The sequence below is a fragment of the Arachis hypogaea genome, chromosome 11 (assembly GCF_003086295.3).
Source record: "Arachis hypogaea cultivar Tifrunner chromosome 11, arahy.Tifrunner.gnm2.J5K5, whole genome shotgun sequence".
Lineage (NCBI taxonomy): Eukaryota > Viridiplantae > Streptophyta > Magnoliopsida > Fabales > Fabaceae > Arachis > Arachis hypogaea.
Genome location: NC_092046.1, coordinates 79,736,283 through 79,808,371, shown reverse-complemented (window position 1 = coordinate 79,808,371; position 72,089 = coordinate 79,736,283). Strand labels below are relative to the sequence as shown.

The window sequence follows — 72,089 nt, the reverse complement described above, 5'->3', positions numbered from 1 at the left end:
ACCCCAAATTTCCAATATTTTTCAACAAAGAATAAAACACATTTTTATCTACCAATATTCCCAAATCTTCCCCACACTTAAACATCACACACTCTCACTACCTTAAGCTACTCAAAGATTCAAATAAAGGACATTTCATTATTTTTCGCTTAAGGTTAATGATGTGACAAAATAAAGAACAAAAATGGGTTAAAAAGGCTCAAAGTGGCAAACAAAGGTGAATGAAATGGTAGGCTATTTGGGTAAAGTGGGCTATAAAGAAATGATAGCCTTAATCACATAAATGTATAAAAATACATTAAACAATGGATATATGGACTTAAACAAACCAAAGGTTGTAATCATAGAGAAGAGAAACACACAAGAATGAAATAAGTGGTCCAATGATGTAACCACACAATAAGGCTCAAAAACTCACAAGTTGTATGTTCTTCAACTCAAAAACCACATTCCACAATGCAAAAATCATGCAAGTTTCAAAGAATTTCAAGTCAATTTAATTTGAATTTCAATGCCCTATAAAAATAAACTTCTTGAAATTTTCATTAGTTGACTAACACTTATTCTATGTGTATATAGTGTGATTGGATGAAAAAAGTCAAAAATCCTAAGTTTAATTCCTAATTGCAATCAAACCAAAATAGCAAGTATATAGGAAACCAAACTTAGGTGCAATCATCACATCATCCCAAATCACAATCAAGACTAAAAACCAAAAAGCATATGTAAAAGCTAAAATTAAGAGCAAAATGTCAAAACATGCATAACTACTAATAATACTAAGTTATGTACAAGCAAAATTAAAAAGTGCAATAAGCTAAGTAAAAAGTAATAAACTAAGTAAAAGGATTTTCAAAAAGGATAAAATATATACAAAGTACCAAAAAAAAAACATAAAAAGAAACTACACTAAAAGTGGTTGGAAATGAAGATTGTCACCCAAAATGCGCTGCTGAAGTTGGACAACCTCCCCACACTTAAAATGTAGCACCGTCCTCGGTGCTCACGATCATGCGGAGTGGAAAGAGTCGTCACTGTGTCACCTCCACCTTCAGCTGGTGGGTTAGGAAATATAGTGGCTGCAAGAGTGATGGTGGTGCTGAAAAGGAAAGAGTTAAGTCACAAAACAGCATATGAAGTGAACAGATAATAAAAATTTGAATGGAGGAATACATGAGATTCAAATTAAATCAAACACAAACAACTTCTAATCAAATTCAGGACATGAGGAAAGCTAACTTGCTTGTTTATCAAAGAATAAAAGAAGGAAGGAGCATTGTTACTATGCACAAAGAGAAAGAAAATAGTTAAAAGATAAAAGTTAATGTTAGTTGAAAAATAAAAAGAATGTTAAAAGTTAAAAGTTATGTTAGTAAAAAGGAAAATGGTTAATTGAAAGTGAAAAGAAAAGTTAGATGAAAAAGACAAACAAAGTTAAAAGTTAGGCAAAGAAAAAGAAAAATTAGTTGAAAAGGAAACAAAGGTAGAAAATAAAGTGAAAAGGAGGGAAAAGATAATTAGTTAAAGAAATGAAAACAAGCGAAAATTTAAAAGTTAGGTGCATAGTCAAAAGTTCCTTAATTCCAAAAAGTTTCTAATGTTTCAAAACAAGCAAGTTTGTATTCACTTCTCAACAATTCAAAATGCCAAAACAAGTGATGCACATGTATGTGTAGAGCACACAATCAAGTAAATATCAATCACAAGTAATTGGCATAAATTAAAACAATTTGGTGTTGACTAAGTTAGAAACATAAAGAAACAAGTAAGCCAAAGAACATTCAAACACCAAATTCCAATGAGGGATGAAAGTCACAAGTTGAATCAAGAATTGAAAACCTCATGATCTAAGTGACTTAGTGAAAGTGAGGAAAAAATAAAATGAATCAATTCAGCCACTTAAATTTAAAACCTTCAATCTTGTGAGTTTATGCAAAAGAAGTTTTACTTTTAAAAGAATTTCAAGTTTATGGTCAATTTGAAAATTCACTTGAACAATTCAATGCATAGAAGTAACTTAGCATCACAAGTAAGCAAAGAAAGTTAGAAGCATGATCAAAACTTTCAAAGAAGTTCTTGAGGAGTTTTCCAAAACCATTTAGCAAACAAGGGTCTATTTTAACACAGAATTCCGTCAAACAGAGTCTTGTTGGCCCAAATAAGATAATGTCACTTAATGAAATAAGGTTAGGAAAAATCTGACAGCATTTCAGCAATAAATTGACCTATTTCGCAAACTCAAACAATTAAATAAAATTTCCTATGAATACTTTAACAATTAAATTCACAAAAAACCATATATAAATTCATAGGAAGTAAGCAAATGAGCCAACATACAGCAACAAGACAGCAATAAGCAATTAAGCCATAACCAACTAAGCAACACATAGCATGCTTTCTTTGCACAATGAACAAAATAATAGCTTAAAACACAGCACCAAACCAGCAACAATGCACAAAAATAATTGATTCATTCAGCATTCCTTCATTGAATTCAGCAATTAATTACAAGTAATAAAAATTCAAACAATTACACATAGCTCAATCCAAGAATAAAGTTCAATTTGAATTAAGGACTCAGCAGCAATGAGCAAATAATGACCCAAGATACAGCCTTTAGCAAGAGTAGAGCAGCAATAAGACTATGCAGCAGCATGAACAAATCAATTCAGCACTGGGCAAATCAATGAAAGAGCAACATTCCAAACAGCATTATTAATCAAAACAAACCTAAATCCACTATCCACGCCAGATTCTCTAACAACCTAAGCAACTAACATGTATTTCTAACTAACTTAATCAACAAAAATTAAACTAAGCTAACAGAAAATAGATAAGGGAATAGAAAATAGAAAAGAAAATGGAACCTGGAAAGGCAAAAATAGAACAGAGAAGGGGAAGGGACAAGAGAAGGGGAAACAGAAGCAGAGGGATGCCGGCCGAGAGGTGGCGGCTTCAACAGCTGGAACACACCTGAGACGAAGAGAGCAAGAGCTTGAAATTGCTCTGTTCTTCAATCCAGAAAGAACGAGAGAGATAAGGGCCATGCTAGAAGTGGTTCGCAGGGCTGGCGCGAGACTGGTGAGGCAGGGCTGGCACGAAGACTGATGTGCTTGGCGGAGGGAAGGGTTGCGTGACTGGAGGTTGAGACACAGGGAAAACGCTTCAGCGAGGAAAAAGGGGCCCTGGCGGCGCTATTGTAGCGCGAAGAGGAGGGTCTAAGCGGGGGTCCTCTGGTTCGGCGAGGACGAGCGCGGCGATGGTGGAATCGCAGAGATGAGGCGTCGAAACAGTGAAGGTGTTGAGGCGCTCTGGATGGTGGTTTGCAGACAAAGGAGAAGATAGTTAGGTCGCCGTGGCACATCGATGGTAGGGGCTACGGTGGCTAGGCCGGTCAGCGAAGGTTCGGTGGTTCTGCGCGGCGCTAGGGTACCGCGAAGAGGAGGGTCACGGGGATGTGGATTAGGGCAAAGGTAAGAGGGCTTTGGAATGGGGAAGGGAGAAGGGATGAGAAAAGAGGAAGAAGAGATGGGGTGAGGGACACGGCGGTTGCGGCGGTCGCTGGCGGTTGTGTGTGAAGGTGGGTGGTCGGTGAGGCGCTGTGGAGGTAATGATGGTGGACATTGGGTGAAGCTTATTGGTGGTGAAGGGTTGTCTCAGAGAAGAGGAAAGGACGGGAGAAGGGAAGAGGCGGGGGATGAGGACGCACCAACCCTACGGTGCTCCCAGCAGAAGGGGGTGAATTGGGAGTGCGTACGCACTGACGGTTGTGCGTAGCACGGACAGTAAAATGGGCAATAGTGCGTATGCACATGTTGTGCAAATGCTGCAAGCAGAGGGTGTCCAAGAGAGTGTGCGTACGCACCAGGCATGCGCGTACGCACAGAGTGAATTTTTTTTTAAACAGATTTTCACCCAACAATGCAAAATGCATATATACAAGAGATTAACAAAAATATGTAACTATGTACATTAACTTTAAAATTAATCAAAGATTTCATCTTCCAAATCAAAATCATGGACTATTTAAAGCACTTTTAATTTGCACAAACAAGAATCTACCAAAACAATTTTAACCATCCAAAAAATTAATAAAAAATTTTAAACATACAACTCAAGTCAAAAAGGCAATTTAAAAAAAATTACTAACTATTCGCATATGCATTTTAAAACAAGAATTTATTAAGTAAGCTAACAACCAAGAGACATATTTACAAATAAAAACAAGCAACCAATCAAAAACAAACTATTCACATATTCACATATTAACAATAGCCAACAATGTAACACCATTGCAGTCCCCGGAAACGGCGCAAAAAACTTGATGTGTGATTTTATATTGATCTGGAATTTCACAAAAATAGAGAATCTCATTGCAAGCATAGTCTAGACCAACAATTAACTCTCAATAAAAGTTTAAATCAAAGAATTATCACAATTCAAATCAAATAACCAAGAGTATTTAAACTCCCGGGTCGTTCTCCCTAGGAATTATAATGAAGTGTTCAATTGTTGGCTATGAGGGATTGGGGATTGTGATTGCAAGGAGCAAGATATTAAAATGCAAGGGAGTAAATAGACATGCAAGGAATTAAAGCTCAAAGCAAGTAAATCAAAAATGGAATTCAAGTGGCAAAAAGGACTTTTGGCAAGGATTGGGGAATTGAGGATTCCTAACATAATCATAGACCACAAACATGGTAATTGCGTAGAATTAATCCCAATTAGTCTATCCTAATATCGAGGATAAGTCAAAAGGGCATAGTTAATCTCAATCCAAAAGTCCTAGTCAACTCACTAATTACTTAGTGAAAGACTAGCGTCAATGGAAACTAAACCAATTAACAATCCTAACACAATGTGGAATGGACATCCATGACTCAAGTTCATCTAATTACCCAATTTCAAGTCATGAGTGTGAAAAACTATACAAAAGCTAAAAGGGACATTTCATCAAACACCTAGCATGCATAAAAGGAAAAATATCATAAATTGCAATAAAAATAAATTCTATAACTACCAATTGCATGAAAATGAAAATAACAACTCAAATGGGCATCAAAGAAACATAAAACATCAAAATTGCATTAAATTAAATTAAAAGTAACAACAGTGTTCATAAACTAAAAATGACAAAAGAAATTAAGAAGATCAAAGCAAGAGAGTATGAAAACATAAATAAAATTACACTAAGACAAAAACTAAAGACTAAAATTAAAGAGAAATTAAGCTAGAAACCCTAAATTCTAGAAAGAATGGGGAGCTTCTCTCTCTAGAAAACTACTCTAAAAGATGATAAAACCTAAACCTAAGTGCTCCCCCATTCATCCCTCTTTAATTTGGCTTGAAATAGCTTCAGAAATGAGTTGGATTGGGTTTTGGGGGCCCAGAAATCGCCCCTAGCGATTTGCAATTAATTAGTGATGACAAGTCATCTTATGCTAGTTTTTCAAGAAATTTTTCACTTGTTTCATTAGGTTTTATGCACTTTCTTTCATTGTAAGTAAAATGATTTGGAGTGGAATTTCATGGTTTTGTTGAATCAATCAACCACCCTTTAATTGACACAAAATTATGAGGTTTAAGCTAAAATTAATTAGTTTTTTGAATTAATTTTAAACTTTGTGAATTTGGTGATACTTTGATTGGTGGTTTTGATTATTTGTAGGTGAAAAAAAGAAAAAAATAAGAAAAGCGTGGCCTAAGGAGCGTGCCCAAAGGAAACAAGAAGCGTAGCCAAGGGAGAAGAAAAAGCATGGCATCAATGAGAAAGGAGGGAAGCTAGGCTGGGTGAGTGAACCGAGCTTCATAAGGAACCAAAAAGGAAGCAAGGCACAAAGCTCAGTTAACTTAGTTAACTGAGCATCAAAGAAAGCAAGGCAAAAGCATAAAGCTCAGTTCACTAAGTGAGCTTTATCGGGCTTCTTCAAGAATAAATTCAAAGCAAAATTCCAAGGAATGAAGCCACCAAGTTTTGAACTCATGACCCAAGGGAAGCAAGGAACGCTCCTTGCAAGGAGAAAAGCAAAAATTGGCCAAAAATCCTTTCCCAAGGTTCGAACAAGGGACCTCATGCTACCAAGCTTGCAAGGAAAATAAACCAAAATGATTTGGCAAGGATTCGAACCTGGGAGCTCCATGGAGAACAAGGGAGGAGCGCTACTCCTTGTGCAAAGAAAATGAGCCAAAATGGCTCCCCCAAGGTTCGAACTCAAGGCACTACACTCAAAGGTGGAGCGCTACACAAGGAAAGAAAGGAAGCTCAGTTCATTCTTCAAACTGAGCGCTATTCTCCCCCACTCCCCACACATTGGCATGCTAGGAAGCACACCAAGGAGCTTGTCATGCGCACAAGTTGACACGGCCAAGGGGACTAGAACACGCGCTGGACACACCCAAGGCAAGACATAGAGCTCAGTTCAATTTTCCAACTGAGCTCTATTGAAGTGCAACATTAACAAGGCTGGGACGCGCACCAAATTGGGCAAGGAAAGCAAGTTTGGGCGCTCAGTTTAGTTTTTCAACTGAGCCATGCCCTGGGAGTGCACCATGACTCAATTTTGAGTCCAAAAATAAAATAAAATCCAATTCTTCACAAAATTAAAAAGCCCACTCTAAATTCTAAAATCCAAAAATAGGAAGTGTATAAATAGAAGCTAGTTTGAGTTAGAGAGGACCTTCTTCTTTTCACTTTTGGCTAATCTTTTTGCTTACTTTGGAATTTCCAATTTTATTTTCTTGCTTTCGGAGTTTGGAAATTGGGAAGGAGAATTGATCTCTCTTCTTCTTTGTTCTTGCTTCTGCACTCTTTATTCTTTGTTCTGGATCTTGGGTGAAGAATTGAAAGAATTCTGTTTCAATCTCACCTTGAGACCTTTCTGTTTATTTTACTGCATAATTGGATCTAAATTTCTCTACTGTTTTCATCTTTACTTTTTCTGAAATCTGTCTTTTACTTTTCTGAAATTATTCTCTTGTTGGATCAAGGAAGGACTTGAGATCTAGACTTATTTTCTAGTCTCCACCACCCCTGAGATCTTCAACTTCCTTTTTTGCTATTACAATTTAGCTGCATTTTGCTTTCTGTTTGGTTTCTTAAGCAATTCCTCCTTACTTGTTTAGATCTACTGCATCTAAATTCACCCTCTACTGCTTTATTAATTGTCATTTACTTTTGCTTGTTTAACTTCTGCAATCCCAGTGCCCAAGTCCTTTTATGATTCACGCCATTTATATTTCTTGCACTTTAAGTTTCAGTTATTCACATTTCTTGCAATCTAAGTTTCTGCAATTTACATTACTTGTACCTTAAGATTCATCTCTTTTAATTCTTCTGCATTTTTAATTCTTGTCAATTATCCCTCTCCCTTTAAATTTCATGCAATTTAGCTTCTGTTGGATACAAATCACTCAAATCAACACTTATTTGCTTGACTAAATCTACCACCTAACTAAAATTGCTCAATCCTTCAATCTCTGTGGGATCGACCTCACTCATTTGAGTTATTATTACTTGATGTGACCCGGTACACTTGCCGGTGAGTTTTGTGTTGGATCGTTTTTCACACATCAAGTTTTTGGCGCCGTTGCTGGAGATTGATTAGATTGACATTGGTTAAGTAAGGTGGTGGTCTAGATTAAGCACTTTTTCTTTGTTTTTGTTAATTTTCTTTATTTCTAACTTGCACACTAACTGTTTGAGACTTTGTCTCTACTAACTCTCACTGCACTCAAGCTACAGAGTGCTCTGTGTATCTTTGCTGTTTTGGTTGTATGACATAAACCAGGAGAGAGTTCTCCACCTCTGGAATTTCTGAAGAAGAGCACCAAAAAATGGAGGAGACCGGAAGGAAGTTCACAGTAAGAGGAGAAAAGCTAAGGCACTATGATTTTCAGCCTCCATGATCAAAGAACAAGATGTCAAGCTAGTGACAATAAAGAAGCGCTTGTTGGGAGGCAACCCAACCTGAGGTAGTTCTCTTTTCATAGCTATTTCAATAAAAAGGTAGAGTAGTTTTATCTGTAGTACAAAGAGCTAAGTTTGGTGTTTCACACCAAAATAATTTGAGGAAGAGTGAGGGATGCTAAGTTTGGTGTTCCACCAAAAATCTCATTTGAAAACACATTTTCACCTTCTGCATAATCAGTGCCAGCTCCAAACACCAGAGAAGATACTTAACAATTGTTTAGCTTTTAGTTCGAAGTCTGTTTTCTAATTTATAGTATGAGCACATGTGGTTTTCTGCATATGTAGAAACTGCTGTATAAGGTAAGGAACTAAGTTTGGTGTTCACACACCAATCTAAGTTCAGAAGTCTACAAATATACATGCATGCTAACCATTTTTCAAGTGCTTGGGCAACAAGAAACTTTCAATATCATTGCAGAGTATCATACAAGTTTTTGGAAGGATTAAGCATCATCAACCAAAGAGATGAAAGAGGAATGTGAAGACCAGCAATGATAATGATGAGGAGTAAAGCAAGTAAACTCCAAAAGGTTGTATTGTTAAGTGATTATTTTGCATCAGACACTGCTATGATTAGAAGTGATATTGTATCCCTGTCTGTCTGTCTGTCTAGTATAGTTTCTCTATAATTCAATAATTGAGATGCTTGATTATTCACAACACTACACTCTTCAAACTTGCTTGCACTCAATATTTCAACAAGACATCAAAGGACAATTCTTTGAAAAGAAGGATTGAGGAATTAAAAAAAAAAATTTTTTGAGGCAAGCAAAAGATTAGGAGAAGTGGTGGTTATAATTGTATGATTATGCATTGAGGTTGCATGCTTATGAAAACTTGCATGGGAGCTCATAGGCAGGACATAGAGTTCAAAGAAGTATTGTGGAGATTCTCAACTAATTATTGATCCAATAAGCAGCAAACAAAAGAAAATAAAGAAAGTACAAAAACAAAAGAATATGGCCCAAGTCTCTGAGCATCAATTACTAGGCAGAAAAGAAGAAAGAAACAAGAACTCAAGGAGTTATTATCCTAGTAAATGCTTGTGGTCGAAATGTTTCAAAGAGAGAGGCTTGAGCAAGTAAATCCTCAGGGGTGCTTTAACACCTAATACCCTAAAACCAACTGGTTTAGGAGTATTGATTGAAAGCTTATTTAAAGAGATGCTTTGAGACATGACACTTTGAGTTAAGGCCAAAGCACAGAAACTATAAGCTGCTTCAAGGTGATTACCTATAGAGAGATCTCCATGATACCATTTGGATGAAAATCCTAAGACCTAAGACTTCCAAGATGTGGGGACTAGTAAGCATTGAAGCCCTTGCATCAGCATATAATTTAGAGTTCACTCCACTGTCACTTAATCACTTCGCTCACAAGACATCAGAAGTTATTCTTCAATCCATTCTAATTGAAAGAACCTTTGAGCATAATTCTTTTCTTGCTTGGGGACAAGCAAGGTTTAAGTTTGGTGTTGTGATGACAAGTCATCTTATGCTAGTTTTTCAAGCAATTTTTCACTTGTTTCATTAGGTTTTATGCACTTTCTTTCATTGTAAGTAAATGATTTGGAGTGGAATTGAATGGTTTTGTTGAATCAATCGACCACCCTTTAATTGACACAAAATTATGAGGTTTAAGCTAAAATTGATTGGTTTTTTGAATGAATTTTAAACCTTGTGAATTTGGTGATACTTTGATTGGTTGTTTTGATTATTTGTAGGTGAAGAAAAGAAAAAAATAAGAAAAGCGTGGCCTAAGGAGCATGCCCAAAGGAAACAAGAAGCGTAGCCAAGGGAGAAAAAAAAGCATGGCATCATTGAGAAGGGAGGGAAGCTAGGTTGGGTGAGTGAACTGAGCTTCATAAGGAACCAAAAAGGAAGCAAGGCACAAAGCTCAGTTAACTTAGTTAACTGAGCATCAAAGAAAGCAAGGCAAAAGCATAAAGCTCAGTTCACTAAGTGAGCTTTATCGAGCTTCTTCAAGAATAAATTCAAAGCAAAATTCCAAGGAATGAAGCCACCAAGTTTTGAACTCATGACCCAAGGGAAGCAAGGAACGCTCCTTGCAAGGAAAACAAGCAAAAATTGGCCAAAAAGCCTTCCCCAAGGTTCGAACAAGGGACCTCACACTACCAAGCTTGCAAGGAAAATAAACTAAAATGATTAGGCAAGGATTCAAACCTGGGAGCTCCATGGAGAACATGGGAGGAGCGCTACTCCTTGTGCAAAGAAAATGAGCCAAACTGGCTCCCCCAAGGTTTGAACTCAAGGCACTACACTCAAAGGTGGAGCGCTACACAAGGAAAGAAGGGAAGCTCAGTTCATTCTTCAAACTGAGCACTATTCTCCCCCACTCCCCACACATTGGCATGCTAGGAAGCACACCAAGGAGCTTGTCATGCGCACAAGTTGACACGGTCAAGAGGACTAGAACGCGCGCTGGACACACCCAAGGCAAGACATAGAGCTTAGTTCAATTTTCCAACTGAGCTCTATTGAAGTGCAACATTAACAAGGCTGGGACGCGCACCAAATTGGGCAAGGAAAGCAAGTTTGGGCGCTCAGTTTAGTTTTTCAACTGAGCCTTGCCCGGGGAGTGCAGCATGACTCAATTTTGAGTCCAAAAATAAAATAAAATCCAATTCTTCAGAAAATTAAAAAGCCCACTCTAAATTCTAAAATCCAAAAATAGGAAGTGTATAAATAGAAAATAGTTTGAGTTAGAGAGGACCTTCTTCTTTTCACTTTTAGCTAATCTTTTTGCCTACTTTGGAATTTCCAATTTTATTTTCTAGCTTTGGGAGTTTGAAAATTGGGAAGGAGAATTGATCTCTCTTCTTCTTTGTTCTTGCTTCTGCACTCTTTATTTTTTGTTCTGGATCTTGGGTGAAGAATTGAAGAAATTATGTTTCAATCTCACCTTGAGACCTTTCTGTTTATTTTACTGCATAATTGGATCTACATTTCTCTATTGTTTTCATCTTTACTTCTTCTGAAATCTGTCTTTTACTTTTCTGAAATTATTGTCTTGTTGGATCAAGGAAGGACTTGAGATCTAGACTTGTTTTCTAGATTCCTCCACCCCTGAGATCTTCAACTTCCATTTTTGTTATTACAATTTAGCTACATTTCGCTTTCTGTTTGGTTTCTTAAGCAATTCCTCCTTTCTTGTTTAGATCTGCTACATCTAAATTCACCTTCTACTGCTTTATTAATTGTCGTTTACTTTTGCTTGTTTAACTTCTGCAATCCCAGTGCCCAAGTCCTTTTATGATTCACGCCATTTATATTTCTTGCACTTTAAGTTTCAATTATTTACATTTCTTGCAATCTAAGTTTCTGCAATTTACATTACTTGCACCTTAAGATTCAGCTCTTTTAATTCTTCTGCACTTTCAATTCTTGTCAATTATCCCTCTCCCTTTAAATTTCATGCAATTTAGCTTCAATTGGATACAAATCACTCAAATCAACACTTATTTGCTTGACTAAATCTAGCACCTAACTAAAATTGCTCAATCCTTCAATCCCTGTGGGATCGACCTCACTCATGTGAGTTATTATTACTTGATGCGACCCGGTACACTTGCCGGTGAGTTTTGTGTTGGATCGTTTTCCACACATCAATGAGCTCACGTGCCAGGACTTGTGCGTATGCATAAGTTGTCTATCATTTTGAAGCCCCGGTTGTTAGCTTTCCAATGCTGCTAAAACCGCCTCATTTGGACCTATGTAGCTCAAGTTATGATCACTTTAGTACTGAGAGGTCAGGACTGGCAGCTTTACAATTCCTTCATTTCTTGAATTCTCCCATTTTGCATGCTTTCCTTCCACTTCTTCAATCCATACTTGCCTTGTAAGCCTAAAATTACTCAACAAACACATCAAGGCATCAAATGGAATTAAAGTGAATAAAATTTAGCAATTATAAAGCTTAAAAAGCATGTTTTCACTTTCAAGCACAATTTAGGGAGAAATTATGAAACTATGCTATTTCAATGGGTAAAAGTATGAAAAGTTGATGAAATCCACCCAAATAGAGCAAATAAACACCATAAAATGTAGATTCATCATGCACACCCATAGTTATTTTGCCTTGGCATGCCACGCCTAAAGTCCAAAGTGGCACGCCCATTGATCTTCTTCTCTGGATGCTTGTGCTGGCGTGCCACGCTTTCGATCTGGCGTGCCATGCCCTTGTTGGAACTTCACTTACCCTCTTTGGTCAAATGAACTGGCGTGCCATGCCCAGGTCTGGCGTGGCTGTTGCATGGAAACTTGTCTCTCAACAATTTTCCCTCGGCAAGTATACCGAATTGTCGTCAAATAAAAACTCACAATAGAGTGAGGTCGAATCCCACAGGGATTGATTGGCCAAGCAACTTTAATCAGAGGAATGTTCTTGTTGAGTTAAGCAGGAATTGAGTTGAGATTTGCAGAAAAGTAAATGGCGAGAAAGTAAATAACAGAAAATGTAATTACTGGAAGTAAATGACGGAATGTAAATGACGGAAAGTAAATTGCAGAATCTTAAATGGGGATTTGGGGAAATGAACATAAAGGTAAATGGCAGAAAGTAAAGAGAAAGGGTAAGATCAGAAGTGAGGGATTCATTGGGCTCAGGAGATGTTGTATTCTCCGGATCAAGTTCATTCTCATCTCTTCCTCAATCAATGCATTCATTGATCTCCTTGGCAATCTTAAGTGATTGGATTCCAATTCCTTGGCAACCCAATCTCTCAAATCTTAATCAATAGCCAATTCCTTGGTATAATTGCTCATAAGAAGAGATGAAGTATGGTCACTGATTATACCACATGTATTCCCAAATCAAAGTGTTGGTAGGATTATATGAATAGCTTCTTTTCCAAGACAACTACCCAATAGGATGAAGATTGAAAGCTTTCTAGTAAAATCAAGAGAAAAGAAAGAAGAAGAATAATGAAAACTATTATCGATCCATCAAATTACAACAAAGCTTCCTAACCCAATGAAAGGGGTTTAGTTGTTCATGGCTCTGGAAACAGAAAGCATCAATGAAAACTACATTTTCCAAAATAGAACTAGAAGTTGCAGAGAAAGTAAAATACAGAGTGTAGTTCTCCAAAATGCCAAAAGCTCTCTATCTAGTTCAAAATTACTCCTATATATACTACTCTTCTGATCTTCTAGTTGGCTCTTCAAGTCTTGGATATAGGCCTTTGGATCTTTAGTTGAAGCAGTTACAGTCTTCAGTGGGCTCAGCTTTGCTTGCAGAAAAAGTGTGAGTTAGGCATGGACGTTAGTTAGGACGTTAGTATCGTTAACGTTTAGTGAAAATGTGGGTTCGAGAACGTTAGTGACGATGACCTTTTTCACTAACGTTCCAAGCCAAAAAATGGTCCACGTTAACTTCAACGTTAGTGGCACTAACGTGACCACTAACGTTGCCTCTTGGTCCTTCGCAAACGTTATTGGCATTCACCTTTTCCAATAACGTTGCTTATTACCCTTTTCCCCACGTTAGAGTTCACGTTAGTATAACTAACATGACCATTAACGTGGGCTTGCCTTTCTTCGAGAGCGTTAGTGACACTTACCTTTGTCACTAACGCTCCAAACGCCCCTCATTCTCACGTTAGAGTTCACGTTAATTAGATTAACGTGGCCTCTAACATGGTAGAGATTGCCATTCCCAATGTTAGTGAGAAAGGTTAGTGTCACTAACGTTGGTCCATCAATTCTTCCGCCACGTTAGCTTCCACGTTAATGTAATTAACGTGGAAACTAACGTGGGCACTAGTGGCTTAATCCAACGTTAGTGACAAAGGTGAGTGTCACTAACGTTGGCAATTCCTTGTTCCTTCCACGTTAGAGTTCACATTAATGTAATTAACGTGACTCTTAACGTGGCCAAGTGTGCCCCTTTTCCAACGTTAGTGGTATTCACTTTTACCACTAATGTTGGAGCTTCCCTTCTCCTCCACGTTAGCTTCCATGTTATTGTAATTAACGTGGCAACTAACATGGGCTATAATGGCTTTTGAAGGCGTTATTGGCGTTCACTTTTCTCATTAATGTTGCAAGCTAGCTCCCATTCTACGTTAGTGGTCACGTTAATTAGACTAACGTGGCTACTAACGTGGTTTTTCCTTGCTTCCTTTGTCCTGAAATCAGGCGATTAAAGTGCATCAAAGCTCTATTCCAAGTCATGAGATCATGCATTATCTAATTTGTCATTCAATTCATGCATAATTCTCATGAAATCATGTAAAGTTCACAATGTTTGCTTGAATCAAGATGTAAGTGAATATCTACCCAAAACTTGCTTATTTACTAAGAAAATGCATGAAACCACCCTAAAACAGTAAAGAAAAGGTCAGTGAAGCTGGCCAAAATGCCCTGGCATCACAACACCAAACTTAAAGCTTGCTTGTCTCTAAGCAAGTACTGAAATATGAGAATGATGAATGAAAGAATCAAGAGAAATAAGTTCTTATTATAGAAGTAAAGCTCCTGGTTTATGGGGTTTCATGCATAGCAACTTAGGTTCATTCCTTTACTGATTTCTAGGTCCTTATCATGCCTTTGAATACTTGCTTGATTGCATCCTATGAGATCCTTATTCTTTGATCCTCACCCCCTTTTTTTCCTTAGGGTTTATTGCATCCTTAGGCTAAGTGCTCTGTAAGGGGGTGACTCTTTAAAATAAACTTTCAGCCAACACTCCCGAACCAGTTGGTTCAAGGTGCTAGGTGTTGAAACACCCCTAAGGACTTACTCCCTCAAGTCTCTCTCCCCCATACATGCACACCACAGGCACATGGTTTGTTATTTTCTTTCCTTGAGGTCTTGGTGTCCAGCACCTCTTTGAGTTACTAAATGTTCTGTAGCAAGGTTGCTCTTGATAGTGGATTTTCAGTTGATAATCCCGGGTTAGTTAACTCAAGTTACCAAGTGATGAAGCACTCCTAAGAACTTATTCATCCAAGCAGATCCTTGGTACAAGATCACCACAGACACATCCCTCAAGATTCAAACCCTTGGTGCCTAGCCTTATTTATTCTTTTTCTTTCTTTTTCAAACTCTTATTGTTCTTTCTCTTTTTCTTATTAGGATTTTTGTTGTTTGGTTAATCTCATAGAATGTGCTTCAAGCATGTACTTCAATACACATAAGTGCCCTCATTCCTTATAGGTGATCCAACTTAGCTAATCTATTATCCCACCACCAACCTTGAGGACTTATTTCACCAAATAAACTTTACTCTAGTTTCTTTCATAACATTCTCTTTCATTAAATTCAAAAGGCAAGCATACAAGTAAGTAGGATGAAGATGAAAACAGGTAACTTGGACCAGCACACATAGACTTAATAACTGAAAATGCTAAAAACAGAATTAAAAATTCCTAAGCTACTATGGAAGCATGTTCTATTTCATACATGATTTTCCTTATTTAAATTTGAAAAAGATAAAACGAAGAGGGAACTCCACCACCTTTTACTCATGGGGATGCCCATGCTCTCTTTCTTGTTTGTCCTCTTTGTGTCCTTCTTGAGTGCTTGAACTCCCATTTTCCTTGCTCTTTCCAATCAACTTTTTCCAGAAGCCAGCATCTTACATCTTCTTTTTCAATGTTTCCTTCTGTTGTTTCACCTTCTTTTCTTCTTGTTCTGTTAGATCCTTTTGAATTGTATCATATCTGGGGATTACAGAGTGTAAATTATGCATATGCCCAGTCATATAGTTCAACTTGGCTGGAGTGTTTATGTTGAATTCTTCCCTATGTAGTTGTTGTCCTTCATTAAGCACGCTGAACTCGTTGAATGCTTTCGTCTGAGCTAGCTGACGTTGGTTGAGTTCTTGAAGGCGTTTATCTTGACGTTCTTGCTTTTCAGTCACTTGATTGATGGCCTGAGTGAGCTGGGAATAGTGTTCCTGTTACTGCTCCAGTTGTTTTTTCTGCCACTCTCCTTGTTGATTCATCCAGTTAGCAAGTAGTTCTTCCGGACGATCCATCTGCTGGAACTGAAGGTGTAGTTGTTGCTCTTGCCCTTCCATATATCTCCTTGCCAAGTCCTCAATGGCTCCTTGAATGTGACCCAGATTTATATTGGTTGGATCATAGTACTCTTCTTGTTGGTATTCTTCTTGATGAGATTCTTCTCGGTGAGGTCCTTCTTGTGATGTTCTTTTCCCTATTTGAGGCCTTCTTTGTTGTTGGGTGGGTGCCACATAAGTTATACGCTGGAGCGTAACTAACTTCCCAGGGTTTACCCAATGTGGATTGCTGTCTTCGAAGACCACCTTGGCCTTCTTACATAGTCTCACAATGGTGCTGGGGTACAAAAGCCGAGCACTCGGATCACTCTTTTCATCTGCCTCTTGAATTCTTTCAGGTATAATTTCATGTACGTTGATGTCTCCACTGCTCATAATGCAATGTAGCATGGTAGCTCGAGCAATGTTGACCTCAGAATTGTTTGAGGTTGGGAGGATAGATCTTCTCACACGCTCAAACCATCCCTTGGCTTCCAGGATGAGGTCTCTTCTTCTGATGAACCGTGGCCTTTTATCTAAATACCTCTCCCAATCTGATCCTATGACACACATGTCATTCACAATTTCTTCAAGCTCATCATTGTCGGGGCCATTACTTATTCTTGCTTGATAACTTGGCTTATCAGAGGGTTGTGATCTCAGATGAAGAGTTTTCATTATAGCATTGGGACTGAAGTCCACCTCTATTCCTCTCACGAAACTTTTAAAGGTAGGAGCCTTGGTATTGTCTTCTCTGGCCACATTGGCATAGAACTCTTTAATGAGATTTGCATTTATTTTTGTTTCTGGGTTCGTGAGTTCTTGCCAACCCCTCTGTTCAATCTTCTCTCCAATCTGTAGGCACTCATCATAGTTGAATTGGAATGTCAGCTCTGGCAGTACTTTCTTGTGCTTGATACGTTCGAATTGAAGCTCATGGAAAGCGGTCTTGAACCTTCCTTCATTAAAAGGAATGCTCTCCACTGGTATCTTTCCCTTTCGCCTTTTGGAGCTTGATGATGCCATAAGTGACTTTTGATATGTGAAGGTGTTGAAGGGTGTGGATGAGAGTGTCTTTGATGGGGTAAGAGGTGTTGGGTTCCGAATGTGAGAAGTACAAAGAATGGGAATTGGAATGTGAAGGGGGTACGGAATAAGAATCACTTATATAAAGAAGTGGTGAGTAAATGAAAGGTGTAGATTGATGGTGTAGGCTTGTGATGAATGGATGGGGTTTAACATGGGATGGGCACAAGGATCATCACTTTTATGATGGGGTTGGTTCGATTTCCAAGCGTGTTATTCTTCCAATGTTGCATGGCAACATTTCCCAATGCATTCTCCTTGAAGACATGTGTATAGTCCCCTCTTTTTGAGGTGGCCGAACCCTCCTTCTTCAATTGTCCCATCAATTCCTTCCAATCTTCCTTTCATTTTTCCTACAAAAAAAAAGAATGCAATTAATAACTTTTTTTTTTGGATAATGGCGACAAAATTTAAAAGGAAAGAATAACTACTTTTTGAAATTCTTTTTTTTTGTTTTTAACTAACTAAATGTAATTCATGAATGCAAACCAACTGACTAATTGACTGTCCATGTATGCAACATTGGTGACACCAAACTTATTTTGTGGCCATGTGGTGTAAAAAAATTTTTTTTTCAAGGTTCTAAGAGTGACATGATATGAATTGCATTCATGTTCTCTTAGTGTTCCTTGAACACCAAACTTGTTCTTCACTATATGTTGCATAAAAGGATTCAATTAGATGTATGTCAAAGTTGATTTGGAATTAATGAATCTTCCATTATTAACTACTTTAAAAGCATATAAAACATGGGTTGCCTCCCATGAAGCGCTTCTTTAGCGTCACTAGCTTGACGTTCTGCCTTTGTCAGGGTGGTTGGTAATGCTTCAAATCTTCCCCCCTCGCAGTGAATCTATCTGCATTGGCTTCATTAAGGATCTCTGATGAGCGGATAATTTATACGCTTTTTGGCATTGTTTTTAGTATGTTTTTAGTATATTTTAGTTAGTTTTTATTAGTTTTTATTCAAAAATCACATTTCTGGACTTTACTATGTGTTTGTGTATTTTTCTGTGATTTTAGGTATTTTTTGGCTGAAATTGAGGGACCTGAGCAAAAATCTGATTCAGAGGCTGAAAAAGGACTACAGATGCTGTTGGATTCTGACCTCCCTGCACTCGAAGTGGATTTTCTGGAGCTACAGAAGCCCAATTGGCACGTTCTTAATAGCGTTGGAAATTAGACATCCTAGGCTTCCCAGCAATATATAATAGTCCATACTTTGCCCAAGATTTGATGGCCCAAACTGGCGTTCTAAGTCAGCATAGAAATTCTGGCGTCAAAATGCAAGAACTGGCATGAAAGCTGGAGTTAAACGCCCAATCTGGCACAAAAGCTGGCGTTTAACTCCAGGAAAGGTCTCTACACGTGAAAGCTTCAATGCTCAGCCCAAGCACACACCAAGTGGGCCTCGGAAGTGGATTTCTACACTAACTATTCTAGCTTACTCATTTTCTATAACCCTAGGTCACTAGTTTATTATAAAAACTACTTTTAGTGATACATTTGGTACTTCATGACACTTTACACATTTCACATTGTATGACGGCATGAGTCTCTAAACCCCATGGTTGGGGGTAAGGAGCTCTGCTGTGTTTTGATGAATTAATGTAATTACTACTGTTTTCCATTCAATCACGCTTGTTTCTATTCTAAGATATTCACTCGCACCTCAACTTGATGAATGTGATGATCCGTGACACTCATCACCATTCTCAACCTATGAACGCGTGCCTAACAACCACCTCCGTTCTATCTTAGACTGAGTGCATATCTCTTAGCCTCCTGATTCAGATCAGAGTCTTCGTGGTATAAGCTAGAATCAATTGGCAGCATTCTTGAGATCCGGAATGTCTAAACCTTGTCTGTGGTATTCTGAGTAGGATCTGGGATAGGATGACTGTGACGAGCTTCAAACTCACAAGTGCTGGACGTAGTGACAGACGCAAAAGGATCAATAGATCCTATTCCAGCATGAGTAAGAACCGACAGATGATTAGCCGTGTGGTGATAGCGCATTTGGACCATTTTCACTGAGAGGACGGATGGTAGCCATTGACAACGGTGATCCACCAACATACAGCTTGCCATAGAAGGAACCTTGCGTGCGTGAAGAAGAAGACAGTAGGAAAGTAGAGATTCAGAAGACAAAGCATCTCCAAAACCTCAACCTGTTCTCCATTACTGCATAACAAGTATTTATTTCATGTTCTTTTACTTTTTACAATTAAATCTAAGAATTATTGATATCCTGACTAAGAGTTACAAGATAACCATAGCTTGCTTCAAGCCGACAATCTCCGTGGGATCGACCCTTACTCACGTAAGGTATTACTTGGATGACCCAGTGCACTTGCTGGTTAGTTGTGCGGAATTGCAAAAGTGTGATTGTGATTTCGTGCACTATGTTTTTGGCGCCGTTGCCGGGGATTGTTCGAGTTTGGACAACTGACGGTCTATCTTGTTGCTTAGATTAGGAATAATTTATTTTTGTTGGTTTAGAGTCACTAAATTTGAGTTTTTTATTTGAGTTTAGTTTCATATTTTAAGTTTAGTGTCAATTGCATGCTTTTATTTTCTTTCAATTTTTCTAATTTGCATGTTCTTAGTTCTTTCTTGATCTTTAAAAATTCTAAGTTTGGTGTCTTCTTTGTGTTTTCCTTTAAATTTTCGAAAATTTGTGTTTGATTTTCTAAAAATTTTAAGTTTGGTGTCCCTTGTGCTTTTATTTACTTAAAAATTTTTCAAAAAAGTGTTCTTAGTATTCATCTTGACATTCAAAGTTTTCTTGTTTGTTCTCTTTGTTTTGATCTAAAATTTCTAAGTTTAGTGTCATTCTATTATTTTTCTCTTTCCTCATTAAAATTCAAAAATTAAAAAAATATCTTTTCCTTATTTTACTCATAAATTTCAAAATTTTGCATTAAATTAGTCAAAGATTTTCAAAATCATATCTTTTTTTTTAGTCAAGTCAAAATTCTAATTTCAAAAATTGATCTTTCCAAATCTTTTTTAAAAATCAAATCTTTTTAATTCCTTCAATCATATCTTTTCAATCATATCTTTTTTTAATAAATTGCAATCATATCTTCTCAATCATATCTTTTTAAAATAATTTTCAATCATATCTTTTTGATTGCTAATTTCCAAAATCTTTTTAATCAATTAATTAATTTAGTTTTCAATTTGCTTTTATTTTCTTCTAATTTTCGAAAATTTTTTTCTATCTTCCATTTATTTTGTTTTATTTTTTTTGGTTACTTTTAATTAATAAAAAAAAATAATTTAAAAATATAATTTAATTGCAATCCATATCAATTTTCTTTTCTCCATCATGGACATAAGTGGAAATGAACAGTCCAGAAGGACTCTGGGGTCATATGCTAACCCCATTACAGCTGCATATGGGAGTAGCATCTGTATACCTCCCATCAAAGCAAGTAGTTTTGAGCTAAATCCTCAGCTCATTATCATGGTGCAGCAAAATTGCCAGTATTTCGGTCTTCCACAGGAAAAATCTACTGCGTTTTTGGCACAGTTCTTTCAAATTACTGACACAGTACGTGATAAAGAAGTGGATCAGGATGTCTACAGATTATTACTGTTTCCATTTGCTGTAAAAGTTCAAGCTAAGAGGTGGTTAAATAACCAACCCACAGCAAGCATAAAAACATGGAGACAGTTATCAGACAAATTTCTGAATCAATTTTACCCTCCATTGATACAACTGAGGCTGGACATCCAAGGCTTTAAACAAGACGATCATGAATCCCTTTATAATGCCTGGGAGAGGTACAGAGGGATGCTAAGGAAATACCCCTCTGAAATGTTTTCAGAGTGGGTACAGTTAGACATCTTCTACTATGGGCTTACAGAAAGAGCTCAAATGTCTCTAGACTACTCAGCTGGTGGATCTATACACATGAGAAAGACGATTGAAGAAGCTCAAGAACTCAAAGATACGGTTGCTAGAAATCAACATCTGTGCTCAAGCAGTGAGTCCTCTATAAAAGAAGAGGCTAGGACAGTAACTACTGATCCTAATCCTCAAGAACAGATTGTTGAACTTAATCAGCAATTACTCCTTGTGACAAAACAATTAGCAGAATTTAAAGAGATGCTCCAAGACACTAAAAATGCTAACAAGAATATGGAAGCACAATTGAATCAGACAAGACAGCAGCTATCTAAATAGATAACAGAAGAATGCCAAGCTGTCCAACTAAGCAGCGGGAAGACATTGAATAATTTAGCTCAAAGTAGCAAAAAGCCAAGAAAGGAACAACTGACAGAGGATGACCAAACCACTGCCCAAAATCCCTCTGAGGACAGTAAGAGCCCAGAGAGGAATAATTCTGGCGTTCAAATGCCAGAAAAGGGTGAAAGATTGGCGTAAAACGCCCAGTGGATGCCCACTTCTGGCGTTCAAATGCCAGAAAAGGGAGAAAAGTTGGCATTGAATGCCCATTCCTTGCCCAGTTCTGGCGTTCAAACGCCAGAAAAGGGTGGGAAGGTAGCGTTAAACGCCTATCCAGCACCCAATCCTGGCGTTCAAACGCCAATGAGGGATCAGACACCTACAAGTGCTGATAGTAACCCCTTTAAGAAGGCTTCTCCAACCACCTCTGTAGGGAATAAACCTGTAGCAACTAAGGTTGAAGAATATAAAGCCAAGATGCCTTATCCTCAGAAACTCCACCAAGCGAAACAGGATAAACAATTTGCCCGCTTTGCAGACTATCTCAGGATTCTTGAGATAAACATCCTGTTTGCAGAGGCACTTGAGCAAATACCCTCTTATGCTAAGTTCATGAAAGAGATCTTAAGTCATAAGAAGGATTGGAGAGAAACTAAAAAAGTTTTTCTCACTGAAGAATGCAGTGCAGTCATTCTGAAAAGCTTACCAGAGAAGCTTAAAGATCCAGGAAGCTTTATGATACCATGCACATTAGAGGGTGCTTGCACCAAGACAGCTCTATGTGACCTTGGAGCAAGTATCAACCTAATACCTGCATCCACTGTCAGAAAGCTTGGCTTGACTGAAGAAGTCAAACCAACCCGGATATGTCTTCAACTTGCTGATGGCTCCATTAAATACCCATCAGGCATAATTGAGGACATGATTGTCAAGGTTGGGCCATTTGCCTTTCCCACTGACTTTGTAGTATTGGAAATGGAGGAGCACAAGAGTGCAACTCTCATTCTAGGAAGACCCTTCCTAGAAACTGGACGAACTCTCATTGATGTCCAAAAAGGGGAAGTGATCCTGAGAGTCAATGAGGATGAGTTCAAGTTAAATGCTGTCAAAGTTATGCAGTATCCAGACACATCAAATGACTGAATGAGCGCTAATATTATTGACTCCTTGGTAGAAGAGATCAATATGAATGAGTGTCTCGAATCAGAGCTACAGGACATCTTTAAAGATGTTCAGCCTGATCTGGAGGGACCAGAGGAAATAAAAGAACCTCTGAAAATTCCTTAGGAAGTGGATAAGCCTCCTAAACCCGAGCTCAAACCACTACTACCATCTCTGAAATATGCATTTCTGGGAGAAGGTAACACTTTTTCGGTGATCATAAGCTCTGCTTTAAATCCCCAGGAAGAGAAAGCACTAATTCAGGTGCTGAGGACACACAAGACAGCTCTTGGGTGGTCCATAAGTGATCTTAAGGGCATTAGCCCAGTAAGATGCATGCACAAGATCCTATTGGAGGATGATGCTAAGCCAGTGGTTCAACTACAGAGGCGGCTAAATCCAGCCATGAAGGAGGTGGTGCAGAAAGTAGTCACCAAGTTACTAGAGGCTGGGATTATTTATCCTATTTCTGATAGCCCCTGGGGGAGCCCTATCCACGTTGTCCCCAAGAAGGGAGGCATGACAGTGGTTCATAATGAAAAGAATGAAATGGTTCCTACAAGAACAGTTACAGGGTGGCATATGTGTATTAACTACAGAAGGCTCAATACAGCCACCAGAAAGGATCATTTTCCTTTACCATTCATAGACCAGATGCTAGAGAGACTAGCAGGTCATGAATACTACTGCTTTTTGGATGGCTATTTAGGTTACAACCAAATTACAGTAGATCCTCAAGACCAAGAGAAAACAGCATTCACATGTCCATCTGGAGTATTTGCATACAGAAGGATGCCTTTTGGTCTGTGCAATGCACCTGCAACCTTTTAGAGATGCATGCTCTCTATTTTCTCTGATATGGTGGAAAAATTTCTGGAAGTCTTCATGGATGACTTCTCAGTATTTGGAAACTCATTCAGCTCCTGTCTTGATCATCTAGCACTTGTTCTGAAAAGGTGCCAAGAGACTAACCTGGTTTTAAACTGGGAAAAATGTCACTTTATGGTGACTGAAGGAATTGTCCTTGGGCATAAAATTTCGAACAAAGGAATAGAGGTGGATCAAGCTAAGGTAGAGGTAATTGAAAAATTACCACTACCTGCCAATGTAAAGGCAATCAGAAGCTTTCTGGGACATGCAGGATTCTACAGGAGGTTTATAAAGGATTTTTCAAAAATTGCAAAGCCTCTGAGAAATCTGCTAGCTGTTGACACGCCATTTGTGTTTGACACAGAGTGTCTGCAAGCATTTGAAACCCTGAAAGCTAAGCTGGTCACAGCACCAGTCATCTCTGCACCAGACTTGACATGACCATTCGAACTAGTGTGTGATGCTAGTGACCATGCCATTGGTGCAGTGTTGGGACAGAGGCATAACAAGCTTCTGCACGTCATTTACTATGCTAGCCGTGTTTTAAATGATGCACAAAAGAATTACACAACCACAGAAAAAGAGTTGCTTGCAGTGGTTATGCCATTGACAAGTTTAGATCCTATCTAGTAGGTTCAAAAGTGATTGTGTATACTGACCATACTGCTCTTAAATATCTGCTCACAAAGCATGATTCAAAACCCAGGCTCATAAGATGGGTGTTGCTTCTACAAGAATTTGATATAGAAATAAGAGACAGAAAAGGGACAGAGAACAAGGTAGCTGATCACCTATCCCGAATAGAACCAGTAGCAGGGGCGTCCCTCCCTCCTACTGAGATCTCTGAGACCATTCCGGATGAGCAACTCTTCGCCATTCAGGAAGCACCATGGTTTCCAGACATTGCAAATTATAAAGCTGTGAGGTTTATACCCAAGGAGTACAGCAGGCAGTAAATGAAAAAACTAATTTCTGATGCAAAGTACTACTTATGGGATGAACCATATCTCTTTAAGAGATGTGCAGACGGAATGATCCGCAGATGCGTGCCCAGAGAAGAGGCACAGAAGATCCTATGGCATTGCCATGGATCACAATATGGAGGACATTTCAGAGGTGAGCGAACAGCCACTAAGGTCCTCCAATGTGGGTTCTACTGGCCTACCCTCCACAGAGATGTCCGAGAGTTTGTACGTAACTGTGACAGTTGCCAAAGAGCTGGCAACTTGCCTCATGGTTATGCCATGCCTTAACAAGGGATCTTAGAGATTGAGTTGTTTGATGTATGGGGTATTGACTTCATGGGTCCTTTCCCACCATCATACTCAAACACTTACATTCTGGTGGCAGTAGACTACGTATCTAAATGGGTAGAAGCAATTGCCACACCTACTAATGATACTAAGACCGTGCTAAAGTTCCTCCAAAAACATATCTTCAGCAGATTTGGCGTCCCTAGAGTACTAATCAGTGACGGAGGCACTCATTTCTGCAATAAACAACTATACTCTGCTATGGTCCGATATGGAATTAGCCATAAAGTAGCAAATCCATATCACCCACAGACAAATGGGCAGGATGAAGTCTCTAATAGAGAACTAAAAAGAATCCTGGAACGGACTGTAATTGCTCGTAGAAAGGATTGGGCAAAAAGCTTGGATGATGCTCTGTGGGCATACAGAACAACATTCAAGACTCCTATAGGAACCTCTCCATACCAGCTTGTGTATGGCAAGGCCTGTCATCTGCCTGTGGAACTGGAACATAAGGCCTACTGGGCAACCAGATTCCTAAACCTGGATGCTAAGTTAGCTGGAGAGAAAATATTGCTCCAGCTGAATGAGCTAGAGGAATTTAGACTCAATGCTTTTGAAAATGCAAAAATTTATAAGGAAAAAGCAAAAAGGTGGCATGACAAGAAACTGTCATCTAGATTTTTTGAGCCAGGACAGAAGGTTCTGCTGTTTAACTCTAGACTTAGCTTATTCCCAGGGAAATTAAAATCCCTGTGGAGAGGACCATATGTGATTACAAGTCTGTCACCATATGGATATGTTGAGCTTCAGGATATTGATTCTGACAAAAAGTTCATTGTTAATGGACAGAGAATCAAACACTATCTTGAAAGCAATTTTGAGCAAGAATGCTCAAAACTGAGACTAGAATAAAACTCAGTCAAGGTCCAGCTAAAGACAATAAAGAAGCGCTTGTTAGGAGGCAACCCAATTTTATTATATCTATTTATTTTCTATTGTTATTTTATGTTTTCTGTAGGTTGATGATCATGTGAAGTCACAAAAACAACTGAAAAAGCAAGAACAAAATGAAAAATAGTATTAAAAATAGCACACCCTGGAGGAGAAGCTTACTGGCATTTAAACGCCAGTAAGGGTAGCAGAATGGGCGTTAAACGCCCAGTCTGCCACCATTCTGGGCGTTTAACGCCAGAAAGGGGCACAGAGCTGGTGTTTAACGCCAGAAAGGGGCACAGAACTGGCGTTTAACGCCAGAAATGGGCACAAAGCTGGCGTTTAAACGCCAGAAAGGGGAGAAAAACTGGCGTTAAACGCCAGAAATGGGCAGCAACCTTGCGTTTAACGCCAGGATTGGCAAACAAGGGGCATTTACACGCCAATATGGTGCAGGGATGAGAAATCCTTTACACCTCAAGATCTGTGGACCCCACAGGATCCCCACCTACTTCACCTCTCTCTCTTCTTCACACCTTCCCATAACACCCTTCCCCAAATACTCTTCCCCATCACCTCTTAACCACTCACACATCTCCATCTCCTCTATTTTCTTCTTCTTCTCCTCCCTTCTTTCTTTTTTTGCTCGAGGACGAGGAAACCCTCTATGTTTGGTGTGGAAAAAGCATTGCTTTTTATGTTTTCATAACCATTTATGGCACCTAAGGCCGAAGAAACCTCTAGAAAGAGGAAAGGGAAGGCAAAAGCTTCTACCTCCGAGTCATGGGAGATGGAGAGATTCATCTTAAAATCCCATCACTAAAAAAAAGGATGGAGCAAACAGGAGAGCCCACTCATGGACCTCAACAAGAGCATTCCACTATCCTCCATAAAATTAGAGAGGACCAAAAGGCCATGAGAGAGAAGCAACAAAGGCAAGGAAGAGACATAGAGGAGCTAAAGCACGTCATAAGATCTTCAAGAGGAAGAACAAGCCGCCATCACTAAGGTGGACCCGTTCTTTAATTTTCTTGTTCTTTACTTTCTGTTTTTCGTTCCCAATGCTTTATGTTTTATTTATGTCTGTGTCTTATTACATGATCATTAGTGTCTTAGTGTCTATGCCTTAAAGCTATGAATGTCCTATGAATCCATCACCTCTCTTAAATGAAAAATGTTTTTTGAAAAAGAAAAAGAAGTACATAAATTTTAAATTGTAAAACAGATTAATTATTTTGATGTGGTGGCAATACTTTTTGTTTTTCTGAATGAATGCTTAAACAGTGCATATTTTTGAATTTGTTGTTTATGAATGTTAAAATTGTTGGCTCTTGAAAGAATGATAGAAAAGGAGAAATGTTATTGATAATCTGAAAAATCATAAAAATGATTCTTGAAGCAAGAAAAAGCAGTGAAAAGCTTGCGAAAAAAAAAGAGGTGAAAAAATATAATAAAATAAAAAGAAAGAAAAAGCCAATAGCCCTTTAAACCAAAAGGCAAGGGTAAAATAAAAAAAGGGGATCCAAGGCTTTGAGCATCAGTGGATAGGAGGGCCCACAGGAATAAAATCCTGGCCTAAGCGGCTAAACCAAGTTGTCCCTAACCATGTGCTTGTGGCGTGAAGGTGTCAAGTGAAGAGCTTGAGACTGAGCGGTTAAAGTCGTGGTCCAAAGCAAAAAAAAGAGTGTGCTTAAGAGCTCTGGACACCTCTAATTGGGGACTTTAGCAAAGCTGAGTCACAATCTGAAAAGGTTCACCCAGTTATGTGTCTGTGGCATTTATGTATCCGGTGGTAATACTGGAAAACAAAATGCTTTGGGTCACGACCAAGACTCATAAAGTAGCTGTGTTCAAGAATCAACATACTGAACTAGGAAAATCAATAACACCATCTGAATTCTGAGTTCCTATAGATGCCAATCATTCTGAATTTCAAAAGGATAAAGTGAGATGCCAAAACTGTTCAGAAGCAAAAAGCTAAAAGCCCCGCTCATCTAATTAAGACTGATCTTCATAGATGTTTTTTGGAATTTATTTTATATTCTATTCTTTTTATCCTATTTGATTTTTAGTTGCTTGGGGACAAGCAACAATTTAAGTTTGGTGTTGTGATGAGCGGATAATTTATATGCTTTTTGGCATTGTTTTTAGTATTTTTTAGTATATTTTAGTTAGTTTTTATTATGTTTTTATTAGTTTTTATTTAAAAATCATATTTCTGGACTTTACTATGAGTTTGTGTGTTTTTCTGTGATTTCAGGTATTTTCTGGCTGAAATTGAGGGACCTGAGCAAAAATCTGATCCAGAGGCTGAAAAAGGACTACAGATGCTGTTGGATTCTGACCTCCCTGCACTCGAAGTGGATTTTCTGGAGCTACAGAAGCCCAATTGGCGCGCTCTTAATTGCGTTGGAAAGTAGACATCCTGGGCTTTCCAGCAATATATAATAGTACATACATTTCCTGAGATTTGATGGCTCAAACCGGCGTTCCATGTCAGCATAGAAATTCTGGCGTCAAAACTCCATAACTGGCATGAAAGCTGGAGTTAAACGCCCAAACTGGCACAAAAGCTGGCATTTAACTCCAAGAAAGGTCTCTACACGTGAAAGCTTCAATGCTCAGCCTAAGCACACACCATGTGGGCCCCAGAAGTGGATTTCTACGCTAACTATTCTAGCTTACTCATTTTCTGTAACCCTAGATCACTAGTTTATTATAAAAGCTACTTTTAGTGATTCATCTGGTACCTCATGACACTTTACACGTTTCATATTGTATTTCTGACAGCATGAGTCTCTAAACCCCATGGTTGGGGGTGAGGAGCTCTGCTGTGTTTTGATGAATTAATGCAATTACTACTATTTTCCATTCAATCACGCTTGTTTCTATTCTAAGATATTCACTCGCACTTCAACTTGATGAATGTAATGATCCGTGACACTCATCACCATTCTCAACCTATGAATGCGTGCCTGATAACCACCTCCGTTCTATCTTAGACTGAGTGCATATCTCTTAGCCTCCTGATTCAGATCAGAGTCTTCGTGGTATAAGCTAGAATCAATTGGCAACATTCTTGAGATCCGAAATGTCTAAACCTTGTTTATGGTATTCTGAGTAGGATCTGGGATAGGATGACTGTGACGAGCTTCAAACTCACAAGTGCTGGACGTAGTGACAGACGCAAAAGGATCAATGGATCCTATTCCAGCATGAGTGAGAACCGACAGATGATTAGCCGTACGGTGACAGCGCATTTGGACCATTTTCACTGAGAGGACGGATGGTAGCCAATGACAACGGTGATCCACCAACATACAGCTTGCCATGGAAGGAACCTTGCGTGCGTGAGGAAGAAGACAGTAGGAAAGTAGAGATTCAGAAGACAGAGCATCTCCAAAACCTCAACCTGTTCTCCATTACTGCATAACAAGTATTTATTCATGTTTTTTTACTTTTTACAATTAAATCTAAGAATTATTGATATCCTGACTAAGAGTTACAAGATAACCATAGCTTGCTTCAAGCCGACAATTTCCGTGGGATCGACCCTTACTCACGTAAGGTATTACTTGGACGACCCAGTGCACTTGCTGGTTAGTTGTGCGGAATTGCAAAGGTGTGATTGTGATTTCGTGCACCAATCTCCACATGTTCTAAGGAGAGAATTCTGCTGATCGTGAAAACTTTAGGCAGCTGAGATGGGATGGTGGGGAGATGAGGTGGGATAACTGGGAGATAAGCTGAGATCACTTTATCCCCTGGAGAGAAATCCTCTGTAGGGATCTTCTTGTTCCTCCATCTCCTTGGTGCCTTCTTCATTGTTTCTTTTAATGTTGCCCTACTCTTTGTGACCTCTTTTTCCAAAGAAATTTTGTTGCTGATCTCATATGACTCTGGTGGTTTTGGTTCCCCTTTGATTTCCTTTAGCTGTGGCACTTTCTGATTGTTTTGTTTACCAACCAAAGGGATTCCCAAGTGTACAGTTTGTGCTTCAGTGCTTGTTTCTTCCACCAGTGCTTTGTTGTGATCTTCCTTGGGTTCCTTGTTTCCTTGATCTGCCTCTTGTGAGGGTTTGAAGACATTGAATGCGAGTTGTTCATCATGTATCCTTAGTATTAGCTCTCCTCGCTCCACATCTATAAGCTCTCTGGCTGTAACTAGGAATGGTCTTCCCAATATGATTGGGTGAAGGTGACTCTCTTCCATTTCCAATATGAGAAAGTCTGTGGGAAGGAAGTAGTTCCCAACCTTCACCAACACGTTTTCAACCACTCCTACTGCTTGTTTTTGAGTTTTGTCAGTCAGCCTGATGACTACGTCTGTGGGCATTAGCTCATTGATCTGCAGCTTCTTCATAAGGGATAAAGGCATTAAGTTGATGCTTGCTCCCAGGTCACAGAGTCCTTTATCAAGCATTATTTCTCCTATGGCACAGGGGATGTGAAAACTCCCTGGATCCTTCTTTTTTGTAGGCAACTTTGGTTGAATGAGAGCACTGCACTCCTTATTCATCACTATTGTTTGCCCTCCTTTGAGTGAGCTTTTCCTGGTCAGCAGCTCCTTCATGCACTTAATGTATGAGGGCATTTGTTGGAGAGCCTTGATGAATGGTATGTTTACATGGAGAGATGCAAACATATCAAGAAACTTTGAGTATATTCTCTTTTCTACACCACCCTTGAGTCTTTGGGGAAAAGTTGCATAGAGGTTCAGAATCTTCTTCTGTGTAATTTTGGTTTATTGGTGACCCTCTTCCTGCTTCTCTGCTGAAGTATCTCCTGAGTGTTCGAAGGGTTTGTTCAGCTCTTCCTCAGTCCCCCTATCACTTATAGTGACCATCTTGCATTCTTCCCATCTTACTTTCTTTGCTTCACCTCTCGGGTTTTTCTCCGTGTCACTTGGGAAGCTGTCAGTAGGTTTGGGAATCTTCTCAGAGAGATATCCCACTTGAAATTCTAGCCTCTTGATGGTGTCTCCCTGGTTTTTGATATTGGCTCGCACCTCCTCCTTGAACACCTTGTTATCTTGGATTTCCTTACATATGCCTTCAAGTAGAGTCTCAATCCTTGAGAGTCTATCTTCGGATGATGGTTAGTTGATATTTGAGGGATGAGAAGGGCCATTTTGGTTTTGATATGGGTGTTGAGAGGTGTTGTTAGGTGGGTGCTGATATGATCTCTGTGTGGAATGTTGGTGAGCTGCATTGTTGTTGGGGTTGTCACGTCTCTGATCTTGGCCTTGATCTTGTTGATTTCCCCACCCAAAGTTTGGGTGGTTCCTCCAACCAGGATTATAAGTTTTAGAGTATAGATCATGGGTCTGCCTAGGTGAGTTTCCAATGTAGCTGGCTTGTTCCTGGTCATCCTCTGCCTTTGCATTCACTCCTTCTTGAGCTGCTGATGAGGTGGTGATTGCAGCTACTTGGTTCCTTTCCGTCTTCTTGGTAAGGTCAGCCAGCTACTTGGTGATCATCTTGTTTTGAGCCAGCAGTACATCCACGTTGTTTAGCTCTATCACTCCTCTAGTGTTGCCTCTTTCAGAAGCATAGAAGTAATCATTCTCAGCTACAGTCTCAATGACATCTATGGCTTCTTCAATGGTCTTCTTCTTGTTCAGAGATCCCCCGGATGAGTTGTCTACTGCCTTCTTTGATTCGTAAGAAAGACTGATGAGCGGATAATTTATACGCTTTTTGGCATTGTTTTTAGTATGTTTTTAGTAGGATCTAGTTACTTTTAGGGATGTTTTCATTAGTTTTTAAGTTAAATTCACATTTCTGGACTTTACTATGAGTTTGTGTGTTTTTCTGTGATTTCAGGTATTTTCTGGCTGAAATTGAGGGACTTGAGCAGAAATCAGATTCAGAGGTTGAAGAAGGACTGCTGATGCTGTTGGATTCTGACCTCCCTGCACTCAAAGTGAATTTTCTGGAGCTACAGAACTCGAAATGGCGCGCTTCCAATTGCGTTGGAAAGTAGACATCTAGGGCTTTCCAGCAATATATAATAGTCCATACTTTGGCCAAGAATAGACGACGTAAACTGGCGTTCAACGCCAGCTTTCTATCCAAATCTGGCGTCCAGCGCCAGAAAAGGAGCCAAAACCAGAGTTGAACGCCCCAACTGGCACAAAAACTGGCGTTCAACTCCAAGGAGGACCTCTACACGCGCAACACTCAAAGCCCAGCCCAAGCACACACCAAGTGGGCCCCGGAAGTGGATTTATGCATCAATTACTTACTCATGTAAACCCTATTAGCCAGTTTATTATAAATAGGACATTTCACTATTGTATTTGACATCTTTGGATTATCTTTTGATCCTTTGATAATCTTTGGACGCCTGGTTCTTAGATCAGAGGGGCTGGCCATTCGGCCATGCCTGGACCTTTCACTTATGTATTTTCAACGGTAGAGTTTCTACACTCCATAGATTAAGGTGTGGAGCTCTGCTGTTCCTCAAAGATTAATGCAAAGTACTTCTGTTTTCTATTCAATTCATCTTATTTTGCTTCTAAGATATCCATTCGCACCCAAGAACGTGATGAAGGTGATGATTATGTGTGACGCTCATCACCATTCTCCCCTATGAACACGTGCCTGACAAACACTTCCGTTCTACATGAAATAAGCTAGAATGAATATCTCTTAGATCTCTTAACCGGAATCTTCGTGGCGTAAGCTAGAATGATGGCGGCATTCAAGAGAATCCGGAAAGTCTAAACCTTGTCTGTGGTATTCCGAGTAGGATTCAATGATTGAATGACTGTGACGAGCTTCAAACTCGCGATTGTTGGGCGTTAGTGACAGACGCAAAAGGAGGGTGAATCCTATTCCAGCATGATCGAGAACTGACAGATGATTAGCCGTGCTGTGACAGAGCATGTGAGCATATTTTTCACTAAGAGGAGGGGATGTAGCGACTGACAACGGTGATGCCCTTGCATAAAGCCAGCCATGGAAAGGAGTAAGACTGATTGGATGAAGATAGCAGGAAAGCAGAGGTTCAGAGGAACGAAAAGCATCTCCATTCGCTTATCTGAAATTCCTACCAATGATTTACATAAGTACCTCTATCCCTATTTTATTATTTATTATTCGAAAACATCATTATCAATTTATATCTGCCTAACTGAGATTTGCAAGGTTACCATAGCTTGCTTCATACCAACAATCTCCGTGGGATTCGACCCTTACTCACGTAAGGTATTACTTGGACGACCCAGTGCACTTGCTGGTTAGTTGTATCGAAGTTGTGAACTATGGTATTGGCACCATGTTCTTGGCGCCATTGCCAGGGAAAGAAAGAGCCATGAATTTTATACGATCAAAGTGTAATCACGATTGCGCGTACCAAGTTGCTCACGTTGCTAGGGATTGTTTGAGCCTGGACATCACAATTTCGTGCACCAAGTTTTTGGCGCCGTTGCTGGGGATTGTTTGAGTTTGGACAACTGACGGTTCATCTTGTTGCTCAGATTAGGTAACTTTCTTTTCGTTTTCTTTTCAAAAATTTTTCAAAAATATTTCAAAATTTTCTCATTTGTTTTCGAAAAAATAATATAAAAATGTTTTCAAAAATTTTTTTCAAAATTTTTAAGAATGAATTCTAGTGTTTCATGAAACATGTTGAAGCCTGGCTGGCTGTAAAGCCATGTCTAATTCCTTTGGGAATGAGTATGTCAGGCATGTCATGTCTGAATTACATGCTGAAGCTTGGCTGGCCATTGGCCATGTCTAGTGTTTTGGACCGGAGCTTTCATTGAAAGCTTGGCTGTCTAGTGAGCCATGTCTAATTCCTGGACTGAAGCTTTAGACTAAGAATGCAAGATTCCTGGAATTCATGTTAAAAATTTTGGAATCCTTATTTTTTCTTTTTCATATAATTTTCGAAAAAATCCAAAAAAATTAGAAAATCATAAAAATCAAAAACATTTTTTGTGTTTCTTGTTTGAGTCATGAGTCATGTCATAAGTTTGGTGTCATTTGCATGTGCATCTTGCATTTTTCGAAAATTTCATGCATTCATAGTGTTCTTCATGATCTTCAAGTTGTTCTTGGTAAGTCTTCTTGTTTGATCTTGATGATTTTTTTTGTTTTGTGTTGTATGGTGTTTTTCATATGCATTCTTGAATTCTTAGTGCCTAAGCATTAAAGAATTCTAAGTTTGGTGTCTTGCATGTTTTCTTTGCATTAAAAGTTTTTCAAAATTGTGTCTATGATGTTCATCTTGGCATTCATAGTGTTCTTGGTGTTCATCTTGACATTCATAGCATTCTTGCATGCATCACATGTTTTGATCTAAAAATTTCATGCATTGCATCATTTTAGTGTTTTTCTCTTGCATCATAAAAATTCAAAAATCAAAAAAAAAATATCTTTCCCTTTTTCTCTCATCAAATTCGAAAATTTGAGTTGACCTTTTAAAAAATTTTTAAAATCAAGTTGTTTCTTATGAGTCAAATCAAATTTTCAATTTGAAAATCTTATCTTTTTCAAAAATCAAATCTTTTTCAAAAATTCGTAGTTATTTTCGAAAATTCCAAAAATATTTTTTTCAAAAATCTTTTTCTTATTTTTATATCAAATTTTCGAAAATAACATAATCAATTAATGTTTTGATTCAAAAATTTCAAGTTTGTTACTTACTTGTTAAGAAAGATTCAAACTTTGAGTTCTAGAATCATATCTTGTGATTTCTTGTGAATCAAGTCATTAATTGTGATTTTAAAAATCAAATATTTTTCAAAACCAATTTCAAATCATATCTTTTCAAAAATATCTTCTTATCTTACCTTTTTCAAAAATCTAATTTCAAAATATCTTTTCTAACCTCCTAACTTCTTATCTTTTCAAAATTTGTTTCAACTAACTAACTAACTTTTTTTTTGTTTCTTAACTTTTTCAAAACTACCTAACTAACTCTCTCTCTCTAATTTTCGAAAATATCTCCCCCCTTTTTCAAAAATTTCTTTTTAATTAACTAATTATTTTTATTTTTGATTTTAAAAAATTTTTCGAAAACTACTAACATTTTTCAAAAACTATTTTCAAAAATCACTAACTCTTTTTCAAAAATTGTTTTCGAAAATTCACTTCCCCCTCTCATCTTCTTCTATTTGTTTATTGATATACTAACATCTTTCCTTCACATCACTCACTAAATTCGAACCCCCTCTCCATCTGTGTTCGAATTTCTTCTTCTTCTTTTCTTCTACTCACATAAGGACCTTTATACTGTGGTAAAGAGGATCCCTATTGTTATTATTTTTGTGTGCCCTCTTCTTTGTCATATGAGCAGGAGCAAGGATAAGAACATTCTTGTTGAAGCAGATCCAGAACCTGAAAGGACTCTGAAAAGGAAACTAAGAGAAGCTAAAATACAACAATCCAGAGATAACCTTTCAGAAATTTTCGAACAGGAAGAGGAGATGGCAGTCGAAAATAATAATAATGTAAGGAAGATGCTTGGTGACTTTACTGCACCTAATTCCAATTTACATGGAAGAAGCATCTCCATTCCTGCCATTGGAGCAAACAACTTTGAGCTGAAACCTCAATTAGTTTCTCTGATGCAGCAGAACTGCAAGTTTCATGGACTTTCATCTGAAGATCCTTTTCAGTTCTTAACTGAATTCTTGCAGATATATGGTACTGTTAAGACTAATGGAGTAGATCCTGAAGTCTACAGGCTTATGCTTTTCCCTTTTGCTGTAAGAGACAGAGCTAGATTCTGGTTGGATTCTCAACCCAAAGACAGCCTGAACTCTTGGGATAAGCTGGTCACGGCTTTCTTAGCCAAGTACTTTCCTCCTCAAAAGCTGAGCAAGCTTAGAGCTGATGTTCAAACCTTCAGACAGAAAGAAGGTGAATCCCTCTATGAAGCTTGGGAAAGATACAAACAGTTGACCAAAAAGTGTCCTTCTGACATGCTTTCAGAATGGACCATCCTGGATATATTCTATGATGGTTTATCTGAGCTATCAAAGATGTCACTGGACACTTCTGCAGGTGGATCCATTCACCTAAAGAAAATGCCTGCAGAAGCTCAAGAACTCATTGACATGGTTGCTAATAACCAGTTCATGTACACTTCTGAAAGGAATCCTGTGAATAATGGGACGCCTATGAAGAAGGGAGTTCTTGAAGTTGATACTCTGAATGCCATATTGGCTCAGAACAAAATATTGACTCAGCAAATCAATATGATCTCTCAGAGTCTGAATGGAATGCAAGCTGCATCCAACAGTACTCAAGAGGCTTCTTATGAAGAAGAAGCTTATGATCCTGAGAACCCTGCAATAGCAGAGGTGAATTACTTAGGTGAACCTTATGGAAACACCTATAACTCATCATGGAGAAATCATCCAAATTTCTCATGGAAAGATCAAAATCCTCAACAAGGCTTTAATAATGGTGGAAGAAACAGGTTAACAATAATAAACCTTTTCCATCATCCACTCAGCAACAGACAGAGAACTCTGAACAAAATGCTTCTAATTTAGCAAATCTAGTCTCTGATCTATCCAAGGCCACTGTGAGTTTTATGAATGAAACAAGATCTTCCATTAGAAATTTGGAAGCACAAGTGGGCCAAATGAGTAAAAAGATCACTGAAATCCCTCCCAGTACTCTCCCAAGCAATACAGAAGAGAACCCAAAAGGAGAGTGCAAGGCCATTGACATAAGCAAAATGGCCAAATCCAATGAGGGAGAGGAGGACGTGAATCCCAAGGAGGAAGACCTCCTGAGACGTCCAGTGACCAATAAGGAGCTTCCTTCTGAGGAACAAAAGGACTCTGAAGCTCATCTAGAGACCATAGAGATTTCATTGAACCTCCTTATGCCCTTCATGAGCTCTGATGAGTATTCCTCTTCTGAAGAGAATGAGGATGTTACTGAAGAGCAAACTGCCAAGTTTCTTGGTGCAATCATGAAGCTGAATGCCAAATTATTTGGCATTGATACTTGGGAAGTTGAACCTCCCTTGTTCATCAATGAACTAAGTGATCTGGATCAACTGACATTGCCTCAGAAGAGACAAGATCCTGGAAAGTTCATAATACCCTGTACCATAGGCACCATGATCTTTAAGGCTCTATGTGACCTTGGTTCAGGAATAAACCTCATGCCCCTCTCTGTAATAGAGAAACTGGGAATCTATGGGGTGCAAGCTGCTAAAATCTCATTAGAGATGGCAGACAGCTCAAGAAAACAGGCTTATGGACAAGTAGAGGACGTGTTAGTAAAGGTTGAAGGCCTTTACATCCCTGCTGATTTCATAGTCCTGGATACTGGAAAGGAAGAGGATGAATCCATCATCCTAGGAAGACCTTTCCTGGCCACAGCAAGAGCTGTGATTGATGTTGACAGAGGTGAACTAGTCCTTCAATGGAATGAGGACAACCTTGTGTTTACAACTCAAGGATCTCCCTCTGCAACCATGGAGAGGAAGCATGAAAAGCTTCTCTCAAAGCAGAGTCAACCAGAGCCCCCACAGTCAAACTCTAAGTTTGGTGTTGGGAGGCCACAACCAAACTTTAAGTTTGGTGTTGAACTCCCATATCCAAACTCTAAGTTTGGTGTTGGAAAGTCTCAACAAAGCTCTGCACATCTGTGAGGCTCCATGAGAGCCCACTGTCAAGCTATTGACATTAAAGAAGCACTTGTTGGGAGGCAACCCAATGTTTATTTATCTAACTATATTTTTCTTAGTTATATGTCTTTGTAGGTTCATGATCATGTGGAGTCCCAAAATAAATATAAAAATTGAAAACAGAATCAAAAACAGCAGAAGAAAAATCACACCCTGGAGGAGCATCTGTCTGGCGTTCAGCGCCAGAACAGAGCATGGTTCTGGCGCTGAACGCCCAAAATGGGCAGCTTCTGGGCGCTGAACGCCAGAACAGGCATGGTTCTGGCGCTGAACGCCCAAAATGGGCAGCTTCTGGGCGCTGAACGCCAGAACAGGCATGGTTCTGGTGTTCAACGCCAGAAATGGCACACAAATGGGCGTTGAACACCCAAAATGGCCACCAACCTGGCGCTGAACGCCCAGAGTTGTGTGCAAAGGCATTTTTACATGCCTAATGGGTGCAGGGATGTAAATCCTTGAACACCTCAGGATCTGTGGACCCCACAGGATCCCCACCTACCTCCACTCACTTTTTCTCACCACTCTCTTTCACACAACCCCATAAACTCTCTTCCCCATCACCTCTTCACCACTCACATCCATCCACTCTTCCCCATAAACCTACCTCATAAACTCCACCTACCTTCAAAATTCAAAACCAATTTCCCACCCAAACCCACCCATATGGCCGAAACCTTTCCCCCCTCCCTTCCCTATATAAAGCCCTCCATTCTCCATCAAAGTCACACAACACACCCCTCTACACCCTTCTTGGCCGAACCACATCACCCTCTCCCTCTCCTCTATTTCTTCTTCTTCTTCATCTATTCTTTCTTTTATTGCTCGAGGGCAAGCAAAATTCTAAGTTTGGTATGGTAAAAGCATAAGCTTTTTGTTTTTCCATTACCATTGATGGCACCTAAGACCGGAGAATCCTCTAGAAAGGGGAAAGGGAAGACAAAAGCTTCCACATCCGAGTCATGGGAGATGGAAAGGTTCATCTCCAAAGCCCATCAAGACCACTTCTATGATGTTGTGGCCAAGAAGAAGGTGATCTCTGAGGTCCCTTTCAAACTCAAAAGAAATGAGTATCCGGAGATCCGACATGAAATTCAAAGAAGAGGTTGGGAAGTTCTAACAAATCCCATCCAACAAGTCGGCATCCTAATGGTTCAAGAGTTCTATGCCAATGCATGGATCACCAAGAACCATGATCAAAGTAAGAACCCGGATCCAAAGAACTATGTTACAATGGTTCGGGGGAAATACTTAGATTTTAGTCCGGAAAATGTGAGGTTGGCGTTCAACTTGCCAAACATGGAAGAGAACGCACGCCCCTACACAAGGAGAGTCAACTTTGATCAAAGGTTGGACCAAGTCCTTATGGACATATGTGTAGAAGGAGCTCAATGGATGGTTGACTCTAAAGGCAAGCCGGTTCAACTAAGAAGATTGGACCTCAAGCCTGTAGCTAGAGGATGGTTGGAGTTCATTCAATGCTCAATCATTCCCACTAGCAACCGGTCTGAAGTTACTATAGACCGGGCCATCATGATCCATAGTATCCTGATTGGAGAAGAGGTGGAAGTTCATGAGATTATACCTCAAGAACTCTACAAGGTGGCTGACAAGTCCTCCACTATGGCAAGGTTAGCCTTTCCTCACCTCATCTGCCACCTATGCAATTCGGCTGGGATTGACATAGAGGGAGATATCCTCATCAAAGAGGACAAGCCCATCACTAAGAAAAAGATGGAGCAAGCAAGAGAGCCCATTCATGGAGCTCAAGAGGCATATGAAGCTCATCACCATGAGATCCCGGAGATGCCTCAAATGCACTTTCCTCCACAAAACTATTGGGAGCAAATCAACACCTCCCTAGGAGAATTGAGTTCCAATATGGGACAACTAAGGGTGGAACATCAAGAGCACTCCATCATGCTTCATGAAATAAGAGAAGATCAAAAAGCAATGAGGGAGGAGCAACAAAGACAAGGAAGAGACATAGAAGAGCTCAAGGACATCATTGGTTCCTCAAGAAGGAAACGCCACCATCACTAAGGTGGATTCATTCCTTGTTTTTATTTCTTCTATTTTTCGTTTTCTATGTTATGTGCTTATCTATGTTTGTGTCTTCATTACATGATCATTAGTAGTTAGTAACTTTGTCTTAAAGTTATAAATGTCCTATGAATCCATCACCTCTCTTAAAAGAAAAATGTTTTAATTCAAAAGAACAAGAAGTACATGAGTTTTGAATTTATCCTTGAACTTAGCTTAATTATATTGATGTGGTGGCAATGCTTCTTGTTTTCTGAATGTATGCTTGAACAGTGCATATGTCTTTTGAAGTTGTTGTTTAAGAATGTTAAATATGTTGGCTCTTGAAAGAATGATGACTAGGAGACATGTTATTTGATAATCTGAAAAATCATAAAAATGATTCTTGAAGCAAGAAAAAGCAGCAAAGAACAAAGCTTGCAAAAAAAAAGAGAAAAAAAAAGGCGAAAAAAAATAGAAAGAAAAAGAAAAAGCAAGCAGAAAAAGCCAAAAGCTCTTAAAACCAAGAGGCAAGAGCAAAAAGCCAATAACCCTTAAAACCAAAAGGCAAGGGCAAATAAAAAGGATCCCAAGGCTTTGAGCATCAGTGGATAGGAGGGCCTAAAGGAATAAAATCCTGGTCTAAGCGGCTAAACCAAGCTGTCCCTAACCATGTGCTTGTGGCGTGTAGGTGTCAAGTGAAAACTTGAGACTGAGCGGTTAAAGTCAAGGTCCAAAGCAAAAAAAGAGTGTGCTTAAGAACCCTGGACACCTCTAATTGGGGACTTTAGCAAAGCTGAGTCACAATCTGAAAAGGTTCACTCAATTATGTGTCTGTGGCATTTATGTATCCGGTGGTAATACTGGAAAACAAAGTGCTTAGGGCCACGGCCAAGACTCATAAAATAGCTGTGTTCAAGAATCATCATACTGAACTAGGAAAATCAATAACACTATCTGAACCCTGAGTTCCTATAGATGCCAATCATTCTGAACCTCAATGGATAAAGTGAGATGCCAAAACTATTCAAGAGGCAAAAAGCTATAAGTCCTGCTCATTTGATTGGAGCTATGTTTCATTGATAGTTTGGAATTTATAGTATATTCTCTTCTTTTTATCCTATTTGATTTTCAGTTTCTTGGGGACAAGCAACAATTTAAGTTTGGTGTTGTGATGAGCGGATAATTTATACGCTTTTTGGCATTGTTTTTAGTATGTTTTTAGTAGGATCTAGTTACTTTTAGGGATGTTTTCATTAGTTTTTATGTTAAATTCATATTTCTGGACTTTACTATGAGTTTGTGTGTTTTTCTGTGATTTCAGGTATTTTCTGGCTGAAATTGAGGGACTTGAGCAGAAATCAGATTCAGAGGTTGAAGAAGGACTGCTGATGCTGTTGGATTCTGACCTCCCTGCACTCAAAGTGGATTTTCTGGAGCTACAGAACTCGTAATGGCGCGCTTCCAATTGCGTTGGAAAGTAGACATCCAGGGATTTCCAGCAATATATAATAATCCATGCTTTGGCCAAGAATAGACGACGTAAACTGTCGTTCAACACCAGCTTTCTACCCAAATCTGGCGTCCAGCGCCAGAAAAGGAGCCAAAACCAGAGTTGAACGCCCAAACTGGCACAAAAACTGGCGTTCAACTCCAAAAAGGACCTCTACACGCGCAACACTCAAAGCCCAGCCCAAGCACACACCAAGTGGGCCCCGGAAGTGGATTTATGCATCAATTTCTTACTCATGTAAACCCTAGTAGCCAGTTTATTATAAGTAGGACATTTCACTATTGTATTTGACATCTTTGGATTATCTTTTGATCTTTTGATAATCTTTGGACGCCTGGTTCTTAGATCAGAGGGGCTGGCCATTCGGCCATGCCTGGACCTTTCACTTATGTATTTTCAACGGTAGAGTTTCTACACTCCATAGATTAAGGTGTGGAGCTCTGCTGTTCCTCAAAGATTAATGCAAAGTACTTCTGTTTTCTATTCAATTCATCTTATTTCGCTTCTAAGATATCCATTCGCACCCAAGAATGTGATGAAGGTGATGATTATGTGTGACGCTCATCACCATTCTCCCCTATGAACACGTGCCTGACAAACACTTCCATTCTACATGAAATAAGCTAGAATGAATATCTCTTAGATCTCTTAACCGGAATCTTCGTGGCGTAAGCTAGAATGATGGCGGCATTCAAGAGAATCCGGAAAGTCTAAACCTTGTCTGTGGTATTTCGAGTAGGATTCAATGATTGAATGACTGTGACGAGCTTCAAACTCGCGATTGTTGGGCGTTAGTGACAGACGCAAAAGGAGGGTGAATCCTATTCCAGCATAATCGAGAACCGACAGATGATTAGCCGTGATGTGACAGAGCATGTGAGCATATTTTTCACTGAGAGGAGGGGATGTAGCCACTGACAACGGTGATGCTCTTGCATAAAGCCAGCCATGGAAAGGAGTAAGACTGATTGGATGAAGATAGCAGGAAAGCAGAGGTTCAGAGGAACGAAAAGCATCTCCATTCACTTATCTAAAATTCCTACCAATGATTTACATAAGTACCTCTATCCCTATTTTATTATTTATTATTCGAAAACATCATTATCAATTTATATCTGCCTAACTAAGATTTGCAAGGTGACCATAGCTTGCTTCATACCAACAATCTCCGTGGGATTCGACCCTTACTCACGTAAGGTATTACTTGGACGACCCAGTGCACTTGCTGGTTAGTTGTATCGAAGTTGTGAACCATGGTATTGGCACCATGTTCTTGGCGCCATTGCCAGGGAAAGAAAGAGCCATGAATTTTATACGATCAAAGTGTAATCACGATTGCGCGTACCAAGTTGCTCACGTTGCCAGGGATTGTTTGAGCCTGGACATCACAATTTCGTGCACCAAAGACCTTCAAAGAAAATATGTAACTGCACCTATTCATTGAACATGTCTGGTGGGCACCTTCTTGTCAAGTCCTTAAACCTCTCCCATGCTTCATAGAGAGTTTCACCATCTTGTTGTGTGAAGGTTTGTACCTCAGCTCTCAACCTATTGATTCTTTGAGGAGGATAGAATCTCGCCAAGAATTTGTTCACCACATCTTCCCAGGTTGTTAAACTCTCCTTCGGGAAAGACTCCTTCCATTTAGATGCTTTGTCCTTGAGTGAAAAGGGGAACAAAAGTAATCTATAGGTGTCAGGATGAACACCATTAGACTTCACAGTATCACATACCTCAGGAAGGTGGTTAGATGTTGATTGGGATCTTCTTGGACACTTCCTCCGAATGAACAGTTGTTCTGAACAAGGGTGATGAGCTGTGGCTTTAATTCAAAGTTATTGGCATGTATGGTTGGCTTTTGAATGATACTTCCACAGTTTGCTGGGTTTGGGTTGATATAAGAGCCTAGAAATCTTCTCTCTTGTCCAACATGATGCACTGGACCTTCTCTCCCATGGTTGTGAGCCTCTTCTTCATGGTGGTTCTCCATATTCTCATCCATGTCTGGTTCAAAATACTCCTCTTCCTCATCACCAACGACTCTCTTTCCTCTTGCTTCCCTCCTTAATCTAAAGAAGGTCCTCTCAGGTTCAGAATCAAAGGAAGTTGAAGCCCCGCTTCTTCTACCTATCATACAACCAACAGAGCAAAAGCAAGAGAGAAAATAAATTCAGGAAGTATTCTTGTTAGAAATGCTGTTAGTGTGAGTGATGCAATATATCAAACAGTTAGTGGGTTAGTGAACTGAATTGTAACAAATAAGAGAACACCACAAACGGGTAAGGGATAAAGGAAAGAAAATAACTAAAACTGAAAGTAAATCACTCAAACAGAAATTAAATCAAATAAAAGAAAAATGCTCAATCTAGTTATCCACCAATTTAATCATTGTTGATACAAAATCAATCTCCGGCAACGGCGCCATAAACTTGATGCATGGAAACTTGTCTCTCAACAATTTTCCCTCAGCAAGTATACCGAATTGTCGTCAAGTAAAAACTCATAATAGAGTGAGGTCGAATCCCACAGGGATTGATTGGTCAAGCAACTTTAATCAGAGGAATGTTCTAGTTGAGCTAAGCAGGAATTGAGTTGAGATTTGCAGAAAAGTAAATGGCGGGAAAGTAAATAACAGAAAATGTAATTACTGGAAGTAAATGACGGAATGTAAATGACGGAAAGTAAATTGCAGAATCTTAAATGGGGATTTGGGGAAATGAATATAAAGGTAAATGGCAGAAAGTAAAAAGAATGGGTAAAATCAGAAGTAAGGGATTCATTGGGCTCAGGAGATGTTGTATTCTCCGGATCAAGTTCATTCTCATCTCTTCCTTAATCAATGCATTCATTGATCTCCTTAGCAATCTTAAGTGATTGGATTCCAATTCCTTGGCAACCCAATCTCTCAAATCTTGATCAATAGCCAATTCCTTGGTATAATTGCTCATGAGAAGAGATGAAATATGGTCACTGATTATACCACATGTATTCCCAAATCAAAGTGTTGGTAGGATTATATGTCACCATATCCATCCAAACCCCAATTTGGTCCAACAGGAGAAAGCATTTCTAGCATGATCTCTTCATTCCTTTTCCAAGGTCCGAAGAGATCCAAGTATGAATAGCTTCTTTTCCAAGACAACTACCCAATAGGATGAAGATTGAAAGCTTTCTGGTAAAATCAAGAGAAAAGAAAGAAGAAGAATAATGAAAACTATTATTGATCCATCAAATTACAACAGAGCTCCCTAACCCAATGAAAGGGGTTTAGTTGTTCATAGCTCTGGAAATGGAAAGCATCAATGAAAAGTACATTTTCCAAAATAGAACTAGAAGTTACAAAGAAAGTAAAATACAGAGTGTAGTTCTCCATCTAGTTCAAAATTACTCCTATATATACTACTTTTCTGATCTTCTAGTTGGCTCTTCAAGTCTTGGATATGGGCCTTTGGATCTTTAGTTGAAGCAGTTACAGTCTTCAGTGGGCTCAGCTTTGCTTGCAGAAAAAGTGTGAGTTAGGCATGGACGTTAGTTAGGACGTTAGTAGCGTTAACGTTTAGTGAAAATGTGGGTTCGAGAATGTTAGTGACGATCACCTTTTTCACTAACGTTCCAAGCCAAAAAATGCTCCACGTTAACTTCAACGTTAGTGGCACTAACGTGACCACTAATGTCGCCTCTTGGTCCTTCGCAAACGTTATTGGCATTCACCTTTTCCAATGACGTTGCTTATTGCCCCTTTTCCCCATGTTAGAGTTCACGTTAGTATAACTAACGTGACCATTAACGTGGGCTTGCCTTTCTTCGAGAGCGTTAGTGACACTTACCTTTGTCACTAACACTCCAAACGCCTCTCCTTCTCACGTTAGAGTTCACGTTAATTAGATTAACGTGGCCTCTAACGTGGTAGTAATTGCCATTCCCAACGTTAGTAACAAAGGTGAGTGTTACTAACGTTGATCCATCAATTCTTCCTCCACGTTAGCTTCCACGTTAATGTAATTAACGTGGAAACTAACGTGGACACTAGTGGCTTAATCCAATGTTAGTGACAAAGGTGAGTGTCACTAACGTTGGCAATTCCTTGTTTCTTCCACGTTAGAGTTCACGTTAATGTAATTAATGCGACTTTTAACGTGGCCAAGTGTGCCCCTTTTCCAACGTTAGTGGTATTCACTTTTACCACTAACGTTGGAGCTTCCCTTCTCCTCCACATTAGCTTCCACGTTAATGTAATTAACGTGGCAACTAACGTGGGCTATAATGGCTTTCGAAGGCATTATTGGCGTTCACTTTTCCTCATTAATGTTGTAAGCTAGCTCCCATTCCATGTTAGTGGTCACGTTAATTAGACTAACGTGGCTACTAATGTGGTTCTTCCTTGCTTCCCTTGTCCTGAAATCAAGCAATTAAAGTGCATTAAAGCTCTATTCCAAGTCATGAGATCATGCATTATCTAATTTGTCATTCAATTCATGCATAATTCTCATGAAATCATGTAAAGTTCACAATGTTTGCTTGAATCAAGATGTAAGTGAATATCTACCCAAAACTTGCTTATTTACTAAGAAAATGCATGAAACCACCCTAAAACAGTAAAGAAAAGGTCATTGAAACTGGCCAAAATGCCCTGGCATTAGTGGCACGCCCAGGTCGGGCATGGCACACCCATGGTGGTGTTGAGGGCTCATGAGCTTGGCATGCCACGCCTCTAGTACTAAGTGGCATGCCCATTGATTCTTTAAATTGGCGTGCCACGCCTCAAGTCTCAAGTGGCACGCCCAGGTGATGCTTCCTCCATTCTCCTCTGTTCAATTGTACTGGCGTTCCACGCCTTCGACCTGGCGTGCCACGCCCATTGTGGATGAGAGGGTTGGCGTGCCACGCCCAGCTTGGCGTGCCACGCCCCTTGCAATTCTTCAAGGATCCTTCTCTGGAATTTGTAGTTGGCGTGCCACGCCCATTGTAAAGCTTGGAGTCCCTTCTCTAGAATTGATAGCTGGCGTGCCACGCCTGGCCTTGGCGTGCCACGCCCATTGTAATTCATCATGGGCTCTCTCTAGAAGCAATAGCTGGCGTGCCATGCCCTACTCTGGCGTGCCACGTCCATTCAAATTGTTGGCGTTTGCACCAAGTGGCATGCCCAGTACACACGCTCAGCTTATTTCTCTTGCTTTCTTCCTCTTTTGTTGCTATTTTCACCTGAAATTCAAACCAGATCCCTTTCAAAGTAATAAATCGTAAAATTCATCATTTAGTTTAAGTAATTGCATCAATTGAATGAGAATTTACTAATTCTATGCAAGTCATCACCTGGCATGAAAATTCCTTACTAGATTCTCAATTCAGAAAGATAAATTGAAGCAAGCCCTAGGTTTGCTAGGGGTTAAATAAGAAGTCAAAGAGACACTCCGAGATATATGAAAAGGTTCAACAAGGCGTGTTTGGAAATACAAAACTTAGCTACTTAAGCAGTAATAATGGGATTAGTTAATGGCCTTAAAGAAGGGTCGTTCTCTCAATCCATACCCATGTGACACTCGGCTTCCTTGTACGAAGTACTAAAACGGGCAAAAAAATACATCAACATGGAGGAAAATTCCCAACTAAGAGAGCCTCTCCTGAGACCCAGCTTGTCCTATCCGTCTCGGGAAAAACAGAAACAAGCCAAGAAGAAAAAGGGGTACAACTCGGAAAAACCTCGAAGTTATCATAATTACGCTGCACTCTGAGTCTCTCTTGTAGATGTTTATAGGGAGATATGTCACATCGAGAAGCTTCCACCGCCTTGCCCTATCAAACACAAAAAGGCAAGAAGCCAGACAGAAAACTGTGAGTACCATAAACTTTATGGGCATTCTACCAACGATCGTTACGACTTAAAGAATATCATTGAGAAGTTGGCCAGGGAAGGGTGGCTAGATAGGTCGTTGGCTGAGTGGTCAAATGATCAGAGGAAAAAAAAAGAGAGATCAAGGCGGGGATGGCCAGAACGCCCTCCACAAAACCCTGACCAACACTTACACATGATTAATAGTGGGTTTAATGGAAGAGGAATCTAAAAATCATCACGAAAAAGACATCTTTAACAAGTCGTGGAAGATAACAATACTCTCAACTTGCCAACAATCTCATTCACTAAAGAAGATGCTCAAGGACTCAAGGAGTAATGCCTGGTCACGACGACCCAATAGTGATAACAATGATCCTCGCTAATGTAAACCTCCATAGAACCCTAGTGGATCAAGGCAGTTCAGCAGATATATTATTTAAACCCACCTTCAACAAGCTCAGGTTGAAAGAAAATGATCTAAAGGCTTACTGATGAGCGGATATTTTATACACTTTTTGCCATAATTTTCATATAGTTTTTAGTATGTTTGTTTAAGTTTTATTGAGTTTTCATAGGTTTTAGTACAAAATTCGCATTTTTGGATTCTACTTTGAGTTTGTGTGTTTTTATGTAATTTTAGGTTGGCTAAAATTGAGGAGCTGAAGGAAAAGCCTGATTCAGAGACAGAGAAAGCACTGCAGATGCTGTCTGGATCTGACCTCCTTGCATTTGAAAGTGCTTTTCTGGAGCTACAGAAGTCCAAATGGAGCGTTATCAATGTCTATCGAAAGATAACATCTAGAGCTTTCCAGAAATATATAATAGTTCATACTTTTCTTTAGAATTAAAGGCCCAAAACTGGCGTTCAACGCCAGCCTCCTGCCCTATTCTAGCATCCAACACCCAAAGGAGAAGCGACCAGCGTCCAATGCCCAAGAAGGACCCCCTAGCCAGTGTTCAACGCCCTAGAGGCCTCTTATCACATGGATCTCAATCAAGCTCAGCCCAAACACTCACCAAGTGGGACCCAGAAGTGGATTTTAGCACTAAAATACTGTTTTAACCTTTTTATGTAATCCTTATTCATTAGTTTAGTATTTAAAGGACAAGGATCACCCCTGTTCAGAACCTTTTGACACTTTACACGTTTATCATTGTATTTGCTATCAGTATGAGTTTCTAAACCTCCTATGTTGAGGGAAGGAGCTCTGCTGAGTTTTATAGATTAATAAAGTACTACTGTTCTATCTCAATACGCATTTGATTCTCTATTCTAAGATGTATATCCGTTCTTCATCATTATGAATGGGTTGAACCTGCACAAGGTTATCTCATTCTAAAGGGGTTTAGAGTGAGTCTTTCATTGGAAAATGATGAACCACCAGCTTGATCATACATTTCCTAGGCGGTTAATCCACAACTTTATTGGGGACTTCTCGAGACACCAGTTCAGCCGAGGTACGGTGAGATTAGAGTCTTTGTGGTAGATGTTAGAACCAAAGGCACAACATACTCTGCTCCAGAAGATTCGACCTTATCTGTGGCTATTTGAGTAGGATCACAAAAGAGAAGGAACTGCAGGAGCTTCACCCTCAATCAGACTGGATCCGCACTAACCCTGGGGTTCAGATCTGAAGGAGCATTGGCGATCTTGTAAGAAAGGCGTTGATCACATATAGCCTGCCATAAAAGAAATCATTCACAGTTGGAGTAGACAGTGAGACCAGATTAATCCAGAAGAACAAAGCATCTCCAAGCCTTAACCATCTTCTTATCATTGCATTCACTATCAACTAAGTAACGTTTTATTTATTCTCTTTTTTTGCGTTTAAACAAATCCAACAACTCTTTTATCCGCTTGACTAAGATTTACAAGATAACCATAGCTTGCTTCAAATCACAATCCTCATGGGATCGACCCTGACTCACTCAGGTATTACTTGGACGACCCAATGCACTTGCTGGTTCAGTTGCCGGAGATTATTTGAGTTTGGACAAATGATGGATTATCTTGTTGCTTAGATTAGGTAAATTTCCTTTTCTTTATAGGTTTAGTTTTATTTTATCTGATTCTTTTATTTTCTTCTTTTTTTCGAAAAAAATTAAAAATTTTTTCAAAAACCTTTTCTTTTCCTTATTTAATCTTTGTTTTTGGTTTGAGTCTTTTGTTTTTGTTCTTGTTGAATTTTTGAATTTCTTTGAGTCTTTTTCTAAAAATTTTCAAAAATAGTGTTTTTTTGCTTGAGTCTTATGTCAATCTTTAAGTTTGGTGTCTTCTTGCATTTTTTGTTTAAAATTTTCGAAAATTTGTGTTTGTGGTTTTCAAAATTTTTATGTTTGGTGTCCTTTGCATGTTCTTGTTTTCTTTGAATTCTTTGAGTTTTGTTCTTGGTGTTCTTCTTGATCTTCAAAGTATTCTTGTTTTTCTTCTTGTTTTCATCTTAAAAATTTTTGATTTCAAAATCATTATCTTTTCTTATCTTAGTTTTAAATTTCAAAATTCAAATCTTTTCAAAAATCATATCTTTTTCAAATTCGTATCTTATCTTTTTATCTTTCTTTAAAAATTCAAAAATCTTATCTTATCTTATTTCAAATTTCAAATTTCAAAATCAAACCTTTTCAAAAATCAAAATCTTTTTCAAATCTTTATCTTATCTTGTGTCAAATTCAAAATTCAAAATTTAAATTTCAAATTTCAAATTTTAAAATTCAAATCTTTTCTAGACTTCTATCTTATCTTATCTTTCTTAATTAGTTACTTGTTTTCTCTCTCTTCTTTTTCAAAACATCCTAACTAATTCTTCTCTCTCCTATTTTTGAAAATTCTTTTCTATCTCTCTCTTCTATTTTTGAAAATACATCAATTAATTTTCAAATATTTTTAATTAATTAGCTTCAATTTTCAAATTTCATTAATAAATAAAATAAAAACAAAAATATTTTAATTCTTGTTTCTCTTTTCACTTTGAATTTTCGAATTCTCTACTCCTCCTAGCCAAATTCTTCTTTTCCTTCTTCTATCTTCATTCTTCTTTCTTTTCTTCTTCACATCTCACAGGGAGTCCTCTGTTCTTGAAAATAGAGCTCACATTCTTCTTCTTTCTTGTTTTTCTTTTCTTATTTATGACCAGGAGCAGGGATAAAGAACCTCTCTTAATCTTGATCCTAAACCTAAGAAAACTCTAAGGAGGCATTTATAACAAGCCAAAGTACAACACTCCAGAAAAGACCTCTCAGAAAATTTCGAATAGGAAGTTGACAACATGGCAGCCGAGCCTAATCAGGAAGGAGAGGCAAGAAAGGTTCTTGGTGCTTTTACCATGCCTACCTCTGATTTCTATGGCAGAAGTATCTTTATACCTGCCAGTGGAGCTAACAACTTTGAGCTTAAGCCTCTGATAGTCTCTCTTCTGCAATAGAATTGCAAGTTCCACGGACTTCCATTAGAAGATCCACACCAATTCCTGTTGAAACTCTTGCAAATCTGTGATACTGTTAAGACCAATAGAGTGGGTCCTGAGGTCTACAGACTTATGCTCTTTCCCTTTGCTGTTAGAGACAGAGCTAAAATTTTGTTGGATTCTCAACCAAAAGAGAGCCTAGACTATTGGAAAAAGTTAGTCAATGATTTCTTGGCCAAATTTTTTCCTCCTCAAAGAATGAGAAAAATTAGAGTGGAAGTTCAAACCTTCAGACAAAAAGAAGGTGAATCCCTCTATGAAGCTTGAGAAAGATACAAGCAACTAATCAAGAGGTGTCCTCCTGACATGCTCTCAGAATGGTCTATCCTAGGTATCTTCTATGATGGACTGTCTGAGATGTCCAAAATATCATTGGACAGTTCTGTTGGTGGATCACTCCACTTGAAGAAAACACCTGAAAAGGCAAGAGAACTCATTGAGATAGTTGCAAACAACCAATTCATGTACACTTCTGAGAGAAACCCTGTGAACAATGGGGTAGCTCAGAAGAAAGGAGTTCTTGAAGTTGACGTTCTGAATGCCATATTGGCTCAGAACAAGATCTTAACCCAGCAGGTCAATATGATCTCTCAGCATTTGACTGGAATGGAAGCTGCAGCTGGCAGAAATCAAGAAGCTTCCTCTAAAGTAGAAGCTTGTGATCCTAATCAGCCCACCATGGAGGAGGTAAATTACATGGAAGAACCCTATGAAAAATCCTACAATCCCTCAGAGAGAAATCATCCTAACCTCTCCTGGAAGGATCCATAGAAGATTCAGTAAGGCTTCAATAATAATCAAGGTGGAAAAACCCAGAATAGGTTCAACAACAGGCCACTATTCCCATCTTATCAAGGGAATATGGAGACTCCTAAGCAGAGCCTTTCCGACTTAGTCATTTTAGTTTCCAGCCTCTCTAAGATCACTCATAGTTTCATAACTGAAACGAGATCCTCCATTAGAAATTTGGAGATACAAGTTGGTCAATTGAGCAAAAGGATCCCTGGGATTCCTCCTGACACTCTCCCTAGTAACACTGAGGTAAACCCAAGAGAAGAGTGCAAGGCCATCACCACTAAGGATGAGGCCGAATCTAGAGAAACTCAGATTGCATTGAATGCCAGTGAGGAAGACCTCATTGGGCATTCAACGCCCAAACAGGTAGCAAAGCTGGCGTTGAACGCGAGTGAGGAAGCCCTCACTGGGCATTCAACTCCCTAAATAGCACTAGAACTGGCGTTGAACGCCAGGAAGGAGGTCCCTCCCGGGTGTTCAACGCCCAACTTGGCAAAGGAACTAGCATTGAACGCCAGTGAAGGGATGCATGATGGGCGTTTAACGCCTAAAGAACCACCAGAACTAGCGTTGAACGCCAGTAATGGCATACCTACTGAAGGTTCAGCACCTACTGAAGCAATACCTATCCAGGAATTAAAGGAAGCCAAGGCTCATATAGAGACAATAGAGGTTCCCTTACATGCACTCCTGCAGTGCATGAGTTCTGATGAATACTCATCCTCTGTTGAGAATGAGGACACTAGGGAAGAGCAAGTTGCTCGGTACCTAGGAGCTCTTATGAAGCTGAATGCCAAGCTGTTTAGTACAAAACATTTTGAGGAAGAACCTCCACTGCTTACCAAAGAACTCAATGCTTTGGTTCAGCAGAAGCTACCTTAGAAGCTTCCGGATCTCGGACGCTTCCTAATTCCTTGCACCATAGGCACCATGACCTTTGAGAAGGCTCTGTGTGATCTAGGGTCAAGTATAAACCTCATGCCACTCTCTGTAATGGAGAAATTGGGAATCTTTGAGGTACAGGCTGCAAACATCTCACGAGAGATGGCAGACAAATCAATGAAGACAGTATATGGCTTAGTAGAGGATGTATTGGTGAAGGTTGAAAACCTTTACATCCCAGCAAACTTTATTATCTTAGATACTGGAGAAGATGAGGATGAATCCATCATCCTTAGAAGACCTTTCCTAGCCACAGCCAATGCTATCATTGATGTAGCTGAGGGAGAACTGATTTTACAACTAGGGGATGATCACATCTTGTTTAAGATGCCTCACCCCAACTCTCCCTCTGAAAATAGAAAGATAACTATGCAACACTTAGTGTTCCAACCATCTATTTCAGTGCAAAGCTTTACTAAGCCCCAAACACCAATCCTAAGTTTGGTGTTGGGCAACCCTCAATAAGCACTGAGAACAAAGGTACTAAGAAGAAAGTATCTAAAGGCTGGAGGGACAAGAAAGTCCCTACTGAAGGCCTCTCACCTGGCGTGAGAGTGGTCTTCACCAAAAAACCAGTCATACAACATGCAATGAGTCATATCCTATCTCTAGAGAACGTGGAGCTCATCCATGAGAAGATAGGAAGAAAGTTCACTGTAAAGGGCAAAATTCTGAGCTTATATCCATCTCTGTAAGGAGCTAACTGTCAAGCTAGTGACGTTAAAGAAGCGCTTGTTGGGAGGCAAACCAACCATAGTTATTGTTTATGTTTTTCTTTGAATTTAGTTTCTTTATGTTATTTCTTTAGGTTCATGATCATGTGAAATAGTTAGAACAGAGACAGAAAGGTTTAGCAATGAAAACAGAACACTCTGGATGGAGTGTCTTGCTGGCGTTGAACGCTAGCCAGGGAGCACTGGCTGGGCGTTCAACGCCCCAAATGGCAGCAAAGCTGGCGTTGAATGCCAGCCAAGGGCATAGTGCTGGGCATTCAATGCCCATGTAGAGGGCAGGGAATCTGAATTCCCTAGCCTCTCAGGATCAGTGGGTCCCACAGCATCTTTACCTATCCCACTTCTTCCCTCTTTCTTTTACATTTCCTTATACACTCTTTCCTATAAACCCTAGCCCAATCACATCCATATCACTTCCCCAAAACCATCACAATCCCCATCCACTTCAAAATCAAATTTCCCTCCCATTTATCCCACCCATGACCGAACCCAACCCTAGCCCACTCCTATAAATACCCCTTTTACTAACCCTTCATACACACACCTCTCATACACATCAAAGTCCCCTTGGCCAAATTACTTTCTCTCCTTCCATCTCTATCTATTTTCTTCTTCTTCTACTTCATTCTTCTCTTTTATTTATTTTTGCTCGAGGACGAGCCAAGCTTTTAAGTTTGGTGTTGGAAAAGCGTTGCTTTTTGCTTTCCATTCCCACTTATGGCACCCAAGGTTGGAGAACCCTCTAGAAAGAGGAAAGAAAAGGCAGTAGCCGCCACCTCTGAATCTTGGAAGATGGAGAGATTCATCACCAAATTCCACCAAGACCACTTCTGTGAAGTAGTGGCAGAGAAGAAGGTGATCCTTGAGGTCCCTTTTAGGCTTAAGAAGAATGAGTATCCGAAAATCTGAAGAGAGATCCAGAGAAGTGGTTGGGAAGTCCTAACCAATCCCATCCAAGAGGTTAGGATCTTAATGGTGCAAGAGTTCTATGCTAATACATGGGTCAGGAAAAACCATGACATTAGTGTGAACCCAAATCCCAAGAATTGGAGCACCATAGTCCGAGGGAGAATCTTGGACTTTAGTCTAGAAATTGTGAGGTTGGCATTCAACTTGCCATTGATACAAGTAGATCCACCTCCGTACACTAGAAGAGTCAACTTTGATCAAAGACTAGATCAAGTGCTCTCAGACATTTGTGTGGAAGGAGCATATTGGAAAATGGATTCCCAAGGCAAGCCCATTCAACTAAGAAGGATTGACCTCAAACCTGTAGCTAGAGGATAGTTAGAATTAATCCAATGCTCTATCATCTCTACTAGCAATTGGTCAAAAGTGACCATTGATAGAGCCATCATGATCCATTGCATCATGATTGGGAGTGAGGTGGAAGTACATGAGGTGATACTTCAAGAACTGTACAAGATAGCTGAGAAACCTTCCACCCAAGCAAGGTTGGTATTCCCTTATCTCATTTGTCACTTATGCAATTGAAGCTGGAATTGTCATAGAGGGGGATATCGTCATTGAGGAGGACAAGCCCATCACTAAGAAGAGGATGGAGCAAACTAGAGGGCATGCACGTGAGCCTGTGCAACTGCCTCAACAAGAAATCCCTGAGATACCTTAACGGTGCAATTTCCTCCTCAAGGCTATTGGAATCAATTGCATAATTCTCTTGGAGAATTGAACACTAATATGGAGCAATTGAGGTTGGAGCATCAAGAGCACTCCAGCATCCTCAATGAAATAAGAGAAGACCAAAGGGCTATGAGGGAAGAACAACAGAAACAAGGGCGTGACATTGAAGAGATCAAGCACTACATTGGATCCTCAAGGAGGACTAGTAGCCATCATCACTAAGGTGGATTTGTTCTCTTAATCCCCTTTTCTTATGTTATTTTTTTCTTTTTTCCGTTATTTTTTATTGTCTTTTCTTTTGTTCTTATTGCATGATCATTTCTATCTATGTCTTAAAATTATAAAATGTTCCATATATCTCTCACCTTACTTAAATGAAAATTTTATTTGAAAAGAATTGAGAGATACATGAATTTCGAGTTTATCTTAAAGAATAGTTCAATTATTTTGATGTGGTGGCATTGCTTTTGTTTTCTGAATGTATGAATAAACAATGCATATTTGAAGTTGGAATTTTAGAATGTTGGATCTTGAAAGAACGATGAAAAAGGAAAATTATTATTGGCAATTTGAAAAATCTAAATAAATTGAATCTTGATGCAAGAAAAAGCATACTGCAAAAGAAAAAAAATGTATATATGCATGTGAAAAAAAAAAGAGATAAAAAGCAAAAAAAGGCAATAGCTCTTTAAACCAAAAGGCAAGAGCAAAAAGCCAATAACCCTTTAAACCAAAAGGCAAGGGTAAAAGGATCCAAGGCTTTGAGCATCAATGGTTAGGAGGGCCTAAAAGGAATAAAGTTCTAGCCTAAGTAGCTCAACCAAGCTGTCCCTAACTATATGCTTGTGGTATGAAGGTGTCAAGTAAAAAGCATGAGACTGAGCAATTAAAGTCGTGATCCAAAGCAAAAAGAGTGTGCTTAAGAACTCTTTTATCTGGGAATTCTAGCAAAGCTTAGTCACAATTCGAAAGAGTTCACCCAGTTAAGTGTCTGTGGCCTTTATGTATCCGGTGGTAATATTGGAAAACAAAGTACTTAGGGTCACGACCAAGACTCTAAAAGCTATGTTCAAGAATAAAAAAGAACTAAACTAGGATAGTTAATAATATCATCTGGATTCTAAGTTCCTAAAGAGGCTAACACTTCTAAGTTTTAGTGGATAGTGAGATGCCAAAACTTTTTAGAAGCAAAAAGCTACTAAGTCCCGCTCATCTAATTGAAACTGAGCTTCATTGAAAACTCAGAGATTTATTGTATCCTACTCTTTTTTTATCCTTCTTTGTTTTTGGTTTCTTGGGACAAGCAACAGTTTAAGTTTGGTGTTCGGATGAGCGGATATTTTATACGCTTTTTGCCATCATTTTCATATAGGTTTTAGTTTCTTTGTTTAAGTTTTATTGAGTTTTCATAGGTTTTAGTGCAAAATTAACATTTTTAGATTCTAGTTTGAGTTTGTGTGTTTTTATGCAATTTCAGATATTTTCTGGCTGAAATTGAGGAGATGGAGCAAAAGACTGATTCAGAGACAGAAAAAGCACTGCAGATACTGTCCAGATCTGACCTCCTTGCATTCGAAAGAGCTTTTCTGGAGCTAGGGAAGTTCAAATGGAGCGTTCTCAACGGCTATGGAAAGCTAACATCCTGATTTTTCCAGCAATGTATAATAATTTATACTTTTCTTCAGAATTGAAGGCCCAAAACTGGCGTTGAATGCCAGCGTCCTGCCCTATTTTGGCGTCCAACACCCAAAGGAGAAGAGACCAGCGTCCAACGCCCAAGAAGGACTCCCTACCTAGTGTTCAATGCCCTAGAGGCCTCCTAGCATGTGGATATCAATCAAGCTCAACCCAAACACTCACCAAGTGGGCCCCATAAGTGGATTTTATCACTAAAAGACTGTTTTACCCTTTTTATGTAATCCTTAGTCATTAGTTTAGTATTTAAAGGACAAGTATCACCCTTGTTCAGAACCTTTTGATACTTTACACGTTTATCATTGTATTTTCTATCAGTATGAGTTTTAAACCTCCTAGGTTGAGGGGAGGAGCTCTGTTGAGTTTTATAGATTAATAAAGTACTACTGTTCTATCTCAATACGTGTTTGTTTCTCTATTCTAAGATGTATATCCGTTCTTCATCATTATGAATACGTTGAATCGGCACAAGGTTATCTCATTCTAAAGGGGTTTAGAGTGAGTCTTTCATCAGATAATGATGAACCACCAGTTTGATCAAATATCTCCTAGATGGCTAATTCACAACTTCGTTGGGGACTTCTCGAGACACCAGTTCAGCCGAGGTACGGGGAAGTTAGAGTCTTTGTGGTAGAGGCTAGAACCAAAGGTGCAGCATCCTCTGATCTGGATGATTTGACCTTGTCTATAGCATTTTGAGTAGGATCACAAAAGAGAATGAACTACAGGAGCTTCATCCTCATTCAGACTGGATCTGGACAAACCCCTGGGGTTTAGATCTAGAGGAGTATTGGTGATCTTGTAAGTAAGGCGTTGATCATATACAGCCTGCCATAGAAGAAATCATTCACAGTTGCAGTACACAGTAAGACCGAATTAATCCAGAAGAAAAAAGTATCTCCAAACCTTAACCATCTTCTTATCATTGTATTCACCATCAACTGAGTAACATTTTTTTATTCTCTTTTTATGCGTTTAAACAAATCCAACAACTCTTCTATCTGCCTGACTAAGATCTACAAGATAACCATAGCTTGCTTCAAATCACAATCCTCGTGGGACCGAGACTGACTCACTCAGGTATTACTTGGACGACCCAGTGCACTTGCTGGTTTAGTTGTACGAAGTGTGGGAATTCGTGCACCACTTACCTAGATAACATCTTTGGACTGGGGACATGCCGATTCGACTGAAGAGAGAACTTTTGCATGGTCTAGAAATTCACAGATAAATCCTCGTTGCAGGTATAGCTTCTAAACCAACAAAAGTCCTTTCTTACAAACGTTTTGTTTGTCACTTAAGCAAACCCAATAAAATTGATAACCGAGTATTTAAACCTCGGGTCGTCTTCTCAAGGAATTGCAGGGAGGTGTGTTAAATCGATAAAATAAATAAACGAAACATTGAACCTGAGAAGAAGTTGAAATAATAAAGTTGAAATAAATAGAAATCCTAATTCCTTTAAGAGGACTCCTAATCCTAAATCCTAAGAGAGAGGGGAGAACCTCTCTCTCTAAAAACTACATCTAAAAACTAAAAATTATGAATTATGAGCTGTTGATTATGAATGAATGGATTTCCCCACTTTATAGCCTCTAATCCGTGTTTTCTGGGCCGAAAACTGGGTCGAAAACAGCCCAAAAATCGCTGGTTGCAAAATCTGCCACGCTGGTTTTTCGTCACTGCGATGCGTCCGCGTGGAGCACGGGTTCGTGTTGCTTAGCCTCATGGCAACTATATCATATTATATATCAAATCGAAGCCCCAAACGTTAGCTTTCCAACGCAACTGAAACCACGTCGTTTAGACTTTTGTAGCTCAAGTTATGACCGTGTTAGTGCGAGAGGGTCAGGCTGACAGCTTTGCAGTTCCTTCAACTTCTTGTATTCCTTCCACTTTTGCATGCTTCCTGTCTATCCTCCAAGCCATTCCTGTCCTGTAATCTCTGAAAACACGTAACACACATATCAAAGCATCTAATGGTAATAAGAGAGGATTAATATTAGCAAATATAAGGCCAAGGAAGCATGTTTTCAATCATAGCACAAAATCAGGAAGGAAAAAGTAAAACCATGCAAATTATATGAATAAGTGCGTAAAGAGTTTATAAAAACCATTCAATTAAGCATAAGATAAATTATGAAATAGTGGTTTATCAACCTCCCCACACTTAAACATTAGCATGTCCGCATGCTAAGCTCAAGAGAAGCTATAAAGAAGTGAAGAGGAATGGTAAAATGTATGAAATGCAACCTATGTATATAAATGCAACTACATGAAAAAATGATTCTACCTACTTGGTGAAAAGTAAATAAGTTCTCCAAGACAAATATGAATCAAATTTTACTAATTCAAATTACACAATAAAAGACAAGTAAACTTGTAAGAAGATAGCTCATGAAAGCAGGGAACATAGAATCAAGTATTGAACCCTTACTGGTAGTGTATATCACTCTAACTCTCAAGTGTCTAGGGTCAATCACTCTACTCTTCCCTAGTCATGGTTTCTCAACCTTGTTCTTCATCTAACCAATCAACAAATATTTAGTATACTAATGCAAACATCATGAGGTCTTTTCAGGGTTGTAATGGGGCTGAGGTAAAGGTAAGGAAATATATATATATATATATATATATATAAGGCTAAGTGAGCTAAAAAAAGTGAATCCTTGATTGGTCTACGATCTCACCTAACATATACATACTTTATATAATTTAAAATGCTTTGCCTAGCTACCCAAATTTTTTTCCACTTTTGTATTACATGCTCATATATCAAACTTATTTTTGAATTTTTGTCCCATGTTCATTGATTCTTTTTATTTTGCATTTGGGGTAATATTATTTTTCTTCTTTTCTCCTTTTTTTTTGTGTCCCCTTATTTAATTACTTAATATTTTTTTTTCAATGCACATGGTAATTGAATTATTTTGATTTCACATGAGCATACTTCCCAAATTTTCAAATAACTTATTTAATTTAATTCCCCCCCCCCTTTTTTTTCTATCATCCCATGTTCCCATAAAATTCCCCATACTTAAATTATATACAATATCTATCTTAAGCTAACCTAGGATTCAACTTGAGATTTTTATTTTGTTTTTTTGCTTAAGGCTAGTAATGTAGTTATAGAACAGAATAAATGGGGATAAAAATGCTCAAGGTGGCTAACAATAGTGATGTAAAAGGTAGGCTTAATTGGGATAAGTGAGCTAATAACAAATAATGGCCTCAATCATATGCAAGCATGTAAATACACTAAATAGTGGACATATAGAATGGAACAAAGTATAGATTACAATCATAGAGAAGTAAATACAAAAGAATAAAATATTTATGGTTAAATAGTGTAACCATGTAAATAAGCTCAAAATCTCACAAGTTGTGTGTTCTAGCTTTTAACTATGTTCCAAATACAACTTCCAAACAAGTTTAACACAAAAATTTTGATTTAAATTAGTGAAATTTTTAGAAGAAACTCATTACTTTAACCAAGTAGAAGCTAAATGCATAAAATCAAACAAACATGCAATTAAACATGCAAATACAATAATGAACAAACAAAGAAAATAAAACAATGGTGTTGGAAAGAAGAAAATAGCTAACCCATAGAGATCGGTATCGACCTCCCCACACTTAAAGATTGCACCGTCCTCGGTGCATGCTGAGATGTGCAGGTGGACGGGTTGTTCCAACTGATGCTTTTATTCAAGGATTGTGCAGCTGGACTTGTTTGTCTCCCGTTTTAGAAGTTTCTCCCTTTTTCCGTCTTCGGTGGCCAGCCTGAAAGAAGAGAAAAAGAAGAAAAGTAACCCAAAATAAAGATAGAAAATAAATAAAATATGGGTGTTAATGCCAGATAATAAGGGTCTCAATTACATGGTAGCTACAACATGCAAGTGAGAGAATAGTAGAAGTACATGGCAAATCAAGAGTGCAAAAATTTGCAACAATGGGGAAGAGAGTGGGTAAGGAAAGACATTATAAATTCATGTCAATGCAAAAGGAATACTAGTATTATAAAAATTAGCATTGACATATAATTGATAATACCCAATCAGAATAAAACAAGTCATGAAGCACCAGAATAATTCAAGAAAAGATGTAACATTTGAATAAAAAAATTTAACACCAAAGGAAAAATAATGAATTTAGAAAAGAAAATAAAAATATGCACAAAATTAAGATGCAATGAATAAAATATGCAAATAAATTAAGTAAAATAAAATGAAAGATAAGAGGGATCAGAAGTTAAAAAGATGTAGAAGAAGAAAGTAAGAAAGGATAAGAAAAATTAGGATTGGGGAAGAAAAGATAAGATATTTGGCTGATCTGGATAAGCTGCGCGGCGCAGGCGACGCTAACGCGTGAGTGACGCGGTCGCGTGGTGCGCGATAAGGTTAGGTGACGCGGACGCGTGGGTCACGCGATCGCGTGACCTGATTTGTGCGATTGGCGCAAGTGCAGCCTCGCATTCGTGCAACTCTCTGTTCGAAACTCTTTTTGCCAAATTATTGGGTGACGCGATCGCGTGCTTGACGCGATCGCGTGAATGGCCTTTCTTTAAAAATTACGCGAACGCGTGGGGCATGCGTTCGCGTGGTAGGGCTTGTGCTTCTAGCATGGTTCTAGCCCCACTCCATCGGAACTTTCTGCCATACACCTCTTTACGTCGACTTCACAGGGCCACGCGTTCGCGTGGGTGACGCGGACGCGTGGGAGGCGTTTTTCCCACATAACGTGGACGCGTCAGCGATGCGGTCACGTGGATCAATTTGTGACAAAGGCATGCCTCCAGCCATGCTTTCGCATGACTCTCTGTTCACTTTTCTTTTCTTCCAAACGCACTGGTGACGCGGATGCGTTGGCGACGGTTTCGCGTCGCGTGCGATTTTTTTTATGCAATTATGCAGTATGCAATATGAAGTGCTAATGTAGATGCTATGAATACTTCCAGGTTCAATGAAAACTCAAAAACAAACTAAACAGACTAGAATTAAAACTGAAAAAGGGACGATCATACCATGGTGGGTTGTCTCCTACCTAGCACTTTTAGTTAAAGTCCTTAAGTTGGACATTTGATGAGCTTCCTATCATGGTGGCTTGTGCTTGAATTCATCCAGAAATCTCCACCAATGTTTGGAATGCCAAAAGCCTCCGAGATCCCAAACTAGGCGCAGAAAACCTTCAAGTAAGTTAAAGCAAGTGACAAGGCCCCAAGAGTGTTGATTGCCAGAATGAATTCCGGGGTCCCAAATCTTGCTTTTGCACCCGTCTTCTTGTTGATCATTATGATTCCATCCGGGTAGCAAGCAATCTGAATTATCACTAAAGCGGCCAAACAACTTCCTAGACCCATTCAGTTGAGCTTTACACCAACCCTTGCATTTAAACTTTGAGCACACAACCATGTTGAACCTTGCTTGACAACTCCAACCACTAACCATCTCTCGCTTGCTCTTATAGCCACAAAGAGCTCTAAGCTGACCATCTGTCTCAAGCAAAGCATATTCAAGTGAGCTAATTAAGGTTAGAGATGAGAGATTCACCCACTTGAATGAAGGGATGGATGGTGATGGCTTTGGGGGAGAGATCTCCAACAACTTTGGCAAGGTGATTTCCAGCTCAATTCCCTTGTGCTCTTCTTTGACAATTTCCACCTCTTTGCAAGTTTCTTCAATATCAACCTCTTCCTCTTGGTAGCTTTCTTCCAATTCAATCTCTTCTTCATTATTCACCAAGGTCATGGGAGTTGTGCTTCTTCTTCTTTAATCTCCATCTCAAGTCCAATGGGAGAGGATTCAATTGTAGATAAGAATTCATCAATGATTGAATATATCTCTTGATCATCCCCTTCAAAGTCTTCAACCATGATATGCTTTGGAGGTTGTACACCCTCCTCAACATCTATTTCAAATGTCTTTGAAGGAGGCTCTTTGACTGAATTTTCCCATGGAGGTTCTGCATCTCCTAAGTCTTCAACCAATTCTTCTTCTTTGATAATTTCGGCTTCCTCCACTTGTTTCAGTACAAAATCATGCTCCTTACTGTCCATTGGAGTTTCTAGTATCTCCCTCATGCTGCGTTCTTCATTAGATTGCCCACATGAAGCCATGGGGGTTTCTTGAGTGTCCGAATGTTGAGAGGGTAATCGATTTATTGCTTGATTCAATTGGTGGTGGGTGGCATGAAATTTTTCACTGTTTCCTTGAGACGATCCCTTGATTCTTGTCCAGCTTGAATAACATGATTAGGATCAGAGTGCTCTTGAATTAATGGATGTAGACATGGTGTATATTGAGGTAGTGGTTCTAAGTATGGCTCATAAGGTGGTTGGTATGGTGGATACAGGTTAGGGTCATATGGTGGTGTTTGGTGGTAAGGGGCTTGTGAGTATGGTGGTCCAAAGCTATTTTGAGGAGGTGGTTCATTGGCATATGATGGAGCTTGCTGGTAACTACAAGGGGGTCCACCATATCTATTGTCTTGGCATGCATTGTAGGATGGTCGTTGTCCATGGTATCTTGGAAGGTGATGTTGCCGATAAGGTTGATCAGATCCTCGTGGCTCCTTCCATCTCTGATTGTTTTGATCTTGATGCATGTTCCTGTTATAATTTCCATTCCTTGCAACAACATTGGGACCAATCTCAAAGCAATGGGGTGAGAACTCATAATAGCAAATAAAAATTAAAAACGAAAATAAAAACAAATTTAAATTAAAAGGTTATTGAAATTTAAATTTTGAAATTGAAAATTGAATTTTGAATTTTGAATTTTGAAAATTTGAAATTTGAAATTTGATTTTGAAACAAGATAAGGTTTTGAAAAAGATATGATTTTTTTTGAAAAAGATTTGAATTTTGAAATTTAAAACTAAGATAAGATAAGATAAGAAATTTTAAAATTAAAAATCTGAATTTTTTTTAATGCAAATTTCGAAAATTCAATAAAAATAAAGAGAAAAGATATTTTTGAATTAAATGAGGAAAGAGAAAAACAATAAAATGACACCAAACTTAAAATTTTTAGATCAAAACGAAGAAAACGACTAAGAACAACTTGAAGGTCAAGATGAACACGAAGAACAAATTTTTGAAAATTTTTTTTTAATAACTAAATAAAAACCCATAACCTCTTAATTTATGAAAAAGCAAAAATAAAAAAAGCAAAGATAAAAACAAATAAACAGGAAAAATGCAAATATTTACAATAACCAATAATAAGGCACACGTTTGCAATTCCCCAGCAACGGCGCCATTTTGAAGAGAGAACTTTTGCGTGATCTAGAAATTCACAAATAAATCATCGTTGCAGGTATAGCTTCTAAACCAACAAAAGTTCTTTCTTACAAACGTTTTGTTTGTCACTTAAGCAAACCCAATAAAATTGATAACCGAGTATTTAAACCTCGGGTCGTCTTCCCAAGGAATTGCAGGGAGGTGTGTTATTATTGGTTATGGATTTTCTGGGAAATTTGGAGTTTGGGCAATGGGCACAGATATAATTATAAATTAGAGCAATAAAAATAAATAAGAAATTTTATGTAATTAAATTAAAAGCCTTGACCTGGAGAAGATTAATTGGAAGTTCTATCCTTGTTGGATTTTTTTCAAGATCAATTGATAATTGAAGGTTACTTCTACTTAGTTATCCTTTACCAAGTAAAGTAAAAGAAATTCAAGTAAGTTGGAAGTCTACTTCTATTCACAAGTTTTAATCCTCTCCCTTGGGAAGGATTAGCGTTAGTGACTAGAGAGCCAGCCAACAATAAACCCAATTACAATTTAACTCTTGAGTAATTCAACTCAAGGGTCTCCAAATATTAATCAACTCCAAAATCAAGTTAGGATCTAACTTAGAACATCAATTAATAACAAACAATAGAAGAAGTGATAAATCTGAAATACCTCAATTGCATTAATAAAAGAAAATCAATCTAAACATAAAGAGTTCATAAACTAAATTGATAAAATAAATAAAAAGAACATTGAACCTGAGACGAAGTTGAAATAATAAAGTTGAAATAAATAGAAATCCTAATTCCTTTAAGAGGAATCCTAATCCTAAATCCTAAGAGAGAGGGGAGAATCCCTCTCTCTAAAAACTACATCTAAAAACTAAACATTATGAATTATGAGCTGTTGATTATGAATGTATGGATTCCCCCACTTTATAGCCTCTAATCTGTGTTTTCTGGGCCGAAAACTGGGTCGAAAACAGCCCAGAAATCGCTGGTTGCAAAATCTGCCACGCTGATTTTTCGTCACTGCGATGCGTCCACGTGGAGCACACGTTCGCATCGCCTAGCATCAGGAAACTATGGCATATTATATATCAAATCGAAGCCCCGGACGTTAGCTTTCCAACGCAATTAAAACCGCGTCGTTTGGACCTCTGTAGCTCAAGTTATGACCATTTTAGTGCAAGAGGGTCAGGCTGACAGCTTTACAGTTCCTTCAACTTCTTGTATTCCTTCCACTTTTGCATGCTTCCTTTCTATCCTCCAAGCCATTCCTACCCTGTAATCTCTGAAAATACTTAACACACATATCAAAGCATCTATAAGGCCAAGGAAGCATGTTTTCAATCATAGCACAAAATCAGGAAGGAAAAAGTAAAACCATGCAAATTATATGAATAAGTGGGTAAAGAGTTAATAAAAACCACTCAATTGAGCACAAGATAAACCATAAAATAGTGGTTTATCACCGACCTCTTGGGTTTATCTTCCTATACACCTCCTTTGGAAAGGGCACAAAGTCAAGGATGTTAAGCATCGACTATATGATCGTCGATGTCATGTTAGCATACAATGCCCTAATAGGTCAGACCACTTTAAACTGACTTACAGCAGTTTGCTCTACACTGCACTTGTGTATGAAGTTTCCCATTATATAAGGAATTGCCACTACAAAGGGAGATCAAAATTTGGCGCAAAAGTGTTATAATGAAAGCCTTAATGGCAGCCCAAGGGAAAAGAAGTCAACACAATTGAGCTTGGTGGCATCTAAACTCGGGAAAAATTGTGCCCTCAACCTAGAGAAAAGATAGAAGAAGTGCAAATTGGAGATCACCTTGAAAAGATGATGAATATAGGAGCTAACTTGGAAGGAGGGCTGAAAGAACAACTTATTAACCTCCTACGATGAAACTCCGTTCTCTTTGTTTGGAAAGAATCTGATATGCCTGGCATGGTTCCTAAATTAATGTCTCAAAAACTTGCTGTCTACCTGGATTCCAGACCTATTCAGCAAAAGCGTTGAAAACTCAAACCTGAAAGGACATGGGTCGTGGAAGAATAAGTGCAAGCGCTATTGGATATGTACGTGGAAGCGTATGTGGACGACATGCTCGTAGAAACAAAGGATAACTTGGCTCTCTTGTCTGACCTCTCAGAGGTATTTTCCATAATAAGGAAGCATGGGATGAGGCTAAACCCCTCAAAATGTACCTTTGCGGTAGAGGCTAGGGAGTTCGTAGGTTTCATGCTAACTTAAAGAGGCACAGAGGCAAACCCGGATAAGTGTAGAGCCATACTAGAGATGAAGAGCGCAACTTCTCTTAAAGAAGTCCAACAACTAAATGGAAGGTTGGCAGCACTATCCAGATTCTTGGCAGGATCAGCATTGAAGTCCCGACCATTATATTCGATCCTCGGAAAAGGGAATTGTTCATACCATGAGTCTAGCTAGGCGAGCCGAGCTGGATGAAGAACAAAACGACCGACCTCTTTGAAAGGTTGGTCGATGCCGACCTCTTCCAAAAAAGCTCGACCAAATTACTGTAAGGGCCCAAGTAGGCCAAAAGTAGAAGATTACAGCCCGCTTAAAGGCGGCTGGCAAAAGATATGGGGACCCACCCACAAAAGATAAGATAAAATAACAAACTTATCTCAAGGGAGGTCATCCCAGACTACTATAAATACACTGGAGCACCCAGGTATAACTCATACTCTGATTCTACACAAAAACCTGCCTAAACCACGTGCTAACTTAAGCATCGGAGTCTCTTGCAAGTACCACCACCCTTCGGTGATAAAGGATCAGCAGCACTACCAAATCCAACAAGTCAGACACGACAGCTCCGGCCACCACAGCAGATCTCATCCGAGATCGACCTTCCGTTTCAGGTAACCCTCAGAACAAGAATCAATTTGAATAGACCCAAGAGTGTGAACAAGCCTTTCAAGGCTTTAAAGCATTTATGGGCCAACCCCACATACTTCCCCGACCTATGGTGGGAGAAGAGCTCGTCTTCGACTTGGTAGTGGCAAGCCGAGATATAGCTTCAGCCGTGATCTGAGAAGATGAGAAAGAATAACAACCTATTTACTTTATTAGCAAAGCCTTAAAAGGGGTAGAGTTGAACTATCAAAAGATAGAAAAGTTCACATATGCTCTTATCCTCACCTCTCGAAGGCTCCAACCTTATTTCCAAGCTCACACTATAAGGGTCTGTACTAATCAACCCATGAAGCACATTCTACAAAACACAGATCTGGCAGGAAGGATGCTACAATGGGATGTAAAACTGTCCGAGTTTGATTTGAAATATGAACTTTGGACAACAATCGAATTCCAGTACCACGCCGACTTTGTGGCCGAATACACTAAAAGTCAGGGAAGTCCAGGAACTTGGAGTTTATATATAGATGGATCGTCCAATAAAGCTGGCAGTGGAGCTAGTGTTATCCTAAAAAGTGAGTAAGGAACTCGGATAGAACTCTCATTAAAGTTTGAGTCTCCTGCTTCTAATAACCAAGCAGAATATGAAGCCTTGCTTGCGGGATTGAAGTTGGCTAAAGATGTGGCGGCACAAAGGTTGTTGGTGTTCAGCGATTCCCAAGTGGTAACATCACAAATTAATGACACGTATCAAGCCAAAGATCCCAACATGAAGAAATACTTAGACGAATCATGGGAACAACTAGCACAGTTCTCGGAAAGAGATGTCCAACATATAACTTGAGAGTCTAATGCCCGAGCAGATGCCCTTTCTGAGTTAGCCAGCACCAAGCCAGGGGGCAACGATAGAAGCCTCATCCAAGAAACTCTCCACGCACCATCAATACCAAAAGTAGATGACAATTCGAACATAATGACCATATCCGACCAAAATTTGGGACAGATGACCCCTATAGTCAACAATCTTAAGTTTGATGTTATTCCTAATGAAAAAGAGGCTTAAAGGCTCATAACAAAGGCACAAAATTATACCTTGGTCCATAATGTTCTATATAAAAGAGGAGTATCAACACCTCTCTTAAAGTGTGTCCTGACCTCTAATATGAAGGAGGTCTTAGAGGAAGTACACAATGGCATATATGGGAACCACTTGGGAGCCCGATCACTAGTGGTGCACAAAACTGGCTCTGCAGAATTCGCACAGCTAGACCGGCAAGTATACAGGGTCGTCCAAGTAATACCTGAGGTGAGTCAGAGTCGATCTCACGAGGATTTTTGGTTTGAGCAAGCAGTGGACACCTTGCAGATCTTAGTTAGGTGGATAGAAATTATAGTTTGTCACGAAAAGCATATAAAACAGATAAATAGAACGTTACTAGGTGGATAGGAATTCAATGGTGATAGAATGGTTGAGTCTTTGGAGATGCTTTGTCCTTCCGGATTAACTTTTCTTACTGTCTTCTTCAATAACCTTTTGATTCCCTCAATGGCAGCCGTAAGTGATTAACTCATGTCCTTTCATCAAGTTAACCTCCTCTACTTCAGCAATCCACCACGTTGAGATGACTCATGTCCCCTCATCAAGCCACCTCTAGGTTTCTCACTATAGGAGAAGATGAAGCTCTAAGCAATCCACTCCCTTTCACGATCCTACTGAAGATGCCACAAACAAGGCAAATCTTTCGGATCAGAAAGTGCTGCTTCTCTGACTCTAGCCTTAGTGCCACAGAAACTTCACACACCCATAGTCAACGGGATTATATGTCACATATCCAAAGTTGCTCAGATGCTTTATTGGAATCCGCAATGCAATCTCTAGCTTTAGTTCAATGCTATCCGAGTCAAGAATCACACGGAACCCATGTAGAACAAGGGTGATTGTCACGGGTCACCCTCAATTCATTAGATGAAGAACGAGGTTGCATAAGAGAATAGAATCAGACATATTGAGCAAGAACAGTAATATTATTGATCCATGAAACTCAACAGAGCTCCTAACCCTAACCTTAGGAGGTTAGTGACTCATACTGTACATAATAGCAAAGTATTCGAATGGGGGAGGGAGAAGATCCTAAACAAGGGTGATCTTCTCCTATATATACTAATCTAATAACTAAGGATTACAGAAATAAGATAAACTAAGTTGATAGTATGAAAATCCACTTCTGGGGACCACTTGGTGAGTGTTTAAGCTGAGCTTGAGTGTCTCCCACGTGCTAGTGTCCCTTAAGGGCGTTGAACGCTGGCTAGGGACCCCCTTTTGGGCGCTGAACTCGAGTTGCTCCCTTGTGGGTGCTAGACGCCAGGAATAGGGCTGGTGGCTGGCGTTGAATCTAGATAATACTATTGATTCTCTTAGTTAAGTTCTTTTTGAATTTTGAACACAGCTTCTTTAGTGTCTTGGTCGTGACCCTAAGAACTTTTTTTTTCCAGTATTACCATCGGATACATAGACACTTAACTAGGTGAACCCTTTCAGATTGTGACTCAGCTTTGCTGGAGTCCCCAGCCAGTGGTGTCCAGAGTTCTTAAGCAGACTCTTTGCTTTGGACCATGACTTTAACTGCTCAGTCTCAAGTTTTTTCACTTGACACCTTCACACAACAAGCATATAGTTAGGGAAGCAGCTCAATTGAACTGTTTAGGCTAAAATATTTCTTTTAGGCCCTCCTAACCATTGATGCTCAAAGCCTTGGATCCTTGCTCTTGACTTTTGGTTTAAAGAGCTATTGGCTTTTTGTTCTTGCCTTTTGGTTTAAAGAGCTATTGGCTTTTTCTGCTTGCTTTTTTTTTTGCATATTTATTTTTTTTTCTTTTTTTTTTTTGCTTTTATTGCTTTTTGCTGCTTTTTCTTGCTTCAAGAATCAATTTTTTGAATTTTTCAGATCACCAATAATACTTCACTTTTATCCTCATTCTTTTAAGAGCCAACATTCTTAACTCCAACATCAAATATGCATTATTTATTCATACATTCAAAAAATAAAAGCAATGCCACCACATCAAATAATTGAACTATTCTTAATATTAAATTCGAAATCTATGTATCATTACTGTTTCTAAAAAAATCAAAACTTTATTCAAGTTCAATAAGATGATAAGAGGAATATTTTATAGCTAATTGGAAAATAAAAACTTAAATCCTAATAATACTCATGCACTTCTTAAATTAAAAGATAGAAATGTAAATAAACATAAAAAAATTGAAAGACTACTAGTGTTCATGTAAATCTAAACATAAGAAATTGGAATTAGAATAGCCACAGAAATAGGGAGGTGGAACTCAACCACCTTAATCATGGGAGGCGTTTGGCTCTTCAAGGGATAATTTCTGACACTTCAGTTCTTCTAGCTCATGCCCCTGATTCTCTTGTTCCTTGACTAGTTTGCAAAGCATGCTAGTGTGATCTTTTTACTCCTCTCTTAATTGATCTAAGGTGGTTTGCAATTGTGCAACAGATGCAATATTCAATTGAAGGGATCTCTTAAGGCTCAGGTGCCTTCCTTTTAGGTGGATCAGCTGGAACTTGGGCGCTTTTCATCACTTGCTTGGTGATTGGGCTTTCTACTAGGATGAAAGAATCTTTGTTAATCCTGACTCCGGCCTCTTTACACAAGCAAAAGATAAGGTTTGGATAGGCTAATCTGGCTTGAGTTGACATCATGTTTGCCACTTTGTATAGCTCAAAAGGAATTATTTGGTGGACTTCCACCTCATTCCTCATCATAATGCAGTGAATCATCACAGCCCTTCTGATGGTAACTTTAAAGCGGTTGCTAGTAGGGAGTATAGAATGCCCAATGAAATCCAACCAGCCCCTAGAAATTGGTTTGAGATCTACTCCTCTCAGTTGGTTTGGGTTACCTCTTGTGTTGTTGATCCACTTAGTTCCAGGCAGACATATGTCTTCTAGAATCTAATCCAACTTTGGATTAGTCACCACCCTCCTATTAAAGGATTCTGGATCATCCTTTTGGGGAGGTAACTTGAAGGCACAAGTACAAACCCCAATAAAAATCGAGAGTATTTAAACCTCGAGTCGTCTCACAAGGAATTGCAATGAAGTGATCAATTATTGGCTATGAAGGAACAAGGGGGTTTGATTTGGTGATTGACAAGAAAAGTAAATAACATGAAAGTAAATAACAATTAATAAACAAAGGAAGGAAAAGGAACTCTTGGCTAAGGCATTAAAATTGAGATCACCATCCTTGTCTACAAACCATATATTGAAAATTATGAGGGACCAACCCATCAAGTCTACTTCTATACTTGAAGTATGTCAAATAGGCTTGATCAACATCAACCTATAAGTCCCAACCTAGCTACTAAACGACTTAATAGTGGGCTAGTGTCAATGGGTATCAAATTGACCGACAAGGGACCCAAATCTCCAATCCAATTAGACCTATTGACTCAACGTCACTCAATTCCCTTAGCCTAGGTGTTCATACCGTGGGTCGAGCTGTATGAGCCAAGATAGAAAATGACCGACCTCTTATAAAGGTTGGTCGACACCGACTTCTTCCCAAAGAGAGCTCGGCCAAATTACTGTAAAGACCCAAATAGGCCCAAAGCAGAAGATCACAGCCCACCTAAAGGTGGCTGGCCAAAGATAAGGGGACTCACCCACAAAAGATAAGATAAGATAACTAACTTATCTCAAGGGAGGTCACACCACACTACTATAAATACACTGGAGCACCCAGGTATAACTAATACTCTGATTCTGCACAAAAAACCTGCTTAAAGCCCATGCTAACTTAAGCATCGGAGTCTCTTGCATGTACCACCACCCTCCGGTGATCAAGGATCAGTAGCACCACCAAGATCCAACAAGTCGGACACAGCAGCTCCTACCCCATTAGAAGATCTCATCCAAGATCGACCTTCAGTTTCAGGTAACCCTCAGAACATTGGCACTGTTGTCGAGGAACCTGGAAGTCATCCCATCATCATAGAGGACAACCTTCACAACGATCACAACTCTGGCTTTGAGGACAGAACGCCGCATCAGAACACGGAGACCATACCAAAGGATATTCCTCAAAACAAGGGAGACAAACAGCCCCCAAATGCAGGAATTTTAGAGGCCATCCGTGAACAACAGAATCGCCTTAAACAGCTAGAACAAGAAGCCGACCGGCAGCGGAAGGTGATGCCAGGGCATCTTAGGCTAGTTTCACTAGCCTTTTTCTTTGTTTTTAATAGGTTTTATGCACTTTATTGAGTTATAAGTAAGCAATTGGGTTAAAAATTCATGCATGCATAGATTCATCTAACCATACTTGATTTGATGCTATTTCATGAGAATTATGCTATAATTACTTGGGTGCTAAGAATAATGAGAATTTTCATGACTTTAGCAAGGCTTTGATGTATATATTGGTTGATGATAGGTGAAGGAAAGCATGGAAGGAAGTTGAAGAATGATGCATGGAAGAGATGAATAGGAAGCAACGTTGGTGGCCATGTTGGACCACCAACGTTGCCTCAAACGTTGGAAGACAGACAGAGCAATTCTCTGTATGTGTTGCTGGTGCTCACATTTGAGGGAACATTGGCAAGCCAACGTTACCCCCAACGATGTGATAAAATGTTCAATTCTGGAGCTAAATAATTTTTGAGCGTCGCGTATGCGTCTATGACACGTACGCGTGGCAGAGCAAAATTTTTATATCCACATGTACGCGTCACCAAACGAACGTTGGAGGTCCAACGTTGCCTCAAACGCTGCCTCCAAACGTCCGTGATAAGGAGCCCAGAATTTGGAATTGAAAAACTTGAATCAACGCGCACGCGTCAGTGACGCGTACGCGTGGATGGGAAAAATGGCAATGCACGTGTAAGCGTACAGCACGTGCACGCATGGATTGGCCAATGTTGTTCTGGTTATGGAGGGCATTTTGGAGGAGAAAGAACCGCAGCAAAAGTCTTGCAGTACGGGTTCTTTTGGCCCACCATCTTCAAAGATGCACGAGAGCTAGTGAAGAACTGTAATGAATGTCAGCAGGCTGGAAATCTGTCCAAGAAAAATGAGATGCCACAACAATTCATCTTGGAACTTGAGCTGTTTGACGTATGGGGATTGATTTCATGGGACCATTCCCA

The 72,089-nt window shown here is 39.1% G+C and overlaps 2 non-coding genes across 2 annotated transcripts; one reads left to right on the top strand and one right to left on the bottom strand.

The window, feature by feature from the left end:
• Positions 1-35,326: 35,326 nt before the first annotated feature.
• LOC112724615 (small nucleolar RNA R71) lies at positions 35,327-35,434 on the bottom strand. The gene has a single exon (XR_003163770.1). It is a non-coding gene; the product is annotated as a small nucleolar RNA R71 (small nucleolar RNA).
• Positions 35,435-42,133: 6,699 nt separating this feature from the next.
• Positions 42,134-42,237, top strand: LOC112726109 (small nucleolar RNA R71). Its single transcript, XR_003165175.1, has one exon. It is a non-coding gene; the product is annotated as a small nucleolar RNA R71 (small nucleolar RNA).
• Positions 42,238-72,089: the final 29,852 nt, after the last annotated feature.